Below are 72,089 nucleotides of genomic sequence, written 5' to 3' on the forward strand. Positions count from 1 at the left end.
CAAGCATGATAAGGCCATATAATTACATTAAAATATGTCCAACACAAGCCATTCCAATGGCTAATTATAACATAATACATTTAAAAGCCAACATTGACTATTTAGCCTATACATGTCATTATAACCAAAATTGAAATTCTATATATACCGAATGAGCTGATACATAACGTGATGTAGCTTTGCCAGCTTCCAGCCTTTACGAGCTTTCGAGTACTATAAGACAGGGGAAAATAAAATAGAGTAAGCTTTAAAACTTAGTAAGTTCGTATAACAGGAAATTAACTTACCATTATTTCATATATAAGGTAAGTATACAGGAAATATCCAATCAACTTGGCCATAGCCTAAACACATATCCATATCACATTAGCTAAGTAATCACATGTATAAACCATAATCATGGATGATCAAAGTTATCAAGTAAATTCCACATTCGTGTAACAACCAATTCATGTTTCAATAAATCAAGTAATATCATTTCCATGTATTTTAAGTATATACCAGTATAGTTCATTTTAAATTCACATTGTATCATGTCAGAACGTTGCCCATTGAACCATTTAAAAATTGATGTATACAAGGGTATTACACATGAAGTGTACAAAACTGCAATCCGTCAATTCTTACAATATCTATCAATTCATATTTGGGAATGCTCATATGAGCACATAAACGGGAAGCTCTTCCGAGCCATATAACGAGAAGTTAATGTGAGCTATGAAATGGGAAGCTCATGTGAGCCAATATCGAGAAGCTCCAAAGAGCCATTAACGGGAAGGGCATGAGAGCTGCGGTGTGTCCACAACACATGCGGAATCACAACCAATCGGGATGCTCATAAGAGCTATTAACAGGAACTCGTGAGAGCCATATATCAAGAAGCTCAAGAGAGCCAATATCGGGATGCTCATGAGAGCTAATAACGAGACGTTCTTGCAAGCTGTGGTGTGTTCACAACACATGCAGGACCACAACCAATTCGGGAACCCTATATCTATCGAATTTCATTTATTCAAAGGAGACTTAATACTTTTCTGTCGTCATCGGATATGTGATTAATTTCATATACATGGTAATAATACAATCTCATACATACAATTCAATTAACACATATAAATTCTCAATTTAGTTACATGAACTTACCTCGACAATTGTACGTTGACTTGCAAGAACGTCTTGTTATTAGCTCTCATGAGCTTCCCGATATTGGCTCTCTTGAGCTTCTTGATATATGGCTCTCACGAGTTCCTGTTAATAGCTCTTATGAGCATCCCGATTGGTTGTGATTCCGCATGTGTTGTGGACACACTGCAGCTCTCATGCCCTTCCCGTTAATGGCTCTTTGGAGCTTCTCGATATTGGCTCACATGAGCTTCCCATTTCATAGCTCACATTAACTTCTCGTTATATGGCTCGGAAGAGCTTCCCGTTTATGTGCTCATATGAGCATTCCCAAATATGACATAATCAATTTAATCCAATTCACATCTTTGGAGAAATTATCATTTTGCCCCTATATTTTGATTAATTATGTTTTCGTCCCTAGGCTCGAAAAATGAAATTCATGCAATTTAATCTTTATTCCAAGCCTACACGATTTTTACATATAACATTAGCAGCCCATGTATTTCATAAAATTTAGAATTTTCCATGAATTTGACATCTTTTCAATTTAGTCCCTAAATCATAATTTCATCAAAATTCCCTTTACAAAAGTTGTTTATCTATCAACAACCTTTCATTTTCTACCATAAAACTTCATAATTAAACTATAATCATCCATGAAAACTTTGATAACGTTGCAAATTAATCCCTGAGATAGCTAGATTAAGCTATTATGATCTCGAAAACATGAAAATTATTAAAAATGGAACAAGAATACTTACCCAATTAAGCCAAAAAAGCTTTCTCAAAACTCAATTTCCATGGCTAGGGTTTCCATGTTTTCTGTTGAGGAAAGATGATATAAAATGATGATATTTTGTTTTATTTTATTATTTATCATCTTTAATTATTTCATCTTTCCAATTTCATTATTTTCTTTATTAAATTTTCCAATGATGAATCATCATACTTATCTACTAACTCTTCTAAATGGTCTATTTACCATATAAGGACCTCCAATTTTGAATTCCATAACTATTTGATCCCTTTAGCTATTAGAATCCAACTTTTTCACTTTATGCAATTTGGTCCTTTTCATCAAATTAAACATGTAATCAGTAAAAATTTCTTTACGAAATTTTCATACGACATTTTTATCATAATGCAGACCATGAAATAATATGAAAATAATTTTCCTTCCAGACTCAGATTTGTGGTCCCGAAACTACTATTTCGATTTCACTGAAAACAGACTGTTACACTAAATCTGTTGTTTTGATGGGAAATAATACTTTGCGTAAAATCGTAGGTGTTGGAACAATTAAAGTTAAGATGTTTGATGGAGTTGTCAGAACACTTAGTGACGAACAACATGTTCCAGAATTGAAGAGAAATTTAATTTCGTTGAGTACTCTTGATTCAAAAGGGTACAAGTACACAGTTGAAAGTGGGGTTTTGAAGATTTCCAAAGGCTCCCTCGTTATGATGAAAGGGCAGAGAAAGACTGCCAAGTTATATGTTCTGCAGGGTTCTACTGTTACTAGTGACGTAACTATTGCTTCCTCTTCATTGTCAGATGATAATATTACTAAACTTTGGCATATGCGCATTGGGCATATGAGTGAGAACGGCATGGAAGAATTGAGCAAAAGGGGATTTCTTGATGGGCAAGGAATTTGCAAATTGAAGTTATGTGAGCACTACGTTTTTGGGAACAAAAGAGAGTTTGATTCACCAGAGGAATCCATAACACGAAGGGAACATTAGAGTATATTCATTCTGATCTGTGGGGGCCATCCAGAGTGCCTTCGAGAGGTAGAGCTAATTATATGCTAACTTTTATTGATGATTTTTCCAGAAAAGTTTGGGCATTCTTCCTGAAGCAGAAAAGCAATGTGTTTTCCACATTTAAGTCTTGGAAACTATGATTGAAAGACAAACGAGAAAACAAATAAAATACCTCTACACAGACAATGGCTTAGAGTTTTGTTCTAATGAGTTTAATAAACTGTGCAAGTCAGAAGGGATCGTAAGACACTTGACAGTTCATCATACTCCACAACAAAACGACTTTACAGAATGAATGAATAGAATGATCATGGAGAAGGTTCGATGTATGTTGCCAAATACCAACTTACCAAAGTTATTTTGGGCCGAAGCAGCCTTCACTGCATATTTTTTGATCAACCGATCTCCATCCATTGCCATTGAGAAAAAGACTCCACAAGAGGTATGGTCTAGTAATCCTGCTGACTATTCTGATTTAAAGATCTTTGGGTGTCCTGCGTATGCTCATGTTGATAATGGAAAATTGGAACCGAGATCCAGTAAATGTGTTTTTCTTGGTTATAAAGCTGATGTAAAAGGGTATAAGTTATGGTGTCCTGAAAATAGAAAAGTTGTGATTAGCAGAGATATTGTTTTTTATGAAACTGCTATGCTACCTGACTTATCTCTTGAAGACTCTTCCAATAAAGAAAATCAAAAGTAGGTGGAGCATCAGATTAATCCAGAATCTACAACAGAGTCGACTCCTCAAGCTAGTAAAAAAATTCAAAATAGAGCTGCTTCTTCACCACAATACTCTATCGCCAAAAACAAAGCTAGAAGAGAAATTAAACCTCTAAAGAAGTATGCCGAGACTGATCTAGTTGCTTATGCTTTAAATGTGGCTGAAGATGTAGATGCAAACCAAGAGTCATCTCATTATTCTGAGGCGGTTAGCTGTGAAGACTTAGAAAAGTGGATGTTTGCTATGCAAGAGGAGATGGAATCACTCCTCAAAAATAGAACACGAGATCTTGTGAAACTTCCTAAAGATAAAAAGGCTATTTGTTGTAAATGGGTGTTTAAAAAGAAAGAAGGGACTCTAGAAGTTAAAGAACCCAGATATAAAGGAAGGCTGGTTGCAAAGGGTTATAGTCAAATTCTAGGAGTGGACTTCACAGATGTGTTCTCCTCAGTTGTAAAGCATAGTTCAATTTGAGCTTTCCTTGGTATTGTGGCCATGCATGATTTGCAGCTTGAGCAGTTAGGTGTAAAAACTGCATTTTTCCATGGAGAACTTGAGGAGGATATTTACATGCAACAACCAGAGGGTTTTACAGTATCAGAAAAAGATGACTATTTTTGCTTGCTGAAAAAGTCCCTTTACGGTTTGAAATAGTATCGAGACAGTGGTACAAGAGATTTTATTCCTTTATGACTTCTCATTATTTCAAAAGGAGTAGTTTTGATAGTTGTGTTTACTTTAAGAAAAACAGTGATGGTTCTTTTGTGTATCTACTCCTTTATGTTGATGACATGTTGATAGCAACAAAAGATAAATGAGAGAAAAGAAAACTCAAAGCCCAACTAAGTGAAGAATTTGAGATGAAAGATTTGGGACCGGTAAAGAAGATACTTGGTATGGAGATTCTCAGAGATAGAAAAGCAAGTAAATTGTACCTAAGTCAGAAGGGGTACATTGAGAAAGTTCTTTGCAAGTTCAATATGCAGAGTACTAAGCCTGTTAGTACTCCTTTAGCAGCCCATTTCAGATTTTCATCGGCTTTGTCTCCACAATCAGATGATGAGATTGAGTACATGTCACATGTTCTATACTCTAATGTAGTGGGATCTCTCATGTATGCTATGGATTGTTCACGTCCAGATTTATCATATGCAGTCAGTACAGTTAGCAGATACATGGCAAATCCTAGTAAAGAACAATGGAAAACAGTTCAGTAGATTTTAATATACTTACGATGTATTACTGATGTTTGCTTACAGTTTGGAAGAACTAGAGATGAAGTCATTGGGTATGTTGATGTTGATTTTGCAAGAGACCTTGATAGAATAAGATCTCTCACAGGTTATGTCTTTACAATCGAAGGTTGTGCAATTAGTTGAAAAGCCACTTTGCAAACTACAATCGTTTTGTCTACCACTGAAGCTGAGTATATGGTGATTACTGAGGCTTGGAAAGAAACCATTTGGTTGAAGAGACTTTTTAGTAAAATTAATGAAGACCTTCAAATCAGTACAGTATTTTGTGACAGTCAGAGTGCCATTTTTCTAACAAAAGATGAAATGATTCATGAGAAAACAAAACACATTGATGTTCGGCATCATCTTGTTCGTAATATTATTGTTTGTGGTGATATTGTTGTGAACAAAATTAGTACTCATGAAAACCCTATAGATATGATGACTAAGTCACTTCCTATAGCCAAGTTTGAGCATTACTTAGACTTGGTTGGTGTTCATTGTTGAAGATAAACCTTTAAGGGGTTTTATGGAAGAGGTGGAGAACTTGTTCATTAAGAGTTCGTGATGAAGAACTTGTTCATTGAGAATTCGTGTCAAGGTGGAGATTGTTAGAATTGAGTGACTCGAATCTTTATTTAAATAAAATACAGTGGTAAATTAAATTAAAAGTTAAATCCATATAGAACTACACTTCTTTATTTTATTTTAGAATAAGGTTTTTTAAACCTTATTAAACTACATTTATTTAATATTGATTAGAATAAGGTGTTTCAATCTTACTACACTCCTATTAGAATATGATTTTACAAGCCTATAAATAGATATAGTCTACTCCTTTTGTAATCATTCGAATTCGACATAGTGAATTTTCTTCTCCTCTGCCCGTGGTTTTTTTCTTGAAAGGGTTTCCATGTAAAAATTTGTGTTCTTTATTTTTATTTCACTTTTCTTTGTGATATATTGTCATTACCGACATTCTATTTTTACAGAATGTTTTGTGTTCGTGGTTTTGTCTTGAAGTTTTTACATAGTTTAATTTCAACTGTGAATTAGCGTTTTAGTTTAATTGAGTTGTTAATAGAGTTATTGAATGGTCGTTTTAGGCTTCGGAAGTCTGTTGTATTGTTCTTACTTTGAATTGCTAACAAGTGCATATCAAAAATCTGGCTTTCTGTAAATTTTGGACACCGAAAACCATAGCTGTCGACGCAACACGGTTGTATGCCAGGCTGTGTGAACCACATGATTGTATGTCAAGTCGTGTGGCAAACCTTGTAACCCACTGTTCATGAATTAGAGACATACGAGCTAGGGACACGAACTTTAACTCATTGTTCACAACTTAGAGACACATGAGACAGAGACATAGGCTGTGTCAGGCCGTGTGAGGCCACACAGGTTAGCTGTGTAGGCCGTGTGAAACCACACAGGCGTGTGGACCAAAAACTGGATTTTCCTTTAGGCTACGTGCTTTGTTTGAAACGAATATCGATCCTCTATGGGGTTCATATGAACTACATTGAATTGTATAAATTACTATTTTGTGATCCTTGTCTGGGTACTAGATAACTGTATACGTATTGCATGTGAAAATCGTTAGTGATGTCGATATATATATTTCGTATGAGCTTGATTTGTATCTGAATGGTTATACAAACTTCTGCATTAACTGTCACTTTAATTCTGTATTTACATTGGGTTTAGAACTTTATATTGGAGGTAGTGGTATGCTCTGAATCAGCGGCTAAACCACAGAGATTGTAATTGAATTCGGTGTTTAACGTAATCTGTACAACAACTAGGTTGCAGATATTTTGAAATGTGTTATACCGGCACTATATGGTGTGTAAGGCTGGATGGGTATTGAATACCTAATGTAGTGTGTTGGGTTGGACGAAGATGGCATGTAGTGGATAGGGGTAGGAAACTGAATTTGATTCTAATTTGTTCCGTATCTGAAATTGGTGACTCTGCTAAACATTTGTTCTATCAAGCAGAACTATACATTCTCTGTTTCTGATTATGTATATAGTTGAGAAGTTACTTTTGAAAACATAATTCTACAAATTGTATTTTGAATCCGTTTGTTGAGTTAGTTACTCATTTTGACTATTGATTGAACTGTAGGTAGCCCAAGGTTTATCAGGTCAGTGGATTAGGAGCTCAGTTGTTCTACTTATATCTTTTACGTTATTAGTAGTTTTAAAACGCTTTTCGTAAATTTGATTTCCTGGGATGTTGAATCGTGAATTGAAATTTATGTTTGTTAAGTTCCTTTGATTCAGAATGGTTTTAAAAACAAAACAAAACTTTGGGAATTCGTGTTTTAAGAAATCATTGATATAATTCTTCAGACTTGACCTTATCGTCTAGGTCGGGTATGGGACGTTACAAATTTGAAATCCATAAAGTTTTATTTTTTAATATTGCAATCCCTAAAGATAAATGCCCATAAACCACATTCGTTTTATACTAATAAGAATTCTAAATGATAATCATAACTTATATTCGTAATTAAAGAAAAGCCTGTAATAGGCCCAATTTTTCGGGCCCATAAAAAACCAAAACCAAAATAAAACAAAAAAAACAAAAGTAGTAAAAGTCCACTGGTCCAAAAAGTCTATTTACAACTTATTTAATCCAAAAATAAAGGCCCAAATATTAAACCTAATAAACCTACACCCAAAATCCCAAAGTCCCCTAGTCCAATTCACAAACGGCCCAAAGGGCCCAACAGCTTGAAAATACCAGAAACCTAAAGGTTTCTAGAACACGCTAGTACTGCAATCGGGCTTTCACGAGGGGTTTTCCCACGCACGGCTTCCACCAGTGGCTTCCTCCGTACGACCGTTTCTCCACAATTGCAATAGAATACACGGGAAGAAGCAGCTAACAGAATACACAACAAATGACATAAGGAACATATAATTTTTATTTTTCATATATTCTATAAATCTGGCTATAAAAAGCCATTATCTGTACCTTGAAAATACTACGCATACTGAAATACGAAAACTCAATACAAAGGAATCAAGAAGGTGATTTTAAGTTTTTTTTCTCTCCTCCTTCGTCTATAATATTTTTGTTTCTTTTTGCATCTATTTTGCTTCGTAGAATAATCTTTTTTTTTTTTTTAAAAAAAGGAAATGAAAGAGGTTTAGCTAGATGCATCAACGAGATCCTTGTTTCCTCCGTCGAAATCAGAGTTTGAAATGGGGATTTCCGAGTGAAAGCAGTCATTGAGTTTAGACTTTGATCAAAATAAGGAGCGTCTTTACATCATCCACCAATTTTAATGGTGAACTGATGGTTGAATTGCCGGATTGGATGGAGGAGGGCTGCTGTGCCGAAACCCTAGTAATTGGGTATTAGGTTTGTGGCTTGAAGAAATGGCCAATTGCCATTCAATGGCTTTTAATTTTGAAACAAAATGAAACGGTGCAGTTTAAGGGTAGGGAGATCCGCACGTTGACCCATTCCCAGACTCGGATCTGTGCCTCTATGCTTCAAATGGGAAATTGGCACGGTTAATCCCTCCCTTTTGCGCCGCATTTCAGTTGACCCGTATTGGCATCTTATTTGTTTTTTAAAATTTCCCCAAAAGTTTGTGTGCTATTTCATTTTAGTCCGCGTCTAGATGCTGCGTTTTGGGGATCTGGAATATTGCTAACTTTGGTCCCTGTACATTTTTTTGCATTGCATGATGGTCCTCTTTTTGATTATTTTATTTGTAAATTATCCCTGCTATTTTAAGTTTATTTTAATTAAGTCTTCTGTTTATATAATTCGTTATTTTTTAAGGAGATTCACTTAATTTTTTTTTATAAAAAAAACTACTTTAATAATTTTTACTTTGTTTAAAAGAATCATTATTTTGAAGTTTTATATTATATTATTTTAACATTATGTAAAATATTTTGTTTACATATTTTTATATACTTTTGCACATATAGTATTTTAGTTGAGCTTTCTATTTGGAAACAATTATATTTTAAAATCTATCTATATATATCTGTTAATATATTTTAATTATTTCGCTTTGTTTTTATTTGTATAATTATTTTGAAGTTTGTTTTATCATGTTATTTTAACATTTTTGTATAATATCTCATTTAAATATTTTTGTGTATATTTGTACATATATTGTTTTCATTGAGTTTTTAATTTGTAATGCCTATTATTTTAAAGTTCTAAATATTTTTATATATATATTGAGCCATCTTAATAACTTTATTTTGTTTTGTAAGATCATTGTTTTGAAATTCTTTTTACATTAAACTATTTTAATATTTTTATGATATTTTGTTGAATGTTTTTGTATACATTGGTACATATGTTAGACCTATATACATCACTAAATTTATGTATTTTATATATATAGTTTTTTTTTGTATACATGATTGTATTTTTAAAATTTGTTACATATATAATTTATGGAAAAATTAATTTTATATACATTATTAATCTCATGCTATTTTTTATAAATAATTACTTCCAAATCTATTTATATATATATGTTTTGTAAATCTATTATGTGTACAATTTATCTTCTAAGATTATATTTTATTATGTATTTTTACTATCCTTTCATATCTTACGTATTATTTAAGTTATCTTTTATTGTCTATATATTGTCAATTTCAAATAAATATTTTCTTAACATTTTGCATATTACTTAATTCAAATGTCTTCCCTCTACAACATTTATTTTAATAATTATATATCCCTAGTTTTTATGCAAATTTATCAACTCATATATTATGTATATTATGTGTTCATTAATTCATCATTATTTTAAAATTGTCTTATACCACATTAACTTCTAATTGGCATTTTGTTTTGTACATGTTTTGTAAATTGTTTTATATTGTGCCATATCTATTGTTGTTGTATATTATTTATTCATTGTTTTATTTGTTATATCAATTGTTCTCCATCCATGCTTAAAAATTTGATTACATTTTTCTCAGATTCATTGTATTTAATTGTTTGCTTAGGTAGTTGGTTAGATAACGTTGTGTCATCTTCATTCATCAAGTATTGTACTTTATGTGGGCATATTATTAATCCTTTTTTATATATCCAAATATTGCTTTGTAATGTCCATTTTTTTAAATAATTAATTATTCCATCTTATTTTAAAACAAATAAATGTGTTTTGAGCTAATTTCTGATTTTCTTTATCATTCAAAGATTCTAAAATAAGACAATATTTAATATTTAGAAATTTCGAAAGTCGTGCCCTATCGTGCTGGGTATGATTTTTCGTCAGACTAAATATTTGGATATCCTTTTATAATTTTTGGCGTATGAGCTTTTGAAAGTCAAAAATCAATCGTATTTTTGAAGGTATAAAGGATCGTGTCCAATCGTGCTGGATATGATGCTGTATACCTTTAAAACGAGAGAATTTTAACGGCTAACTTGAACTACTTAAGTGTTTTAATAAGAATCATGTTTTAAAACTTTTTTTTTGAATCTAGACATAGGGATAGCACTTAATCAATCTGGTACCAATTTTTGGGCGTATTGAGCGTGTTAACCTTTCCTCATACGTAACCGGCTCTCGAACCGATTTTTTTATGTGGACCAAAATTGATTTAAATGATACAAAATGATTTAGTAGGTGACCCAATCACACCCAAATAAAAAGATTGGTGGCGACTCCACATTTTTTGTTTTAAAAGTCGATTCCTGTTTTTCTTCAAAAATAAAAAAATGGTTTCGACAGCTTGATGACTCCACTGGGGATTGAACAAGAGAATCAAGGTATAAAATTGATTATTTGCTGTCCTTTTGTCAAGGAATTGAAAATTTGTTTTAAAAATCATGTTTCTTTTGATTGCATTTGTTTGTATGATTGTTATGGTTTGGGTCTTATAGAATAATATTTCATTGTATTGCATGACCGCTGTGGTTATATCTGTTAAATGAGAGTAAAAAACTATGCTTTCGTGAGGTTTTCACCTCCGCATGGGCTAGTGGATTGTTTTCGGGATACATCCGTACCTATGATTTCGTGAGATTTTTATCTCTGCATGGTCATAGGAAAATGTATTCCCCTGAACCGAACTCGATCCATATCAGCCTATAATGGGTGAGGATTGAGGAATCTGCTAGTTCAGGTATCTTCTCTTTAGAACTGAGCCACATATAGTGAACCTTAAGAGCTATCCTTAGGTAGAGCCGTGTTAAGCCTTAGTAATTGCCTATATATATGTTTTGATTATCTTTGTTGTGCTTGTATTTTATCACTTATATTTGATACTAACTTGTGTTGTTTTGTTTTGATTGTGTTTTGCATAACATTGCATACTAAAGGAGGTGTTGGTTCTTATTCGATTACTAAGTTAGAAGATTTAACATGGAGAATGAATTTCTTAATAAAGTTGAGGATAATGCGGTCGTCCGCGCATGGTCAGAGAAGTTACAATCGGAGAAGGGGGATAGCCTGGCAGAAGGATATACATCAGAGTTGTAGAAATTCACTCGCATCAATGTAACGCAAAATGAGTTGCAAGAGTTGAAAGACATATGGGCTCGTTGGAATGAGGGAACCAAATAGCTGTTCTATTATAGCTATGGTGATATACCTTACTTGTTCGATGTTAAGGTGGACAAGCATCTGTTCCGAGGTATGGCTCAATTTTGGAATTCTGCTTATAATTGTTTCACTTTTGGGGAAGTGGATTTGGTGCCTACCTTGGAGGAATATACTACCCTGTTGAGGAGTCCAAAAGTTCAAGTCAGAAAAGCTTATGCTAAGGTTTTTAATGGTCAAACTTTTGCGAAGAAATTGATGAATATTTCGGGGATGAGCGAGCCTTGGGTCATTGCTCGAATTCAACAAAAGGAGGATAGTAAATGTATTCCTTGGGAGAATTTGAGAGATTTGGTTTTGACACATCCGGATGAAAGGAAGAGGGTCGATATCTTTGCCTTAAGCATCTATGGATTGGTGATTTTTCCCAAGGCTTTAAGGCATGTGAATGAGGCAGTCACTGACCTGTTCGATTGTCTTGAGATGGGAATCACACCTGTACCTGTAATATTGGCTGATGTTCAGATCCTTGAGCATGTGTCAGAGGACAGGCGAGGGTCAATTTATTGGATGTGAACAGCTGTTGATAGTGTGGTTTCATGGGCATTTTTGGAAAGTGAACAAGGTTTTTTATCGGGTTTTCTCTGAAAGTTATTCCCCATTAAAGGAGGAGATAGCTATGCAAAGGAGAGATGATATTCAGAGGAAAAATGGATGAAAATTCTTCAAAATCTAAAAGAGGAGGATATAGAGTGGAGAGCTTTTTGGATGGTTCCTGATGAGATCCTGTATCGATGTAGGAACTTTGATTGGGTACCATTATCAGGAATTTGGGGAGCTACGGGATATACTCCTTTGTTTGCATTAAAGTAGTATAAATCGAGGCAGTTCATACCTATAACTCATGGGCTTGCTCAGTGTGAATTCCCATATAAAGGTGACCATTATAAGAAGAAGGTTCGGGAAATATCTGAGGCTTGGAAGCAAACTTGTTGGATGAAGAGGTTGACTGTTGGTTTTATGACAACACCTAAGTACCATGAATGGTCTAGGAAAAGGGTCAATGATAATATTAATAGACCAAGCTTGGAACATACCCGACCAGTGGAGGAACAATTACAAGTTGCCCCGTCAGAGTTGGAAATTATAAAGTAAGACTTTGAGAAGAAAAGTTTTGAGCTTGAGAAAAAGATTGAGTAGTTAGAGGAAGAAAAGATACATCTGAGATTAGATGGGAGGTTTAGAAGTCAGAGGTAGAAAAGTTACGGAAAAGGAAGAATGAAGTCGAGGAGGATTTGGAAGGTTTAAAGACAGATTATAAAAAGTTACGCCTGTCAATGAGGACTGCTGGGTTAGGTAAAACTTCAGAGCAACGGCGTCAGGAAATTCGAGAAGAAAAGACTAAGGCTGATCAATGGGAGAAGAGATTCCAAGAGGCTCAAGCTCAGAATGAGGCATTGGAGAAAAGTTTGTCAGAGAGTAAAAATGAACAAGACGAATTAAGGGCTAGAGTAGCGAAACTTGAGAGATCTCTATGTCTGTACCGGAATCGTAATTCTGTGATGGAGTTGAGAGTAAGCTTAAGCAAGATCGAAGAGATGAATGGGAAAATAAAAGAATTAGAGACGGCATTGCAAATTTGTGAAATGAGGATCGAGTTCTTGGAGGCAAATGAGGAACAATGGAAGAGTCAGCTTCACCACTCTCAAGATCAAATTAGAAGTAGGAATTACATTATGGGAGAAGCTGTAACACAAATTCGAGAAGTAGCTGATTACTTGCAGTCTTCGGCAGTACAAGTAGACGTATTAAATGTGAAGTATGAGTTGGAGTCAGATAAGGGACAAGAACTAGTTTCATTTCTTAGGAAAATTAAGGCTCTGAGCGCTTGGGCGAAGTCTTATTTGTAACTCAGTTTTATGTAAAGAATTCTGTTTTCTAGTAAAGTTTTCTAAATGGAATTGAATCAGAATTGATGCATCCTTTGCATTCATGCATTTGCATTACATTACATCATATGCATTAAAGGCTATAATTACATCATATGCATTAAAGGCTATAACAAGATTCTAATTAATTAAAAATTATTTCAGTAATCTGGAAACCAACAAAAACACACCGAATACGCATCCCTACGGTACAAGGACAAAAGACTAAGTCAATGGACAAAAGACTTGAAAAGTTAGAGCAAATGCAAAGGGATATGCAAGAACAAATGCATTCACAGATGCAAGAGCAGCTAGTTAAGATTCAATAAGAGATGAAAGATCAAATGATGGAGTCCCAAAGATAGATGATGAGTCAGTTGTCCCAATTACTGATAGGAAGAATGGATAAGGGAAAAGGTCCTATGGATAATGTTGGGGAAAATAATGAAGACCCTCAATATCCTCCTGGCTTCACTCCTACACATGTACAGACACAACCTGAGATTAATTTGCAGAAACCATCTGTTACAATCAGGCCTCAGCAGTTTCAGGCTGGAGTGTCAATACCAATGAATTTTCAAGCTGGTTCAAGTTTTAATCCTAGTAACAACTCGAATAATCCAATGGTCCCTGATTTGGATGAGGTTGCGAAAGAGGAAAGAACAAGGGCAGAGTCACAAAAACAGCTAGAAGAACGGTGTAAATGGCTGAAGGAAAAGGTCAGGGCAATGGAAGGCATGGATAGATATCCTGGAATTGATGCAAAGGATCTGAGTTTGGTCCCAGATTTAGTACTTCCATATAATTTCAAGATGCCAGAATTTGAGAAGTACAATGGAACGAGCTGTCCAGAAGCTCATATTACCATGTTTTGCAGAAGAATGACTGAGTATGTTAATAACGATTAATTGTTGATTCATTGCTTCTAAGACAGTTTGGTGGGAGTAGCTGCTAAATGGTACAATCAGTTAAGTCGAAGCAGAATTAGTTTATGGAGAGATCTAACACAGGCGTTCATGAAGCAGTACAGTCATATAACAAATATAACTCCTGATAGAATTACTTTGCAGAATATAGAGAAGAAACCAAACGAAAGTTTTAAGCAGTATGCACAAAGATGGAGGAAATGACCATTCAAATTCAGCCGTCGCTCTTGGAGAAGGAAACTACAATGCTCTTTATTAATACCTTAAAAGCTCCGTTCATAACTCACATGTTAGGAAGTTCCACAAGGAGCTTTGCGGATGTGGTCATGACAGGAGAAATGATTGAGAATGCCATAAGAAATGGAAGGATAGATGCAGGAGAATGTGCTAAAAGGTCTGTGCCATGGAAAAAGGAGAATGAGGTGAACAATGCAAATATGGGGTATTCAAAGTCTATTACTGTAAGTCAACCAAAAGCGGTAACTGCTGGTCAGGGTTCATCAAGGCAGGAATCTGGAGCAAGGAAAAATAATGAGAAGCTTCAATTTACACCAATCCCCATGACGTATAATGAGTTATATCAAAGTTTGTTCGATGTACATGTAGTGGCACCTTTTTGTCTAAACCCGTTACAGCCTCCGTTCCCTAAATGGTATGGTACCAATGCTCAATTTGAGTATCATGCAGGGATCGTAGGGCATTCAATAGAAAATTGTACTACCTTTAAGAAGTTGGTTGAGAGATTTATTCAAATAGGCATTGTGAAGTTTGATAATAACCCTAGTGCAGAGAATCCGTTACCTAATCATACTGATGGTGGGGTAAACGTGATAGATGGAAGTATGGGAAAAAGAGTCAAGATGGATTTATGGAAGTAAAAACTCCTTTGAAATGGGTCTGGAAAGAGATGGTAAAAATGGGTTAGTTATGATGAATTCAGAAATAAGTGGTGATAAAATAAAGAATTATTGTGAGTTCCACTATGAAGAGGGACATAGAATTTAGGAATACGAAGAGTTCAGAGCTGTTATCCAAGGCCTGATGGACAACAAGGAAATATAGTTTTATGAAGTGGTTAAGGAGGAGGAATATATATGCGCCTCTGAATCTACGTTAAGCCCAAAAGTCAATTATCCTGTGGTTATTATTACATGTCCTAAGAATGAAGCAAGAATTCAGATGACGCCAAAGATTATAATTCAGAAGCCAACAGTTTTCTCTTACAAGGATAACAAAAGAGTCCTTTGGAACTATGATTACAATGTGACAGTATCGGGAAAGGAAAGTTCAGTCAGCCCGTTAAAAGAAGATCAAAATATAGGTTCTTACACGCACAGTGGAAGATGATATGATTTGACAAATACCCGAACAGAACTTGTAAAAGGAAGAGATGTGATGGTCGAACAAAAGAAGGGAAAAGCGGTGTAACCTGGAGTGCCCGTTAATGAACCGGTGAAAGAAAAAGAAGCTAAAGAATTCCTGAAATTTTTGAAGCATAGTGAGTACAGTGTGGTAGAACAGTTGCATAAACAACCAGCCCGCATATCTATATTAGCTTTGCTCTTGAGTTCAGAGGTACATCGGAGCGCGTTAATGAAGGTGCCAAACGAGACATATGTAACCAATGATATTTCCGTCAACAAGTTGGATCGGTTGGTGAATAATATAAGTGCTGATAGTTTCATTTTCTTCAATGATGATGAGATACCACCAGGAGGAATGGGATCTACCAAAGCTTTGCATATAACTACCAGATGTAAAGGATACACGTTACCAGGGGTCTTTGTAAATAATGGGTCAGCACTGAATGTATTGCCCTTGTCCATACTAAATAGGTTACCTGTGGATAGCTCACACATGAAAGGATGTCAGAACATAGTGCGAACATTTGATGGCACGGAGATGAGAGTTATGGGGAGAATAGAAATACCTTTGTTGATTGGCCCAACCACATATGAGGTAGATTTCTTAGTGATGGATATTAAGCCTTCTTACAATTGCTTGTTAGAAAGGCCTTGGATACATTCGGTAGGGGTAGTTCCTTCATCATTACATCAAAATTTAAAGCTAGTATCAAAAGGACGGTTGGTAACAATAAATGCTGAAGAGGACATTATTGCAGTTGTAAGCAGTGACGCACTATATTTAGAGACAGATAATGAAGCTATTGAATGTTTTTTTCGATCTTTGGAGTTTGTGAATGCAATATTCATCACTGAGGGAAGTAGAATTCTGGAGTAAAAAATGTCAAAAACTACGATGATGGGTTTACAGTTGATGGTAGGACATGGAGCTTTACCAGGAAAGGGATTGAGGAGATGTCTCTAGGGAAGAATTGAGGTTCCAATGCTAAAAGACAAGTATGATCGCTTTGGTTTGGGGTTCAAGCCAGATACAAGACAAAGGAAAAGGAAATTGGAAAGAAGGCAAGAAAGAAGAAGAGCACGTGTGAGTGGTGGAGAAATTAAGTGGGAGCCCATGATAATTCCTCACATCTCCAGGTCTTTTGTATCGGGAGGCATTATTTATTCTGAACAAGGGATGCCAGAGAAAGAAAGCATGGAAAAAGCATTGGGAAATATGTATATCAATGCCATTTTTGAAGAGACAATTGAAGAGGGGATTTCGTCAGATATTTGTCCATATGAGCCTGGGAGTGTTCTAGATAATTGGACTACAGAAGACCTTCCTATAGTTTTTAGAGCTTATTCAGAGTAATGTTCGAAACAAACTTGTTGTTTTTAGCCTAGAGGCAACAAGAATTTCTTTGTGAAATAGGCTAATGTTCAAACATCATTATTTTAATGAAGTACATTATTGGCTATCATTTTGAGCAAACATTCTTTTATTCTTTTCATAAGAAATTGTGTTATTTTTTTCATTTTAAATAATTATCCCGATTCTTTCTTCAATCATTCTTTCATTTCATTCATAAACATACCATACAAAACAATAATTATCAAATTCATTCATTCATTGTATATTTTTGTACCTATAATAGGTCCCTGGATATCAATATCATGAGTGACGCTGTTACTGACTTAGAATCACTATTTGAACAAGACATGTGTTTAGAGGGAGCTCAGGACTTTGAAGATGACAGAGACTATGATTTATCTCCAGATTTGTTAAGGATGGTAGAACAAGAGGAAAAACAAATTTCACCTCATAAAGAAGTAGTGGACATGGTGACTTTAGAAGAGGGGAAGGTTGTAAAAATTAGAACATGCATAACTGAAGAAACAAAGCGAAACCTGGCTGGGTTGCTTCAGGAATTCAAAGATGTTTTTGCATAGTCATACCAGGATATGCCCGGTTTAAGCACTGATATTGTAGTACATTGCCTTCCCATAAAAGAAGATTGCAAGCTAGTACAGTAGAAACTTCGAAGAATGAGACCAGATATTGTCTTAAAGATAAAGGAGGAAGTCAAAAAGCAATTTGATGCTGAATTTCTTCAGGTGATCAAATACTTAGAATGGATAGCCAACGTTGTGCATGTTCCTAAGAAGGACGAAAAGGTGAGAATGTGTGTGGATTATAGAGATCTAAATAAGGCTAGCCCAAAGGATAATTTCCCATTGCCTCACATTGATACGCTAGTGGACAATATGGCTGGCTACTCGTTATTTTCCTTCATGGATGGTTTCTCGAGGTATAATCAGATTAAGATGTATCCTGAGGACATGGGAAAGACTACTTTCATAACCTTATGGGGCACGTTCTGTTACAAGGTGATGCCGTTCGGATTAAAGAATGCTGGAGCAACATATCAAAGGGCCATGGTAACCTTATTTCATAATATGATGCACAAGAAGATTGAAGTTTATGTTGACGATATGATAGCCAAATCTCGAACTGAAAAGGAACACATCCAAGTGTTGAAAAAGTTGTTATTGAGAAAATTTCAGTTAAATCTTAATCCAACCAAGTGTACTTTTGGGGATAGATCCGAAAAGCTATTGGGCTTTGTAGTTAGTGAGAGAGGAATTGAGATTGATTCAAACAAAGTTCGGGCTATACAAGAGTTGTCTCTACTGTGCACTCAAAAAGAGGTTTGAGGCTTCCTGGGAAGACTAAATTACATTACTCAGTTTATTTCTCAATTAGCAGAGAAATACGACCCCATATTTCGTTTTCTTAAAAAGCATAACCCAGGAGAATAGGATGATGAATGCCAGAGAGCTTTTGATAAAGTTAAAAGATATTTGTCGAGTCCTCCAGTGTTATCACCTCCAAGTTCAGACAGGCCGTTGATACTGTATTTAACCGTGTTTGGCAATTCTATGGGATGTGTGCTTGGTCAACACGATGAATCAGGAAGAAAAAAAAGGGCGATATATTACCTCGGTAAGAAATTCACTGAGTGTGAATTAAGATATTTACCAATTGAAAAATTGTGTTGTGCTCTAATTTGGACAGCACGAAGGTTGAGGCAATATATGTTGTACCATACAACTTGGTTAATCTCAAAGTTAGATCCTCTAAAGTATATGATGGAGTCAAATGCCTTGAATGGAAGGATGGCTAGGTGACAAATTTTGCTTTCTGAATTTGACAAAATCTACGTGAGCCAAAAAGCCATGAAAGGGAGCGCAATAGCAGATTTTCTGGCCAGTTGAGCTTTAGAAGATTATGAGCCATTAAATTTTGATTTCCCCAATGAGGAGATAGTGTATGTGGCAGCTGTCGAAAGGACACTACAAAAGGTCACCCTTGGAAATTGAATTTTGACGGAGCCTCAAACGCAGTGGGTAATGAGGTTGGAGCAGTTCTGGTATCTCCAGGTGGAGATCATTATTCATTCACATGTAAATTGGATTTTGATTGTATGAATAATATGACAGAATATGAAGCATGTATCACGGGGCTCCGAGCAGCCATAGAGCACAAGATCAAGTCACTAGAAGTATATGGAGATTCTGCGCTGGTAATTTACCAACTTCGAGGCGAATGGGAGACAAGGGATTCCAAATTAATCAATTATAGAATGTTGGTGTTGGGGTTAGTTGAAGAGTTTGATGATATTACTTTCAATTATCTCCCGCATGATGAAAACCAAATGGCAGATGCTTTGGCTACTTTGGCTTTCGTGATCAAAGTAAGCAGACAAGAAGATATGAAACCCATTCAGATGAGTATTTGTGAGGCCCCGTCTTATTGTTATAATATAGAGAAAGAAGAGAGAGATCATCATCCTTGGTATCAGGATATATTGCGATACGTAAGAAATCGTGAATATCTAGATCAAGCAACGGAGAATGACAAAAGGATGTTGAGAAGGCTAGCTTGTAATTATGTCTTAGATGGGGAGATCTTGTACAAAAGAAGAAATGATCAAGTACTTTTGAGATGTGTAGATGCTGTGGAGACCAAGAAAATCTTGGAGGAAGTTCACGAAGGCGTTTGTGGAATACACGCTAACGGGTTCACAATGGCTAGACAAATTATGAGGTTTGGATATTATTGGACAACTATGAAGGGAGACTGTATCAATTATGCTAAGAGATGTCACAAATGTCAAATTTATGGAGACAAGATTCATGTACTTCCCTCGCCTTTGCATGTTATAACTTCCCTATGGCCATTTTCCATGTGGGGCATGGATGTCATAGGTCCAATCTCACGGCATCGTTTCATCTTTGTGGTCATTGATTAGTCATTGATTATTTTACCAAGTTAGTGAAAGCTGCTTCATATGCCAATGTAACTAAATCGGTAGTCAGTAGATTTTCAAAGAAGGAAATTATATGTCGATATGGGATGCCTGAGAAGATCATATCTGATAATGCATTAAACTTGAACAACAGCGCAATAGCAGAGGTTTGCAGTCAGTTTAAGATCAGACACCATAATTCATCACCATATCGCCCAAAAATGAATGGGACAGTGGAAGCAGCCAATAAAAATATCAAGAAGATTGTGGGAAAAATGACCGAAACTTGCAGAGATTGGCATGAGAAGTTGTCATTTGCTCTTTATGCTTATCGAACGTCTGTCAAAACTTCTACTGGGGCAACGCCCTTCTCGTTAGTTTATAGAATGGAAGTTGTTCTACCTATTGAGGTGGAGATACCTTCTCTGCAAGTTTTGTCAGAATTAAAATTAGATGAAGCAGAATGGATATAGTCTCGATATGATCAGTTGAATTTGATTGAGGAAAAGGGGCTAAAGACTATCCAGCATGGCCAGATAAATCAAAAAAGAATTATGTGGGCTTACGACAAGAAGGTTCGCCCAAGAGAATTTCATGAGGGAGATTTGGTTCTGAAAAAGATTCTTCCTATACAAAAGGATTTCAGAGGAAAATGGATGCCAAATTGGGAGGGGCCTTATGTGGTAAAGAAAGCTTTCTCCTGAGGAGCATTAATCCTGGTTGAAATGGATGGAAAAAAACTTGTCTAATCCAGTAAACTCGGATTCAGTCAAAAAGTATTACACTTAATGAGGGGAAGAAGCCAAAGTGAAAACCTGCAAAGGGCGCTTTGAGATTTTCTTAAAAAAAAAGCCAAAGTGAAAACTCGTAAAGGGTGCTTTGAGACCCAATAAAAATAGAAAAGATAAAGGGCCAAAGTGAAAACCCACAAAGGGCACTTTGAGACTCAATATAAAAAAAAAGAAAAAGAAAAAGAAAAAAGAAAGAGAAAGGAAAGGCCAAGGTGAAAGCCCGCAAAGGGCGCTTTGAGACCAAAGGGGATTTGAGTTGAAAACCCGAAAAGGGCGGCTCAAATGTTGATCTAAAATGGGGAAGGCGATGATCTTGCTATACTTGAATTAACAGGGAAAGGGTATGTTACATCTTGGGGCATTCACAAAGTACTTCTGATCTCCTAAACACATGTCAAGTTTGAATTGGTCTTCAAGAAGTTCGTACAGAGAAGCTCAGGTTGCGATATCAGGGGTACCTAGGCTTCATTTTATTTCCAATAAATTGGCTATCTTTGAATTAGCCTTTTTTTTCAAGATATACAGTCTTAAATCAATGGCCATTGTTGTTCTTTTAATGATTTATTCACTTTGAGCTCAACTGCAATTCCATTCTTATCTATTATTACGATTTGATTGCAAGCATGTTGCATTGACATAATGATGAATGAACTAGTAATGTTCTCACAATAAAAGTTTTGCATATTACTCTAGGAGTTTCTAGATAATGCAAGAATCTGAAGTGGAACTATTGTTTGGAATGCACCAAAGTTCAAGGACATACTTGAATAAATTGCCTTTTTAGATTTTTAAGCAAAAGATCAATATATGGCGTTGGTGATACAATTTTGAAAAATGATCAATACAAAAAGGAATTATTCTCGAGAAAGGGGAAATTATATTTTGTATCCTTGCAAATATCAAACGTGCACAACTGGCTATGACACCTGAGGAGTGAAGTAGCAGATCGAACAGATGAAAGTTCAAATATGGGTTTCAATTTTTTTGTCTCAGAACGAATAGTAGAAGGGACGTTGGAATTACAGTGGGGCAAGCTTGCTGAGCAGAATATGATTGTTGTTTTGTTGAGATGATAGTTGAGAGAATACGTCAACGACAACATACTGATGAACAATGAGTGATGATGCCTTAAATTTTAAAATGGAATCATTCTCATTTCTGCATATATCATACCACATTTAGTTAGGAGCATTGGATTCATTTCTATCATATCATCCTAATTATTTGGCATAAACATGCGCATATAAAATGGAGTCTACAGGACATGTTCCCCATAGGACAGTGTAGCAACATTGGTGAAGTCAGATCTTATCTCTCTGAAGTTGCAGCAGAGTAAATCAAAGATGGTGAATCTTATCTCCATGTATCGACAATGGAACAGATTTAAGCCGCCAGCCCTATCTCTCTGAGGTAGCAAGAGAGCAGGTTGAAGAATGAGTCTTATCTTTCTGAGGTAGCAAGAAAGCAGACCGAAGATTAAAGATCTTATCTCTCTGAAATTGTAGCGGAGCAGGTCGAAGATTAGATTTGAGCCACCAGCCTTATCTCTTTGAGTTAGCAAGAGATCAGGTTAAAGAACGAGTCTTATCTTCCTGAGGTAGTAAGGAAGCAGACTGAAGATTGAAGATTTTATCTCCCTAAGCAGTAGTGGAGCAGATCGAAAGATTAAGAATTTTATCTCCATGTATCGGCAATGGAACAGATTGTAGTCACTAGCCTTACCTCCCTGAAGGTGCAGTTGAGCAAGTTTAATATACGAGTCTTATCTTCCTGAGGTAGTAAGGAAGTAGACTAAAGATTGAAGATCTTATCTCCCTAAGCAGTAGTGGAGTAAATCAAAGTTGGTGAATCTTATCTCCATGTATCGGTAATGGAGCAGATTCTTGCCACTAGCCTTATCTCTCTGAGGTAGCAAGAGAGTAGGTTGAAGATATTGGTATTATCTTCTTGAGGTAGCAAGGAAGCATACTGAAGATTGAGGATCCTATTTCCCTTAAGCAGCTATGGAGCACGTCAAAGACAACAAATTTTATCTCCATGTATCGGCAATGGAGCAGATTTAAGTCACCAGCCTTGTTTCCCTGAAGTTGCAATGGAAAAGGTTGAGATTACCAAAAAGTTCCAGCGATGAATTGGAACAAGGCAAGGTGAAGAAAAGAAGGGACAAAAGGTCAAAGATGCAGTAAGACCTGGGCAAAATTGGTCCTTTTAAGGTCTTTGCTTCATCCTTGTTATACGACAATGAGCAAAGAGGGGCAGCTGTAGTAGGCCCAATTCGCCCTGCCCGCAATAAAACCAGAGAAATAAATTAAAAATAAAAAAATTAAAATAAGCCAGTGTCTATTTACAAAACCCAAAACTAATAAAACAAAAAAATAAAGAAAAAATCTAATACAATAAAAGTTCATTAGACTAAAATAGCCCACCCAATTGAATAAACCTTAGACCCAATTCTAAAAGCCCAAACCTGAGGCCCAACAGGAGACAAAGAGAAGCTTAGCAGCCGAGAACACCAGAAGCTTCTGGAATATGCTAGAACAGCTCTAGAAGGTCGTGCTCCCACGAGCAGTTTCCCCGCATGGCCTCCTTCAAGCGCGCCTCTCCCCGCTCCTCCGTACGGCCGTTCTTGCAAAAGAACACACGAGAAGAAATAGAATAAAAAAATACACAAATGACAGCAGGAAAATATTTTTATTTTTCGCTATTTACTCTGTAAATTTGGGCTATAAAAAGGCCTCGCTTGTACTATGTAATCTTACGCACGCATACTACACACACTGAAATACATACGAAATATCAGAAAAGAGCAGTCATAAAGTTATCCAAAGGTGATCCAAAAATCTCTTTATTTCTTTTTGTTTCTTTCAATTTGCTCGCAATATTACCATGAAAAAATGAAAATACTTGAATCGGCACCGATGAACGCCCATATATCTCGAAAATATAGAGATTCGGGGCGAGGGTCGAATGTTTTTTTTTCTTTTGAATTTCTGCTTTGTTTTTAGAGAGAATAATACATTATTTGAGTTTTTTTTTCAAAGAAGAAAGGAAGAAGGATTAACTTACCAGATTTCCATGGGTGACCTTTGTTGGCAAGATCGAATCTCTGCTCACACACCGTCGACCATCAAATTAAATGGTGGGTTCGGCGGCTGCTAAATGAAGCCCTAGCAGATTGATTTTAGGTTATAGATGTTTGTTAAAAGGTGGGCTGCAATTGGAAAAGAAAATAGGAGAAAAGGAGCAAAAATGATGGTTTAAGGGCTGAGTTAAAAACGGCGCCGTTCCAAAAGGGTAAGATCCGCGCGCTGACCCGCTTAGAAGGCCGGATCCGCGTACCTTTACTTAAATTGGGGAATTTGTGTGCATGGCCCTTCTCATTCGCGCTGATTTTGAATTAGGCCATATTCATACTTTATTTGTTTTTAAATTACACCTGGAATTAGGATATCGCATCAATTCAACCCGCGCTTAAACGCTGCGTTTTGGGACTAGAATTATTTCCAGCTTTAGTCCCTTGGCATTTGTGCGCATTGTGTGTTAGTCCTCAGTTCAATTTCAAAAATTTATACATTATCCCCATTCATTTTAAATTTATTTTAATTAGGTTTTCTATTTGTATAACTCATTATTTTTTAGGAAATTCATTTAATTTTTTTATGTATTGAAAATACTTTAATAATTTTACTCTGTTTAAAAGTTTGTATTATATTATTTTAACATTATGTATAAAATTTTATTTAAACATTTATATATGTATATACCTATGCATACCTAGTGTTTTAATTAAGCTTTCTATTTGAAACACTTATTATTTTAAAATTCATTTAATATTTTTATATGTGTTAATCTATTTTATTAATTTTTTTTTTGTTTTTTATTTGTATAATTATTTTAAGATTGGTTTTATCATATTATTTTAACATTTTATATAATGTCTCATTTAAATATTTTTGCGAATATTTGTACATATATTATTTTAATGGAGTTTTCTATTTAAAATACCTATTGTTTTAAAATTCATTTAATATTTTTATGTATATGTAAAGTTATTTTAGGGACTTCATTTTTGTGTTTATAAGATTATTATTTTGAAATTCTTCTCTATATCATATTATTTTAATATATTATATAGTATCTCATTTAAATACTTTTATATATATTTGTACATATATAGCAAAATTAATTTAATCTTGTATGCATTATTTATTCCATGTTATTTTTACAAATAATTATTTCTAAATTTATTTAGATATATATATGATTTGAAAATCTATTATGCGTATAGTTTAATGCCCAAGGTTATATCTTATTATGTATTCTTGCTATCCTTTTATATTTATATATTATTAAATTTTCCTTTATTGTATCTATTTTAACAAATGTTTTTAACTTTGTATATTATTTGATTTAAAAATCTTCATGCTATAAAACATATTTTAATGATTACATATATATCTTTAGTTTGTTTTTTACAAATAGTTTTAAATTCATCAACTCATCAATTCATATATTATATATTATGTGTTTATCATCATTTTAAATTTATCTTATACCATAGTGGTTTTTTTAATTTTCATTTTGTTTTGTATATTTTGAATGGATTGTATTAGGCTATATATCATTGTTGTACTATTTCTTTCATTTTTATTATTATATTAATTGTCCTTCATCCATCACTACAGGAAAATAGGGTTTTAGCGGTGTTTTTAGCCGAGTTTGGACAAAAAACGCCTCAAATATTATACATTAGCAGCGTTTACGATAAAACGCCGCAAAAAACTGAGCAATAGCGGCGTTTTTGGTTCAAACGCCACTAAAAATTGAGCAATAGCGGTGTTTTTGGCCCGAACGCCGCTAAAAATTGAACAATAGCGGCGCCTTTGGAAAAACGCCGCTATAGATCGAGGTTTTGCGGCGCTTTTGGAAAAACGCCGCTATTGCTTAGTTTTTAGCGGCGCTTTTGGAAAAACGCCACTATAGATCGAGGTTTTAGCGGTGCTTTTTGGAAAAATGCTGCAAAAAACATTTCATCTGTCTATTTATAATTTAACTGGTTTATTTATATTAAAATACAATTTATTTTTAATTGAATATTTAAATTCTTCAGAAAAATAATGACAAGTAAAAAAATTTTGAAAGTAAAAATATAGAAAAATATTTGTTAAAAATATTTTAATTGAATACTATTTTAAAGTTTATGTATTATGGGTTTAGGGGTTATGGTTAAGGGTTGGGGTTTAGGGGTTAAGGATTTATATTTTAGGATTTAAGGTTTATGGTTTAGGGATTAGGGATTAGGAGTTTAGAGTTTAGATTAATTAATTAATTAATTATGATTATGGTCACATAAAATTACAATAATTATTAAAAATTATGGTTATACAATATATTAAATATTTTCTTATATAATCGTAAAAGAGATAATATTGAATTTAAAATATTGAATTAATTATCATTGTAGGAGTTAATTAGTATTTGAAGGTTTATGATGAATTATGGGTTTAGGGTTTAGGGTTTAGGGTTTAATGTGTAAGGGTTAGGGGTTAAGGGTTTAGAGTTTAGTGTTTATAGGATAGGGGTTAAAGGTTTAGGATTTAGATTAATTAGTATTTTTTAATTTATATATTAAACGTTTTCTTATATAATTGTAAAAGTGATAATATTAATTTGAATATATTAAAATTATGATTATAGTTTAAATTATTTAAGAGATAATAGATAAAATTTATATATATTAAATGGTTTAAGATTTAATCTAAAAATATTTTGATATATTAAAAATAATTCAATTCAAATTAATTCCTCTACACTTAATATTTTCAATTTTATCTTTTGTACTTTTCAAAATTTAAAATTTTAGTCATGATCACTCAAATGATAGCAATTATATATGTTTGGTTAAATTCTGCTATTAGTCTTGGTATTGTGTTTAAAATTGTAGGTTGAGTTCATGTTATCCAATTAGATCATTCTTGGTCCCTATACTTTTCGAATTTTGAAATTTTAATTTTGTCACAAATGACAACCGTTGAATCCGTAACTGGCTTTTTGTGAGTGATATGTTTGTTACATTAGATTTTAGAAATAGCAAAACTTAATGAATTTAATAGCTACCATTTAATTAATACTACAATTTCAAAATTCGAAAATTACAATGACTAAAAATAACAAAATTAAAGTAAAATGACTAAATCCACAATTTACATATAATTCAATGACTAATAGAAAAATAATAATAATTAAAAATATTTAACTTGTTTATATTTAAAAAATTAATAAAAATCAAATGAAAATAAAATGTATATATTTATAAAAAAAATTAAAACAATATTATTAGCTAGGTTTGAGTAAATTTACTTTAAGTATTTATAAATATAATTGTTTAAGTTAAACGGCGTCGTTTTCGTTTCTGAAATGTTTTATTTTCTCATGCCCGACACTTAGCCATTCGCCCCCAACCCAAAACAGATTTCCCCAATTCTCTAATTTCTCCTAATCCCTAAATTTCCCCTAAAAGAATCAGCAGACACGGTGAAAACTCATTGTCGAGGTAACATACATCTGACGCTTTTCTCATTTGCTTCATCGGAGTGTAAAATTCAGGTAAGTTGTTCTTTTATTTGAGAACAATTTGATTTCTTCTTTGTTTAACCTATGGGTTTTGGAGTAATTTCAAATCTATCTTCCTAGATTTGAGTTTCGCAACAATCTTAGTTTTGTTGTCTAAGTTAAGCAAAAATCTATGCTGACTCCAACTCATTTCCAACCTATCTTTACCAACAACATCCCATTTATTCCATACTTCACAACGTTTGGGTTAATTATATCCACTAAGCTGAAGCTTTCTGTTATAATAATAATCATATGCTTCTATCGGAGGGGAGGGAATCATGTCTTTCGATCTCATATGCTGAAGCTGTCCTGCAGCTGCTTCGAATCCTCCCAAGATCTGTACGGCCGAGGACCAAAAGAAGAAAGATGATGAGGATCTGATGAGTGGCTGTTCGGGATTTAACTTCTTAGCACAAAAATTGAAAGACATATATATGATAATTGTTTAAAGTATGAAATTTGGTGGTTTCGTTTCTGTTGTTAATTATTTGTTTTTGTCTTCTGAGTTGTTTTTTATGAAGATTTCTTGTACTATTTTTTTACCATATAATAATTTAAACGTATAAACCAAAAATATTACAGAGTAATTTTCTGCATTCTTTTATTCTAGGTGGTCTTTTGTTGGGTTTTTTTTTTCGAAAGTTTTGTTTTTGATTATTTGTTAATGCCTGGGCATACTACCCTCCACCATCCCATTTCTTTCTCCCACATTTTGCAGCAGTTGCAGTCTTCCCTCATTAACTAAAAATTTCTAAAGGGTAGCAGCTCCAAGTAATTCAATTTCAAAAGCATTTTCAAGTACCTAAGCTGAAGCTTTCTGTTATAATAATAATCATATGCTTCTATCGGAGGGGAGGGAATCATGTCTTTCGATCTCATATGCTGAAGCTGTCCTGCAGCTGCTTCGAATCCTCCCAAGATCTGTACGGCCGAGGACCAAAAGAAGAAAGATGATGAGGATCTGATGAGTGGCTGTTCGGGATTTAACTTCTTAGCACAAAAATTGAAAGACATATATATGATAATTGTTTAAAGTATGAAATTTGGTGGTTTCGTTTCTGTTGTTAATTATTTGTTTTTGTCTTCTGAGTTGTTTTTTATGAAGATTTCTTGTACTATTTTTTTACCATATAATAATTTAAACGTATAAACCAAAAATATTACAGAGTAATTTTCTGCATTCTTTTATTCTAGGTGGTCTTTTGTTGGGTTTTTTTTTTCGAAAGTTTTGTTTTTGATTATTTGTTAATGCCTGGGCATACTACCCTCCACCATCCCATTTCTTTCTCCCACATTTTGCAGCAGTTGCAGTCTTCCCTCATTAACTAAAAATTTCTAAAGGGTAGCAGCTCCAAGTAATTCAATTTCAAAAGCATTTTCAAGTACCTAAGCTGAAGCTTTCTGTTATAATAATAATCATATGCTTCTATCGGAGGGGAGGGAATCATGTCTTTCGATCTCATATGCTGAAGCTGTCCTGCAGCTGCTTCGAATCCTCCCAAGATCTGTACGGCCGAGGACCAAAAGAAGAAAGATGATGAGGATCTGATGAGTGGCTGTTCGGGATTTAACTTCTTAGCACAAAAATTGAAAGACATATATATGATAATTGTTTAAAGTATGAAATTTGGTGGTTTCGTTTCTGTTGTTAATTATTTGTTTTTGTCTTCTGAGTTGTTTTTTATGAAGATTTCTTGTACTATTTTTTTACCATATAATAATTTAAACGTATAAACCAAAAATATTACAGAGTAATTTTCTGCATTCTTTTATTCTAGGTGGTCTTTTGTTGGGTTTTTTTTTTCGAAAGTTTTGTTTTTGATTATTTGTTAATGCCTGGGCATACTACCCTCCACCATCCCATTTCTTTCTCCCACATTTTGCAGCAGTTGCAGTCTTCCCTCATTAACTAAAAATTTCTAAAGGGTAGCAGCTCCAAGTAATTCAATTTCAAAAGCATTTTCAAGTACCTAATTTGATCATATTGTATGGATGCCTTTGAAAATCAAGTGTTTTGTCTCTATGGTAATAGCATAGGTGCAATGAGGGTTAAAAATGCATGTATCGCCTTTCGGAGTTTCAGCGACGCTAAAAACCGCGAAGGGTGAGTCTTGCTTTACCTGTATGCAATGCCTTTTTATGCACCTAGTTGCTTGATGATGAATGGAACAGGTGTTTGAGATGTCTGCAACAGCTCTCTCATGAATACTCCCTACTAAAGAACAAGCTTCAAACCTTATTCGAGGTAAGTGTTGCTTCCCGTTACTTGTATGTATGCCTATTAATAGTTTCCCGGGAAAATGAGCTTGCGGAACCGTTCTCTGATGTTTTGGTGTTTCAGCTGGAGCAACAAATAGTTGCAGCTGGTGGATCGATTCCAAGAGTGCATTAAATCACATTTCGTATCGTCTTCTTGATAGAATAAAAGCGAGAAACGTTGTTTAGAGTTGTGAATAAAACATTTCCAGCATTTTCCTGCATAAGTTGTTCAATGTTTGAGAATTTCATCAAACTTTTTCGTGTTAAATTCGATTTGAAATCGAGTCAGTTTGCATTGATGATAAAATTGATTAAACCTCTGGTTAAAACATCAGAGTTGTTCACACACTAACATTTGACTTATCTATCGATAGACTGATGCATCAAAAACTAAACAACATCAGAGTTGTTTTCACACTAGCATTTGACTTATCTATCTATAGATTGATACATCAAAGACTATTACTTTTGCTTTAAGCGAAGGTTTCCTAAGATTTTTGTCTCTGGAAAAAAAAAAGAAAAGCTGAGAGGGACATCATCAAACATGTTTTTTGAAAATCAAAGACAAAAATAAATGTTGTGTGGGTCTGAATTTGTTATTGGAACATTTATTACATTCAGTTGGAAGGTCAAGGTCAAGAGATACTGGTTTTTATTCTCATACTTAACCAAATCAAACTGTATTATAATTTTTTGTCATGTCATCAGTGCAATCTTTTAAGCTTTAAACAATTGGGATTAATTTAATATTTAAACATAGAAGAAGGTCATAATCATAATTTGACCAAAAACAATTTTTGTTTAATATAATAATTTGACCCAAAATGGGATAGCAAAGTAGTGAAAAGTGAATAGCCGGGCCTGGGTTGAGAAAAACGACACTGGGAGTTAATGAGGGAAGACTGCAACTGCTGCAAACAGTGGCTAAGGCATAGTAACAAATAATCATTTGATTATCATTTTCGTAAAAAAAATATAAAACATCAAAAATTTCTTTTTAACTAAAAATTGCTGGACCTCTCTTCGTTTCTTATTTTTGAGATGTTTGCATGCTTGTGTCTTGAGGAGTATGTTACTTATTTTGTACTTTTGCTAGTAGAACTAAAGCAATATATTCTCATTTGTTTGTAGTTTTCTCTTTCCAATCTTGCTTACCATCTTGAGTGTGTTTGCAGATTGTCAAACTTTCTTAGTGACTATGCACATTAATGTTCACAGCATTTATTAGAGTGTGAGTTCCTCCCATGCCTTTGCTTTTCTTCTTTTAACCTACTTCATAATTGCAAATTCTCCAGTTTTGCTCCAATATTGCACTCATCTAACTATATGTGTGTATATATATGCATGTAGCTATGTATTTATGCTTATGATATCTGTTAATATAGCTATTAGTGGGATTTTTAGAAAAAAATCTATTTTTGAAAGATAATACTATTTACACATCATGTTCAAATTATGTAAAACAAGTATGATTTAGATATTATATAAATCTTAAAATATATATTTATATCCAATACTCCTACTTAAATTATGTTAACTTAGATAATAATTGCAGCTAGTGGGCAAAAAGTTTGACATTCTATTTGAAAAATGATATTTTAAAACTATATACAATTGTTATCATAAAAAAGTTGTAGGGTATCATATTTGAATTGAAACCATTTTTATAGGTTGAGATAAAAAATAAAAAAAAATAAAAACTGATGGTATAATATTCTAACTTGAAGCATGAAGGATATACTAGAAAGGCACCATTTGTGCTCAAAGAACCTTGAGAAGCTGGAACAACCTTGTCTTGGGATGCAGGTTAGTGGCTTTTTATTTCTTCTTCTATATATGTCGACATATTTCTTTATCTTTAGTTCTTACATTAATATGTAATCAGTCGGCTGGAAAATTACTTGTAGATGAATGAAAATTTGGATTATTTTATAGAGCAGTAGATGTGAAAGTCTCACTGGTGAGCCTCTTGTTTCACATTATTTTTGTTATTTTTATTCGTTGTATTTGATACATATGCATATCCAGCAGTAGATGTGAAAGTCTCACTAGTGAGCCTCTTGTTTCACATTACTTTTGTTATTTTTATTCGTTGTATTTGATACATATGCATACACATTTAGGTATGAAGGTATCAGTGTATGGTTTTTTTCGAATATATGAAAATATTTAAAAAGGATTAAATATATCCATTAAAACTAAATATTTTATAAGATAATACGGGCCTTTGAATATGATTATTGTATCTTCACCATTAAATTCTATCTACTTAAAAATGATATTGACTTTTTCATCCGTGGATTTTGCCTTGAAACAGGCAAATGAGAGGTGAGGAACTCCATGGATTAAATATTGAAGAACTACAGTAGCTAGAAAAATCTCTAGAAATTGGGTTGAGCCGTGTGATGGAGAAAAAGGTTTTATGGACATGTGCATGTTCTTGATGTGTTTGTTTGTAGGCTTACATGATCTATTTGCATGCTTATATTCATATCTCTTCTACTGTGTCATCATACTCATGTTTCAAATGGCATTTAGTCAACATAATCAATTACCAGTATCTTAGTTGTCGTAAAATAATCAGTTTAATGTTGTCGTAAATTAAAAACAAAAACTATTTAGGTTTTGATAACTTCAATGAATCAATATCTCTTGGTTTGGTTAAGTTTCATTATATTCATTTGATTTTAATTATAATTATTTGTAATTTTACCTTTTTTATTAAATATTTTATAATAAAAATATTATATAACTTTTTTTTTAATTTTTTTAATAAACTGCTTACTACCCTCAATTTCTAAAGTAAAATGTCTGAAGTATATTTTATAATTTTTTAATGAAGCAATTTCAGGCTCTAATTAACCTACTAGTGCATCACTAATGAAGGTATCTCAACTTTGATTAATTACTTGTTTTATATGTTATCAAGATACTGATGCAATGATCTTGGTTTTACCAACTTTATATTGGTGAATGCAAATCTATCATGGTTACACAATTCTTTGCTATTATTTGCGCTACAAAGTACTATTTAGTTAGTAATCCGGTACTAGTGTTTTAAGCCTTTCTTTGTCTTTGTCACATAAAATGCTAGTGTGAGGATGTCGGCACTTTGAACAGATTTTTTGGTGAGCTTTTCATTATCTTTGTCACATAAAATGCTCAATCCTTGGTGGTTTAATCTTGCTGTTTCGGGTTGGAAGAACTGTATGAAAGAAATCAGTTAAATTGCTGCTGTTAGTGAGGTCCGGAAGTGAGTAAATTGATGTTTGAAATATCTGTGTGGTGGATTTAATGCTGCTATATATTGTTGCTCATTACCGAATTAATGCTGAAACTAAGCTAATTAAATGGTGGATAATTTGCTGTCGATTATGATGGAAATGACTATTAAATGTTTAAAATTCCTCTTATTTAATTGATGGTTGCTACTGTTTAAATGCTGTAAATTGAAGTGTTTAAATGTTCTTTGTGTAGCATTTTAAGAACTCCAAAGCTCACAGATGATTTGTTATACTCTATATGAGTTCATTGATTCTATGTTTTTGCAATTTTAGGTATGATCATGGGTGCAGCAGCTTCAACTGACAAGGACTTGCGCAGGTCTGGAGCAGGTCAATCAAGAAGCTCTGCTGGAATTAAACTGACAAGTAATTGTAGTATGCTTGTAGTTGAAATTTCTTATAGTGAACATCATGTTGTTTAATCGGCAGAAGTTTCAAAGATTTTACTTTTTAGAAGAAAATGTATTGTAGTCATTAGATTGGGTTTTCAAAGATTGATTATGTTAACATTTTGATCAAATGAAAAGTTCTCTTGTTAATGTTTTTGAACTCAAAAACAATTTAAAATGTGTCCATTGTTAGGTTATTTAAATTTTGTATGATCATTTAAGGTAATAATGTAAATGAGATGATTAAAAAGGAAGTTGAAATATATATGGTCTTTAGCGGCGTTTTTGGGGAAAGCGCTGCTAAAGATCATGTCTTTAGCGGCGTTTTTGGGGAAGCACCGCTAAAGGTAAGGATCTTTAGCGGCGTTTTTTAGAAAAGTGCCGCTAAAGGTCACGATACGCCGCAAAATTTTGCGACGTTTACTATAGCGACGTTTTTTACGGCGCTTGTGAAAACACGCTAATAGTTCTAGCGGCGCTTAAAAGCGCGGCTAAAAGCCAAAAAAAATGCCGCTAAAAGTCTGTTCTCTTGTAGTGCATGCTTAGAAAGTTGGTTATATTCTTTAGGTTAGTTATATTTAATTATTTGTTTTGTTAGTTGATTAAATAAGGTTATGTTGCCTTCATTTACCAATGATTGTACTTTATTCATGTATGTCATCCCATATTTTCATTTTTTCCCTTTGGTTTACAAATGATGGCATTATTATTTTCAATTTTTAAAAAATTTGTTGGTCCATTTTATTTCAAGTAAAATCGATACATTTTGAAATAGTTTACAATCATTTATTTAAATTGTTTTTACAAAAATAAGGCAATGTTCAGTATTTAGAAATTCGAGAAATCGTGCCCTATCGTGCTGGGTTTCAATTTTTCGTTGAACTAAATATTTGGACATCCTTTGGTAATTTTTGACCTAAGAGCTTTTGGAAGTCAAAACTCAATCGTGTTCTCAAAAGTATAAAGGATCATGTTCTATCGTGCAAGATGTGATGCTTTATGCCTTTGAAACGAGAAAATTTTGATGAGCAGCTTACACCACTAAAATGTTTTTAATAAGCATCATATTTCAAGATTTCTTTTCTAAAATTTTAAACATAAGGACAACATGTGATCAATCTGGTACCAATTTTTAGGCGTACTGAGGGTGCTAACCCTTCCTCATACGTAATCGGCTCCCGAACCCATTTTTTTAAAAAAAAATTTACATAGATCAAAAATGTTTTAAATGAAACAAAATGTTTTATTAGGTGATCTAATCACACTTAAACAAAAAGATTGGTGGCGACCCCACATGTTGTTTAAAAGTCGATTTCTGTTTTTTTTCAAATAAAAATAGTTTCGACAAAGCCAAGAAGGATAAAGGGAAAAAAATTAACATACATAATTATATATTAAAAAAAACACTGAAATCAACAAATACTAATACTGCGTCAAATTAAGCATATTGATTTAATTCATCCTACCCCTCCTTCGACTTTGTATCTTTCTTCCAAAATACTTGACAAACAACTTATGTTTCATCGGGTTAAAAAGGTAACCGAGAATTAGTCCATTCACTAGCCCACTTCCATATCCCAACATGATTGCTTTCCACCCAAATTGAAGCCATGAATCTTCACCATCATCTTTCTTTGACAATGACGACGGTTGTGGTGATAAGCCTTCGGGATAGCATTTCTTTGACAATGGATTTCCACATAATCCTAGGTTGCCCTCAAATGAGCTGTTTCCGAACGTACCAAATTGTTTGCCTTGCGGTATGGGTCCGATCAGCTGATTATGAGAAACATTGAAAAATTCAAGGAAAGTGAGTTGCACCAGCTCTTGAGGGATCTCCCCGGAGAGTTTGTTCTGAGAAAGATCCAAAGTTTGGAGGTTTGAGAGGTTTCCCAATGATGGTGGAATTGGACCTGACAGAAAATTGTTGGAAAGGTTGAGGAATTGAAGTGCTTGTAGAATTTGAATGTCTTTTGGAATGCAGCCATCAAATTTATTGCTTGACAGATCAATGGCTACCAAGAAATCTTGAATCTTCTCATATTTTAATTCCACGCCTGCCTTTGTCATTGTCATTGAGTAGGAAAAGTCAATAGGCCAATATGTTTCTCTTCCTCCAAAACTAACGTCTACCTCGAAGTACCTTAACTTGCCAAGATCAACAACTTTCATGGCCTTCCATATTTGGAAGTGACGAGATGGCAAACAACCTGTCAACTTATTGAAGGAAAGATCAAGAATTTGCAACTTTGGAAACTCATTGGATTTTGGTTCTCCAATTGCACCATGAAATCCATTATGCCGTAGGATGAGAATTTTCAACTCTTGAAGCCTTCCTAACCAAGAGGGAAACATGTCCTCTATTTGATTATTTCCCAAATTGTTGGGTTTTTGACACACTTTAACCAGGTAAAGTAAGAATTTCAAACAGAGCACCAGCAGCAACGTATTATACCCGGATAAAATATGAAGGAAAGATGCTTTGTGTTAAAACCTTTCTAGCATCTATACCAATTGTTGGGGATTTTTGAAGGAGAGGAACAGAGCAGAGGAAGAAATACAGGACAGAACAAGGCAGTATTTTTTACTTGCTCACAAATGTGCAGCAAGGGAGCTATGGCTTCAGCTCATTTAGCTCATTCATTCAATTAGAAAAACAATACATTTATAGATAAAACACATTACCAAATACTACCTACTACCACTAAGTAGCCTAGGGACTTGCTAAGCATTACTTGTACACATCAATAAGCTGAATTATCAGCTCAATCATCACCTAAACCCATCAAAACATCAATAACTAAGTTCATTTTCAACCAAACTAAACTAAATTGCAACTACAACAGTCAACATGTTGCTGCAGCATGCAGCATGCATACAAGCCGTATGCACTCAACAAAAACATAACAGCAGCATGGATGGCCAATTTCCAACACTCCTCCTTGGACTCCATGCTGCAAATGTCATTCATTCATCAAGTTTTTGAACTTGGCAGTCCTTAGATGCTTTCTTTCAAGCTGACCCTGCACAAGCACTTCATTTTCAACCTTGGCAATGGAGTCTTCTCCTCCTTCACAGCCTTGGTTGACAACACATCTTGCCTTGTTCCCTATTACAGTACTGCTTCTTCTTGCATAAATAGCTTGCAAGTATAGTTTGCTTGCCTTCATTCTGCCATTTTTGGCTTGCACCAACTCGGGCTTGCATTTTGCTGCTCGCAACTATACACCTTTGACAGGCTCGTTTTTTTGCTTACTGTCTTCAACAGGTGTCTTCAACTTTGCTGCTTGCAACCATACACCTTTGACAGGCTCGCACTTTGGCTTACTGTCTTCAGTTGGTGTCTTCAATAGGCTCACAACTATCACTTCTTGCTAAGCTTGCAGCTTTGACATCTTGCTAAGCTTGCAGCTTGCACATTGGAAAGCTCACATTCTTTCCTTGAAACTCCTCCTTCAGTCTATCCCAGGCTTGTTTTGGTGTCTTCATTTTAACCACCCATATGTGATAGCCTTCTCCATTGGAGACTGGTGGTGCAGCTGGTGGGAAGCTTGATGAAGCCATCGTTTTTTTTAAAAAGTTTGCTAGAACAGGTCCCTTAAGAATGCAACTCTAGATACCAATTGTTGGGTTTTTGACACACTTTAACCAGGTAAAGTAAGAATTTCAAACAGAGCACCAGCAGCAACGTATTATACCCGGATAAAATATGAAGGAAAGATGCTTTGTGTTAAAACCTTTCTAGCATCTATACCAATTGTTGGGGATTTTTGAAGGAGAGGAACGGAGCAGAGGAAGAAATACAGGACAGAACAAGGCAGTATTTTTTACTTGCTCACAAATGTGCAGCAAGGGAGCTATGGCTTCAGCTCATTTAGCTCATTCATTCAATTAGAAAAACAATACATTTATAGATAAAACACATTACCAAATACTACCTACTACCACTAAGTAGCCTAGGGACTTGCTAAGCATTACTTGTACACATCAATAAGCTGAATTATCAGCTCAATCATCACCTAAACCCATCAAAACATCAATAACTAAGTTCATTTTCAACAAAACTAAACTAAATTGCAACTACAACAGTCAACATGTTGCTGCAGCATGCAGCATGCAGCATGCATACAAGCCGTATGCACTCAACAAAAACATAACAGCAGCATGGATGGCCAATTTCCAACACAAATTAAGAAGCTCTAGTAAGTTGCAGTTAACCAGTGATCTCTGAATACGTCCATTCAATTGATTTTGACTAAGATCAATCATCCTCAATGTGTTTCCTTTTTCACATGCTCGAGGAATAGGGCCACTAAAGTTATTGTTTTGGAGCTTTAGTACTGAAAGTGATGTGCTTAAGTTGCCCAAACATGGTGGAAGCATGCCGCTGAAGCTGTTATTTGATAGGTCAAGTACAGTTACATATCCCTGATGAGATTTCTCCCTTGAGTAGGTTGTTTGAGACAAAATATTGGTAAATGGAAGCGGGTGGAATTGGTAGCGGCCCTTGTAGCATGTTAGAACGAAGGTCCAACAATCTCAGATTGATCCATTGAGGGACAACAATTGGTTGGTCGAAACCTCTAAGAAAGTTTTCACTTAAATCTAAAACATGAAGAGTTTGAGCAGATAAGCCCCATATCCATTTGGGGATAAACCCATGGATTTTGTTATCTCGAAGATCAAGAAGCTCCACCTCGTCTTGACTCAGAAGAAAATCTGGGAACTTGGATAAGTTGCAAGAAGCCAGTGTTAACAAGGTAAACTTTGGAAAAGTAACATTTATAACAGTAGTGGTAAGCAATGAAAAATGATTACTAGACAGTTGAAGCACCTTCATCTTTTTAAGATTTAGAAAGGTTTCTAATTTGTATGTGCCGCTGAGGTGGTTACCATATAAATCAAGTTCTACAAGATTTTTCAGAGTAAAGATCGATTGTGGAACCGAACCCCAAAACTCGTTACCGCCTAGATCCAAAATGCTCAGCCCAGTAAGATTACCGAACCAAGATGGGATTCGTTCAAAAAATTGATTCAGGGAAAGATCCAAATATGTAAGCTTGGTAAGGTTTTTTAGAGAATATAGGACGTCACCGTATGAATTTGTAGAATCTAAATTCAATGCGGTTAGTTTGGTTAGCTTAGCAAGCCAAGACAAAGTGTCAGGGCTAAATTCATTTCCAGCTAGCGAGAGGTAAGTGAGCTGGGTAAGGTTGGCAAGGGAAGTGGGAAATTTACCATGCAATTCACAAGCCACAAGAGAGAGATATGTTAAAGCAGATAAATTTGCCAAACTCTGAGGGATTGTCGAAGATACATTTACCTTGTGAAGATCAAGATGCTTGAGGTTCACTAACCTCTCGGATAAAATTTTCAAGCTTGGGTTTCGGAGCTCTAATGGATTCCTAGAGAGATCAAGTATCACCAGGTTTGAAAGCTGTAGAACTTCATATGGAATTTGACCTGTAAAGCCAGACCAGGAGAGGTGCAACCGTGATAGCCTTGTAAGGTTACCAATTGCAGAAGGGATTTCAGAGCGATTGAAGTTATTGTCCGAAAGGTTGAGCCTTCTAAGGTGATGGAGCTGGAAAAGGCTGTTGTTGGAGTTGATAGAGCCATAAAGGAAACTGCTGCTGAGATCAAGTCCAATAACGTGGCCAGTGTTATTATCACACTCAACTCCATCCCAAGAGCAGCAATCCCCACCGACCTGTCCTTCAAGTTTCCAAGAACTAACTTTCGGATAAGCTAAAGTATCATCAGAAGCTGACTGATTGAGAATGAAGCTATCCTTCAACCGCAACAAAGCAGAGCGTTCAGAATCCAGACAAAATCGCAGCATAGAAGAAACACATTGAGTAAGAAAATGAGAGAGAATTAAAAAGAGTAGGCATTTTAGTAGAAAGTGTTGTAATAACTGCCCCATATTAGCTCAACAGATTTGTTGTTGTTGTTGTAAAGTGTTGCAAATAACAGCCACTTTTATAGACAAATCAAGTTGTATATATGCGTATGTATATGCGTATGTATGTATCATTGACAATGAGAGCTCGGTTACTTGTGGAAATGTCCAACTAGCAAACTCTCAAAGGCCATCGTGGTCCCATTTTCCATGGTCGTATAAGGAGAAAAAATGAGGAGTAATAAAGGATTCAAATAAGCTATTGTCAATTGAAAATGATAATAATGACATTGAAATTAAGGTCCTATGTTGCTTTGGTTGGCCTCTCAATGGCAGGCTAGATTCTTCTTATACCCCAAGTAATTCACGCGCGCCAGTTTTTTATATTATATTTATATTTATTTGTTTAAGAATTATTACAAAATCTGTTAAATTTAAAATATATATATTCAACAAGTTTAAATAATATAATATAAACTTTTATTATGATCAATTTGTACTAATTTTAATTTAATTTAGAAATATTTTGTCAGAAGAATATTTTTGAATTTAATATAAAAAAAACATTTTAATTTAAAAGAAAGTGTTCTGAAAGTGCTTTCTTTTAAATATGTATTAAAACATTATTATAACTTAATTTAAAACCAAACTATAGATTAAATTTTACTGCACTGTTCAAATTCTGAAGGCATGCTTATTACTTTAAATTATTATGTTTAAAATGGGATTATGCATTAAAAGCACAAAAGCAGCAAAAGAAGATGTATTTGACGCATGTAATTAAGTATGCCAACTTACTTTAGTATATTCATGATCGTGCCATGCACGTGTGGATCAATGTAATTATATTAAATTAGTTATTCCAATTTAAAAAAAAATTAAATCGTTGCACTTAAAACAGTAATATAATCAAAGTAATACAATATAATAATATGTTATAAGATAAATATGGACAACATCATAATCACTATTCAATCTAAAGTCCATAATTCAAGGGATTGTTTTAGAGAGTTTCGATCCAAATCAGTTGCCAATATTCTCATTTTCAAGTAGAAAGTATTCACCATGTAATCAACATAGCTCAAATATAAGATTTAATAAATTGTCTAACATCTAAATATAAAACTTGTCTCCATATAGATTTGATAGTTAAGGAACTGGGCACTCCTTTTGACACTAAATTATCAATTTTATATTTTTTTAACAATATAAAATAATAATTTCAATGTATAAGAAAAAGATAATTGATTCTAAAACTAAATTATTTGAATTTACAAATTTAATGTATTATTTAATTTTGGAATTGATTATACTTTGTTTAATATATTATTTTTAATATTTTAAATTTTTTTTTTGGTAAAACTAAATGATTAGGAATGTCCCTTGTATAATTAAAATGCAAGAGATTAATATAAAATTGTTATCATTTAAAAAAAAGTGTAATAATTTTAATATATTTCATTATATTGTATGCCAATCACAAAGTTATTTTAGAATGGGATATGTTAGAATATCATATGTAAAAAAGAATGTTTGTAAAATTGTAAGCAGAATTTAAAATGAAACATTGAGAATAAAAAATGAATATATAATAATACTAAAATGTAAATTATATTTTTGAAATTGTTCAGAATATGTGTTTCTGTATATTATTTATCACTTGGGAATGTACATTTCTCACGTAATTATATTTTGGAAATAATTTATTTTATATCACGTGTCTGATTTTTTTAATATTATTTTCGCTATTTATTCAATTAGTTATATTATGAGATTAATTGTGGTGTGAATATAAATATTTAATATGTGATATTTGAAATTAAAAAAATAAATACAAGAAAAGTTTTTATTCAAATATACCATAAATATAATAATTTTTCCATAAGTGTTAACAATGCAATAACCCCTCAATCACTTTTCTGAATCGGGTATAGGAATTCATTGAGCGAAGGATGGCGAGGACGATCGTAGTTAAATTACTTGGCAGAAGAATTGGTTTTAATGTAGTGTTGAATAGGATTTCGTTACTATGGAATCTTAGGCACCCGATTCAAATGATAGATCTTGAAAATGATTTTTTCATGGTTCGGTTTCAGGATGAGGACTATAGTCAGGCTTTAGTTGGGAGACCGTGGGTAATCTATGGCCACTACTTAACTGTCCGACCATGGTCATCAGAATTCTCGACAAATTAGATTGAAGTAGAGCATCAAGTGGTGTGGATTAGACTTCCGAGCTTACCTGAAGGGAATTATTCAGATTGTCTCCTTTGAGCGAATGGGCATACGATCGGTCCAATGATAAAACTGGATATGCATGTTGTTAGTGCTCGCTGGGGAAATATTGCATGACTAGTAGTGTGCGTGGATTTGAGAAAGTCGTTGGTGTCAATGGTAAAAATCAATGGACGATTGCAACATGTAGAGTATGAGTCTCTACAAAATGTTTGTTTCAAATGCGGTCGGTATGGTCATGGTGTGAACGGCTGTCTAGGATCTTAAATGCCGTCACCAAAAAATGGATAAGGTCAGCATGAAACTATTTCGAAGGTATCAGGTTTAGATTGAAGGGTAGAGGATGAAGCTATCAGGCCGTGGATACTGGTGGAGAGGCGATAGAGAGGGAAGGGGCATTTCATGGGGATGAAAAAAATCGGTGGTTCAAGCGTGAATGGTGGAGGACCGCGATTCACGGCATGAATGGAGAATGAAGCAAGAGAGTCGGTTAAAATTGGGGGATTTGATGGAGGGGTCACTACTACAAAACAGGTTTTTAGCGGCGTTTTTAGAACGTCGCTAAAAGATTAAGTCGAACGACATCGTTTACTTGGAGCTTCAGTGGCATTAGCGGCGTTCCTAAAAACGTCACTATAAGTCGACCATTAGCGGCGCCTTTTTAAAAGCGCCGCTAAAAGATTAAGCATGACGCCTCCTGAGCTTCAGTGGCATTAGCGGCACTTTGTGGAAAACGCCACAATAGCTTGAGTTTTAGCGGTGCTTTTTTAAAAAGCTGCTATAGATCTAAACTATTTTAAGGTTTATGAATTATGAGTTTAAGGGTTGGGGTTTAAGGTTGATGGTTTATGTTTTATGTTTTATGATTTAGTGTTTGGAGATTATAGTTAAGGGTTTAGGGTTTAGATTAATTAGTATTTTTTAATTTATATATTAAATAATCTCTTATATAATTATAAAAGAGATAATATTAATTTTAATATTTTAAAATTATAACAAATTATTTATTGAAAAATAAATAAAAAAGTAACAGATTGATATGGATGGGTAATTATCTATTTTGGATAGGACCAAATTATAACAAATTAAATGAGGTCTTATTTTTATTTTGAATTCGATTTTATTTTGATCATATCTAAAACCGACTTTATAAACAATATAAATTAACTACACCATTCACTTAGCTATGGGAAAGTTAATTTCATTTTAGTTACTTAATTTTAAAAAGTTACACTTTGATAACTAAACTATTTAATTAGAAGTTTTCATTTAATTAAGTTACGAAGCTGTTAAAATCAATGTTATGGCTTTCTCTAAACCCTAACCCCTAACCCCTTAAATCAACAACACTTTAAACCCCAGACCCTAAATCTCTAACTATAAACCCCTAAAACTATAAACACTAATCAATAACTCTTTAAACACCAAACCCTAAATCTCAAATCATAAACCCTTAAAATTCCAACCCTTAAACATCAACTCTTAAACCCCAAGCCCTAAAACTAACCTCTAAACCCATACATTATAGATCATAAATCCCAAACCCTAAACTATAAACCATAAATCATAAACTCTTAAACCATAAACACTAAAATCTAAAAAATAAATTTCATATGGATATTAAGTATATATAGAATGATTCAATGTAAGAGCAAAAAACAAAACACAAACAAAAAAAAGGAAAAAAAAAAGTGAAATGGCAAAATGATTGCAAAACGTTGCCGTTTTAAGCTTTATTTTATATGTTAATTTAAAAATTATAAAAATCTTCAAAAAAATTAAAATTTAAAAATAAAAAACTAAAAATTAAAAAAAAAACTTAAAAGTTTAATATTTAATATTTTAGTTCATGTTTCAGTTAAAAAGTTCAATATTCAAAATTTTTAAAAAAATTCCGAAAAATGATAAACTTAGCACAAAAATTTTGAAAGAAAAAAATAGAAAAAAATATGTTAAAAATAAAAAAAATTAAAATTAAACAATAACGGCATTTTTAATAAAAACATCATAAAAAATTTAGCTATAGTGGCATTTTTGATAAAAACGCCGCAAAAAAACGAATAATTTTTTGTTACCCGCTCATTACTTACTACCTCTTCTTCTCATCTCTGTCGCGCGCCCTAAATCCCCCCCCCCAAAATGGTTTGTACTTATTTCTTTTTCCCTTTTACTCTGAAATTTTGCCCCCAAATTTGCCCCCAAATTTGCCCCTCTTCTCTCCCTCGTCTCTGCAAATCGGTTTATTTTTCTCATCTCAGTTCTCGACCACCGCCGTCTCCGTTGATTTTTTCCGGATTTGACCTGTATTCCGTGTCGAATCGTGTTGACACAGGTACTGCACCCCAAATTGCCGAGCCAGGGTAACAAAGCTTACCATCCCCTCTTCTCTCTCTCGTATCTACAAATCAGGTTTCTTCATTCTCTTCTCATCTCAGTTCTCGCCCACCTCCTCTGGTTTTTGTCGGATCTGACCCGTATACCGTGTCGGATCCTGTCGACACAAGTACTGCATCCCAAATTGCTCCGAGCCCGGATATACGGGATTGGGCACAGAGCAAGAATCTGCATTGCGATGGCGACCGAGGCAACTGGTTTTTCGGCCTTATTCATCTATAAATGGTGCTGATAGAAAGCTGCGTGTTGTTGTTAGGAAGCCTATAAGTTCGCCTTTCTAATTGATTGCCTATTCATTTTTAGTTCGAAAGTTTTGTCAGTACTTGTTTCTATGCTGAAATGTATTGCAAATTGAGGAGCTTTTTATTTGGATCGATCTGAATTTGTATGGTTTAAGAGATGTTTAACTGGTTTTACTCTTACATGTGGTTTTATTAGTGATTCTCTTTATCTTACTCAAGGAAAGCATATATAACCCAAGTAAGCATATGAGCTAATGTTGCAGAGGTTTCTAAGCTGATTCGTAGGTGGATCTGGTCTTTTTTGGGTTACAGGTGGTATTCTTCTAGGCCATTAAGTTGTAAACTATGGTTTGATGTTCAATCGTTTTAATAAAATCTACTTTGCTGAGCCAAAAAAAAAAGGTTAGAAGAGAGAGTCCCTTACTGTCTAAATGTTCACTAGTGGCAAATAGATCATAGAAAGTTCTAAACAAGATAGGGAATGATATGCTTAATTCAGTTAGTCTCTACATTACAAGAGCTCGAGAGGAGTCTCGAATATGGGGTATGTGTCTACGTCTAACACGGGTCAAATTTTCCTTTGCTTTTTTCTCATATTTTGAGGGTCATTACACCATACCAATGTCTGAATATGTGTTGAATGTAGGTGTTGGGCGCAGGTATTCTAGGGAAAATGAAAAGTCTAGTTGACATAAGTTAGTCTTATATTCATTATTTCAGTAAGCTTAAGCGGATTCGGTGATCAAATTGGTTTCAGGTGGAAGAACGTGATGTGTCTATACAAATATTATTTAATTGAGATTATGATATTGATTTTAGATCCCGAGTTCTATCTATCCTGATACTATCAATCAATGCAACTAATGCCAGACTATGATTTCTATAATTTCTCTTTAAATATTTTATCATATTGAAAAATTATGTAATTGGAAATTTTATTTCTTTTTGTAAATCATTTTTCTTTAAATTTTATTTCTTTGTGTAAATTATTTTTCTTTAAATTTTATTTATTTTTGTAATTTCTCTTTAAATTTTATTTATTTGTGTAAATCATTTTTCTTTGTTTAGTGACGCAATGAATCTTTGAACATAATTTCTATTTAGTTACATATAAATGATTTTTTAAAAATTGTGTTTATAACTTTTTTAAAGTATTATATATATGTCAAATTCTGCTGTTTGTCATTGAACTATGTGTATGTTACTGATTTAGTATTTATACTCTAATTTGGCAATTTTTAATTGTTTTTTGTTCTTTAAAAAAAATTAGTTCTGACATTAAATTCCTTAAACTAAATTATATAATTTCAAAAATCTTATCTGATAAATAAATTATTTATAATGTTATGTCAATTTACTAGCACTGCCATATCATTTCAATTGATTTGATTTTCAAAAATTTGAAAACAAGGTTACTCAATTTTAACTTCAAGTCACATATTCCATTTGTTAGGAAAAGCTATATCTTTTTTCAGAATTTTATAAAAAAAGATTTTATTTGAATTTTCTACTGTGGTACATTAAAGTTCATATGTAGCTCAATTCCATGTGTTGCTTTATTTATAGGTGCTTCGAGAGTTCAATCATGTTAATCCACAAACAGATGAGGAAGGAAAAGTATTTTTAGACACAAGAGTAAGTTTCTTCATGCCTCGTGGTAACTGAAAGAATTTATCCTGTCCTTTGATCTATCAGCTGGTACATGATATTAGATAGCTGTTTCTGGATACTATTAATTTCTACTTTCCTGATTTATTGAATAAAGAATTCTTTACATCTGAATGTAGCTGCGTATCTAAATAATAGATTGTTTGAGGATGGGCCATGGATTTGGTGATATTTTTTATTTAAACTATCTAGGTTTTAGATGCAACGCCTGTACATGCAAAGGCACATGATTAATATCATCAATTGCAATATTTTTTAAGAAATATTGAACCATCTTTTGGTCTTTGGTATGTATTTATATGATTGGAATTTTGTTTAGGAAAGGATTGAATATTGTTTTCTTCATTTTCTGATATTTGTTTGCAGAAGAAATTAATTATGCATTTGAGGCATGGAGTATTCACACTTGCTTTTCTTGTAAAATAGCAAGTTTCTACCATCTCTGATGGCAATACAAATATTTGAGTTGATTGGGTGGCATTAACATAGGACTCTTCCTGCTGGTTACTTGGAAATTGGGGAGCCTACTGCTGAAGGGGCAATAAGGGAAACATGGGAAGAGGCAGGTGCTGAAGTGGAAGTCATTTCCCCTTTTGCACAACTAGATATTCCCCTTATTGGACAAGTTAGAATAAGCATCCTTAATTTACTTCTGTATCTCATGTACATTTATGGAAGATGTTTATGTATCTAACATCGTTTTGTCTTTTTTGGAGCAGACTTATGTAATCTTCTTGGCAAAGCTGAAGAAGCCCCAATTTTCACCAGGACCAGAATCATCCGAGTGCTATCTCTTTGAATTGGACGACATTCTCTTTGATTCTTTGACATTTTCTTCCATTTTTGTTACTTTGAATTTGGTATGAGCTTTTTCTTTTTCTTTCTTTCCATAAATGTAAATGTGCTTAAAATTTATCTAAAAATTCTCATCGACATAAATTTTCATAAATTGTATTATCTCTCTGTTGCTGCAGTACATCGAAGATGTTAAATATAGGAAAGTAAAGTTTCACTATGGCACCATTAACAAAAGGTTAAGTGTTCTCTTGTTGCTTTTACTAGGTTAAGAAGCGAATGAGGAAGCCTATCTATGTCTACTACCAACTGGACAATTTCTACCAGAATCATCAAAGGTATATCTTTTCTACCTTCACTATAAGTTTTACACCCCATTATGTGCTTTATTGCATGCTGGCTGATCTTTAAAATGATGTTAAGGATATCCTTTTTTTCATTAGCAGACATCATGCAATATTTTAACTAATATTATTAACATTTACCATATGCTTTTTACATGAATCCATATGATTTTTGGATTTTATGGAAGTTTGTATCTCTTAAACTGGAATAACAACCATCAGTATGAGTTTCTATTAATGTCCTCTAGATATGAAATCAAATTGTGTTGAATTATATTGTAAAACCACCGAAAAATATTTGTGTCCTCTTAATATCAAACTCTAGAGTCTAGAATCTAGGCACCTCGGTGTGGATAATAGATTGTAACTAGATTTATCTACCAAAGTGACGATGAATTTGATCAGTTGGTTTTGCATCCTTTAGATATTGAAGGTGCGACAAAGGATTCAATCTCTTCAAGCTGGAAATGCCAAGGCTTAGCACTTCTTCAAGTGGAACGTTATTTAATGTTGCATTTCATGGTCATTCATCTTAGTCAGAACTTGAATTTTGTGTTATGGAAATAGGGTTTTGTAGCTACCTTGTGTACCAGCTTCTTTAACCATGATGGTTAATTATTATGAGTTTTGTAGCTTCTTTTATAATTGGCCGAGTTAATATAGATCAGATGAGCTGTAAAGTAGATTGCCCATTTATTTAAACATAATATTTAAATTCTAAATTTAAATTCATTAATTTAGTTTTAAAGTTAAAATTTTAATAGAAAATTTAATTTAATTAATATTTTTTTATTTATCCTTAAAAGTATATAGTTTAAAGTTTAAATTTCAAAAATAAAACATAATATAATATTTATCATAGAAAATAAATATTATTTAATTAAAATATTTTTTTAAAGTTTATATTCTTTAGCGGCGTTTGTGAAAAAGCGCCGCTAAAGGTTTGTTATATAGCATTTTTTAGAAAAAGCAACTCGAAAGGTCATGGTTTTTAACGGTGTTTTTGAAAAAAGTGCCGCTAAAGGTCATAGTTTTTAGCGGCGTTTGTAAAAAAAGCGCCACTAAAGGTCATGATCTTTAACGGCATTTGCGGGGAAAACGACACTAAAGGTCATGGTCTTTAGCGGCGTTTGCAAAAAAAGCGCAGCTAAAAGTCATGGTCTTTAGCGGCGTTTTTTGTGACGCTTGTGAAAACGCCACAAATAGATCTAACGGCACTTAAAAGAGCCGTTAAAGGCTAAAAAAATGCCGCTAAAAGTCTGTTCTCCTGTAGTGGGTGAAAGAAGGAGTTAACGTGAATAACAAAAATATTGAAGAAAATACTGGTGGGTTTAATGTCAAAGGGCTTAAAAGTCCTTCTAGAGTGGGCAACGGGCCGAAGGGAAAAGTTTAGTAATTGCTAGTAGGCCAAACAAGGGGAATAGATTATTAAGGCCAACAAATGGCAACGAAAATATGTAGCCCATTTTTGGGCAAAAATTCTTTGATGATGGTACAATTATGGGGCCAAAATTGGATGGGGGAATTTTGAATAAATTGGGTGTTCAATCAATTAATGTGTTAGTTAAATTGGACATAGGGAAACATAAAGTAGTTCACATAGTCAAAAACCCAAGCTCAGATTCAGTTAAAGGAAAAGAGAATGGAAATTTTAATTTTGGGGAATCAAGAAAAATAATTTCGTGTTCTTTACTAAAAGAAAACAATACAAGGGGAAGGTTGCAGGACAAGCCACCGGATGACGATTCTGAAGGGTTTGCATATAATACAATGGTTTTTGCGAAGGTAATGGCGGACCTTGTTAGTATCTTGGAACAATGAGTCAAAAGAATACCGATGGAAGACGATGAGTCATCAAGAGAGGAGGTTAGGAAAGATAAGAGTATATGTAATGATAAGGTTAGTTGTTGAGATGACTACTTATTTTTGGGGTTGGTTTTTTTTACTATTTATTTGTTTTATGGATACAAAAAAAAAATTCTTGGAACTATCAAGGAGCCAGGCATCCCCGTTTCCATAATATTGTAAAAGAATATAGAAAAAAGTTTTCCCCTAATTTAGTTAGTTTCTTTGAAACCCGAGTTAGTGGAGTAAGAGCTGGTGGTATTATTTCTAGAATTGGGTAGCCTAATTCGTACCGGGTTAAAGCTAATGGGTTTGCTGGAGGTATTTGGATTTGTTGGAATGAGAATTTTCTAGTAAATGTATTGGTTGTTCATTCACAAGCTATCTATTTAAGGGTTCGCAATAAGCAAGGTTCAGATAGTTTCCTTTGTTTGGTTATTTATGCTTGTCCATAGTCGGCTAAGTGGCAAAAATTTGGCAACTTTTGGATAATCTAGTAGTGTCAGTGGTCGAGCCCTAGATTTTAGCTGGGGATTTTAATTTGATCATCGATCGTTCTGAAAGAGAGGGTTGTGCTTCTGTTTCAAGGGTTGGGTGTAGACAATTCTACAAGTTTTGTTTACTAATGGCTTAAGGGACTTGGGAGCCAATGGTTCTCAATTTACTTAGTGCTAGGGAGCTGGTCTCAGATGTTGGATAGAGCTATTTGCAATGAGGAATGAGATTCTTTTGCGCCTGAATGTTCCGTTAGAAATTTACATAGGCTAAAATTCGACCACAGACCAATTCTTATCTCGCTTTGGCCAATAGAGGTCATAAGCCATTCTGTTGTCTTGCCAGTTGGATGGTACATACTAATTTTAAACACCTTGTCATAGAAAGTTGGATTAACGAGGGGGCCATTTATGCGAATTTAGAGTTTATTAAGGAAGTATCTCAGGAGTGGAATAAAAGGGTTTTTGGCAACATTTTTATTCACAAACGAAAATTAATTTTTGAATTAAACCGAATTCAAAGAGTTTTGGAATAAAAGTCTTTTTCTCCCCTAATACACCTAGGGCTCTGGTTGATGCTATTTGTGCTGATGTGGGGTTCACCTCTGTGGATGATTTGGGCAACTATCTTGGAATGCCTTTATTCCATACTAGAGTTACAATAGGTACTTTTTCTTTCGTGGTAGATAATGTAAGAAAAAAGTTGTCTAGTTGGAAAGTGAGGACTTTGTGTAATATCCTGATTTTGGGCCTAGTCGGAATAGTGGTTTCGTGACCACAAAATCTGATATAGAAATAATTATTTTATGATTATTTTGAGGTCTATGATATAATTGCATGATTGTGTGAAAATTTCGTGAAGAAATTTTATGCATAAAGTGCTTAAATTGAAATTAGGGACTAAATCGAATAATTTGCAAAACTTGCATTCTAGAAGTTTCTAGTATGAAATTGTTTTGAAATATTAATTAGGCGGTCTTAAATAGCAATTTTACCAATTCCTAAGTCTATGGACAAAAATTGGACATGGATTGAATTTTTGGAAAGTTTAGTAGTAAGGGCATTTTGGTCATTTAGGGGTAAAATGAATTAAAATACAAAATTAAAAGCCAATTTTGCTCATCTTCAACCCCATGGCCGAATATAGCAAGGAGAAACCATGGCTAGGGTTTTTCAAGCTTCCAAGCTCGATTAGCAAGGAAAACTAAAATTCGGGCTAAAATGGGGAAAATACCAAGTTGTGGACGAAATGGTAAAAGTAGCCATTTTCGCATACGAGTTTTGTTAAAAACATTCAGAAATCGGGAACGGTCGGAGGCTCGCTCACACTATCCGTATACCATCTTGGCATAATGGCTTGTATATTTTGAGTATGGCATGTATAGCATTATAATCATTTTGTATATATGGTCTTATGATATGGTTATTGAGTGGTATGGAAATGCTTGATAATGATTAGCAATTGGAATGGCTAATCATGATCATATTTGGTGTTATGTATGTCAAATTGCTAGCTAATCCATGGAAACCATGAAATAGGTAAAATTTACCATAAAATAGATTCAGACAGCAATAGTGACGTGAATTTGAAAAATCACTAAAAATAGTAGAAATGGAATTAAATAATGAATAAGTTATGGAATCGAAGATTGATGAGTCTATTTTCATATTGAAGAAGCAAAACAGGTATATGAGCTATATTTTATGAGATGTTTAAGTTTTTGTGAAACAGGGCTAGAGCAATTTCTGGATCCCCTGTTATGACTTTGGAAATTCACCATAAATTTTAAAAATATAATTAGAAGTCATTATTTATATGTACAGATTTCTTATTGAGTCTAGTTTTATTAGAGACAAACGGCATAGTCATTGAAGCTCTGTACAGGGAGATATCTGATTCGTAATACACAGAGGTCAGAGTAGTTGAACCCTGAAACAGGGGAGACTTTAACTAATAAACTGTACTAATTGGCCCAACCAAAAATTCTAGAAAAACATTAGTAGATAGATATATGAGTCTAGTTTCAGTAAAAATTTACGGAATTTGATTTCGAGTTTCTTAATTCGAGATATGATTTTTAAAGTGACTGTGATGCAGTTAGCCAGCTTGTCTGGAAATTTTAAAATGAATTGTATGAGCTGTTTAATTAATGAATTAAGTCCGTTAACACCTCGTGTTCGACTCCGGCAACGGTCTCGGGTACGGGGCGTTACATTTAGTGGTATCAGAGCAGGTTTAGTCGGTTCTCGGACTAACCTAGCATGTGTAAAAGTTTAGCTATACATGCCACTGATCTGTGATAGTGTGATGTCTTCCGACGCGTATGAGTACTGTCTTATTTAGACAGGGTACTCTCCAACCGAGCTGTGCTGACCATGTTCAATGTTATGTGAAGGTATTTGAGTAAAATTATGATTATGATAAGTCTCGGTTCAGAAAAGTATGAATAAAGGTTTATGATACATATGTGATAAATATTCATATTTGCTTAATGCTCATATGATGTAGTGTATGTGGCTTACTTGATAAGATGAATGGAATAAATAGAAAGTAGTAGAGGTATGAATAAAGGTCATAATATTATGATACAAATGAAAATGTCCTTGTCTTGATTTGGACGTCGAATGTTGATGAATGCTAATGATATATAATTTTTATGAGATAAAGGATTATAATGAAATGAACTTATCTATATTAAATTGTTGGACTGAATTATATGATTGTAACGATATGTACATGATGATGCACGAAATGAAAGTTGTAATTGTGGTGCAAATATCTATGTTTGTTTGGCCTTATATGATGTCATGAGCATGGCTTAATTTAATTAAATGAATGGATAAGTAAAGCTATCTAGAAAACATAGAATGTATGCATAAGTATATTGTCTAAATGGGACAATAGGAAAATTGGTGTAAGCCAACATGAATGAATGACATGATTTTGATGATGTTACTATGATGATGGAAGTTGTGTCATATGTGTATGTATAAGAAAGTCGAGTCAGAGGTCCTACAACCCCTCCCCCTTACCGAAGTGGTACTTATAATGGAATTTCATGAGATTTGTATTGAATAAGTTTCTGGTTGAGAACCCAAAGAGTTCAGTGATAGAATAATTATGAGTATGATCAGAGATTGAAAATGAGCTGATAAGTAAAGTCAGAGCCAGTAAAGTATCGGATTGATATAAAGATTATTGGAATTATGCACTGTCCCAGTTAGAGAAGGAATTCTCTTTGGTAAATCGAATTACTCAGGTGCAAGGTCGAGAAAAGTGTAAATCGAAATTTATTCAGAACTGACCTTCTTTAGTGAATGGTTTAATATGAAATTTGTGATGGCAGAACTAGTTGGGGAAATGATAATTGAAATGTGAACTATCTGAGTGTGACAGTTATGACTGGACAGATTTAGCAGTCTCTTTTGAGATGTTCTATGTGTTTACCCGTTCTCAGAAATATTTCTATGGCTATTGATCTTCTGAAGAAATTCTTGTTATATGGGAATGTCTTCTAATTCTGGTGTTGGATGAAAGCATTGGTAGTCTGACTGGTTTATAATTTATATTGCTCTATTTCATCGGGTATTCTATTTCATTTCGTCTGATAAGAATTGATGAGAGAATACGTATGATATTATGATTCTGTTTCTTCTACTTGATGCTTCATCTGATATATATGTATGGGAAGATATATTGATCTTGTTATATTTGATTTTAGTGGGATTAAATGATGTTTTCTTCTGGACTTTCTTTCTTTGAAGAATTATCGGGGTATTCCGTATTTTCTCTATGAGTTTGGTTTTCGATTCTCCGACATAGTATCGTATCTTGGGTTTCTTTATCCTGGATCTCTTTATTCTGGATTTCTTTATTCCGGGTTTCTCTATCTTGGATTTCTTTTTTCGATTTTCTTGTTATCTTTGTTCCATAATTTGTCAATTACGACTCATGTTTGAAGTGGGTTCTTCAGCTCGTGATAATCATGTAAAATATGACTATACTTCTAATTTGATCTTAGTAATGTGGTGATTTTAGTATTGGGATTTTTTCTAATTTCTGTGTAAGGATTTGACATCAGTAAAGGCATAGGTGATAAAAGCGCGAGTTTCAGTCGGTATGGTAAATTATTTATTTGAAAGATTTCATGTGACAATTATGTCAGGATTATTTTTCCCAAGTCTGATAATAGAATTTCATTTTGTACGAATAAAAGAGTAAATAGTTTGAACGAGAATTGTATATTTATTAGAAAGAGTTGAATATTAGTTTAAGTCACTATGAATGATAAGGTTTCCATCTTGTGAAAGCTGAAAAGTTTATTACATGTTGACAGAGTTCGGATAGATGAGAATATTGGTAACCGAAGCGTCTGAACTAGACTAGTCTACATTGAGCAAAGACTTCCTGACTTTCAGTAATGTACTGTTGTATGAATAGTGATGTGTTTCAAGACAGTGTGGTAATGTGATAGTTTAGAGCATTCGATGTTACATAAAATTGGAGTTGTTAAAGGGGTTAAAACCGAGCATTGGAATCTATCAAAATTATCCTTGTCAGTGTTGACATTGGGATGGAAATGAGAAAGATTATTCTTGAGGCCATATCAGAATTAATTCCATAGCAGAAAGAGGAAAATGTGATGTCTCCTATTGTTAAATGTTTAGCGAGATCTATAAATCATATCTGTATTGAATGAATTCCTACTCATCAGATTCATGGAATTTTAGGTCTCTTTGATTGTTGGATTTCTTAGAATTCCGGTCTCCATTAATCAAGTTAAGATCCGAGTTTTGTGTCATGATATCATGGGAAACTGAGAAGGGTTGAAAATTTAAGAACAGTTGAGAGTTGAGACTGTAAGCTTTCAGATCATATGAGAAATTAAAGAGATGTATTGCAGGTACAGTCTAAGTGAAAGTTCTTTGGCACCGAATATGAGATTAAAAGTGAAGACCACTTTTCTGGTAAGATTTTCGGGGACGAAAATCCCTAAAGGGGGGAGAGTTGTAATATCCTGATTTTGGGCCTAGTCGGAATAGTGGTTTCGTGACCACAAAATCTGAGATAGAAATAATTATTTTATGATTATTTTGAGGTCTATGATATGATTGCATGATTGTGTGAAAATTTCGTGAAGAAATTTTATGCATAAAGTGCTTAAATTGAAATTAGGGACTAAATCGAATAATTTGCAAAACTTGCATTCTAGAAGTTTCTAGTATGAAATTGTTTTGAAATATTAATTAGGAGGTCTTAAATAGCAATTTTACCAATTCCTAAGTCTATGGACAAAAATTGGACATGGATTGAATTTTTGGAAAGTTTAGTAGTAAGGGCATTTTGGTCATTTAGGGGTAAAATGAATTAAAATACAAAATTAAAAGCCAATTTTGCTCATCTTCAACCCCATGGCCGAATATAGCAAGGAGAAACCATGGCTAGGGTTTTTCAAGCTTCCAAGCTCGATTAGCAAGAAAAACTAAAATTCGGGCTAAAATGGGGAAAATACCAAGTTGTGGACGAAATGGTAAAAGTAGCCATTTTCGCATACGAGTTTTGACAAGCCAGCTCGGAAATCTGGAACGGTCGGAGGCTCGCTCACACTATCCGTATACCATCTTGGCATAATGGCTTGTATATTTTGAGTATGGCATGTATAGCATTATAATCATTTTGTATATATGGTCTTATGATATGGTTATTGAGTGGTATGGAAATGCTTGATAATGATTAGCAATTGGAATGACTAATCATGATCATATTTGGTGTTATGTATGTCAAATTGCTAGCTAATCCATGGAAACCATGAAATAGGTAAAATTTACCATAAAATAGATTCAGATAGCAATAGTGACGTGAATTTGAAAAATCACTAAAAATAGTAGAAATGGAATTAAATAATGAATAAGTTATGGAATCGAACATTGATGAGTCTATTTTCATATGGAAGAAGCAAAACAGGTATATGAGCTATATTTTATGAGATGTTTAAGTTTTTGTGAAACAGGGCTAGAGCGATTTTTGGATCCCCTGTTATGACTTTGGAAATTCACCATAAATTTTAAAAAGATAATTAGAAGTCATTATTTATATGTACAGATTTCTTATTGAGTCTAGTTTTATTAGAGACAAACGGCATAGTCATTGAAGCTCTGTACAGGGAGATATCTGATTCGTAATACACAGAGGTCAGAGTAGTTGAACCCTGAAACAGGGGAGACTTTAACTAATAAACTGTACTAATTGGCCCAACCAAAAATTCTAGAAAAACATTAGTAGATAGATATATGAGTCTAGTTTCAGGAAAAATTTACGGAATTTGATTTCGAGTTTCTTAATTCGAGATATGATTTTTAAAGTGACTGTGATGCAGTTAGCCAGCTTGTCTAGAAATTTTAAAATGAATTGTATGAGCTGTTTAATTAATGAATTAAGTCCGTTAACACCTCGTGTTCGACTCCGGCAACGGTCTCGGGTACGGGGCGTTACACTTTGTCCCTAGCAGGTTGTTTAACGTTGGTAAGTGCAGTCCTTTTGGCTATTCCAAACTATTTCATGATTATGGTTTGTATCCCCTGTATCTATTTGTAAGGAAATCGAGCATATTGCCCGAAATTTCCTTTGGGGTTCTAATTTAAATTATAAAAAACCCGCTTTAGTATTCTAGGATGATTGTTGTCGTCCTCTCGATGTTGGAGGGTTAGGATTAAGGAGGTTAGCTTGTCAGAATAAAATTTTCCTATTAAAGTTTGGGTTTTAGCTTCTTTTGAGAAATAGATGCTCTTTGGGTCAAAGTGTTGAGGAATAAATACAATGTACAAGGTCTGTTACCAAGGTCCATTGTTAGAAGTAACTGTTCGTTTCTTTTGAGATTGTTGATAAAGGTCTGGCTTGAAGTAATGTCCTATTGGTCCATTGAAGATAATCAGCTCATGAATTTTTGGAATGATGTGTGGATTCGACAATTAGGGTCCCTTTGTATGTTTTATAAAGGTATTGGTCAACCGAATGATACACTTCGGATTTGTGAGTTGGTTACAAAAAGTGGAAGTTGGGACTGGTCTCGTCTAAGTTATCTCTTACCAGATCATATTGTCGCACAAATCACAACTATCTTGCGTTATTCTTCTAATGCAGATCAAGATCAATTAGCGTGGAAATGGTTGAGGAAAGATGATTTTTCCACAGCTGCAGCTTATAGGAATATGCATGCTATTGATGACATAGGCTCCATTGCGATTTGGAAGATTATTTGGAAAACGATGACATCTCAAAAGGTTCGAGTTTTCCTTTGGCTTTTGTGGCAAAATAAATTATTGATGAATAGTGAGCGAGTGAGGAGACACACGACAAGCGATGGGGGTTGCCCTAGATGTAGTAGTGTGTTGGAAACGGAATCCCATGTGATTCGTGATTGCCCATTTGCTAAATCAGTGTGGCTATCAATAATTTCAAGGAGAGTTCAGGGCTTTTTTTTCTCTCTTCCATTTAATGAGTGGTTTCTTTGGAATATGCAAAATATAGTGATTTTTGGTACATAGAATATGGATTGGCAGACTCTGTTTTCTATAATAAGTTGGTTGCTTTGGAAAGATCGAAACTCATTTGTTTTTTTTCTAACAGCTATAACTGTGTTCAAGCTATTATGGTTACAGGTTATTCTTGAGCAAGGAGTTATGCAGAAATTGGTTCAAGTTTGTTTCAACCAAGTCCTATGCACACGCTGTTGCATTGGTCTCGACCGGAGAGGGGTTGTAACACCCCAAAACCCGACCTAGGAGTTTTGCCCAAATCTCTGAGGTTACATTGATCACTGAAGTGATCAAAAAGCAATTTACAAAAAGAATTGTTAAAAACTCATTTCAAACACAGTTTGCTAAATTCGAACTAAGCCATTTAACAATTTAAGATTCAAAACAGTAATTAAGTTACGTTAAAAACATTCAGAAATAAAATCCACAGTTCCCATAAACACTTACAGTCCAAAACAGTTTAATAAATTAAGAATTGAAGAAAAAATTTATTAACTTAATTCAAAACTTATCACTCTGAGACATCTAGTATGCCGAGTCCAACTTCAGAACACGAAAGTACTTGAAAGGGAGAAAACTAAGAGGATGAGCTACGCGAGCTCAATGTGAGTCCGAAACGTAAACAAATGGAAAAAGACGAGGTTTCAAAAAAATTTATCCCAGACAAGAACCACAGTTAATGTAAAAAAACCTTAAAATGGTAATCAGAGGTACAGCACATCAAATAAGTATAAACATTCTCAAATAATTTTAACAAAATCATAATCAAACACATATGCTCAAATGCAAACCGAATGCAACAAGTTAAAACCCACCTAACCACCCAAACACCACTTCGACCACCCTGCACACCACATATGAGCTATATCAAGCCCATCCACCCTGCACACCACATAGGACCATGTTAGGTCCATCCACCCTACATACCATAAATGGTGGAACTAAGCCACTATTATAATAATATGCAACTGAACTGACATATATTTTCTGCAGATGTACTACTGTACATAAATATTGCAGTTAAATTGCCCAAACAGACTCCCTTCTCTTCACAACCAAAATCCCAGAATTTTCATGTAATTGCAAAATGCACACTATTTGCACAAAAATCCCTAAATTGCAACCACACGGCCGTGTGGCACAAAAAATCACCCAAAATCCCTAATTCCCAAAGTCACACGACCATATGAATCGCCCGTGTGCGGCACATGCCCGTGTGGTAATGAAACCATACTAAAACAAGCAGAAAAATGTGCTTTCCTCCACGAAATGAGTTTCTAACATCAGTAGTTCTAAAAACCCACATTGAAATCGATTGAAAATCATGTAATCCATCATCAAAACGACCCTTACCCGCTCTAATTTCAAAAACATACGGTTTAATTTCAATAACATGCAAGAAATAGCCGAATTCCATAAGATCCAACATCGAAACTAAACAGTTCAGAAACACATCCGTAATTGCCAAATACTACAAAACCCTACAACAGTTTGATACCATGATTAAACAATTTAGAACACACACACACACACACACACACTTGTTTTTGTGATCTAAAGCACCTAGAAAAAGCCTCCGATGTATAGCAATACCCTCAATCCGAAAATTTATTGTTGACGAAAGAGTAACCAAATGACGAACAAAACTTAAATCAAACGGCTTAGAAGCGTAACCAAATGCTAACTGGTTGTGTGGTTTCTTGATGGCTTTTGGCAAGGATTATGTATTCAAAGTAGCAGTAATGACGGTCTTAGAAGGTCTTTTTATCGCTTGGAAGAAGGATTTTAGACAGTTAGGGGTTGAAGGTGATAATGCACTATTGGTGGAATTACTTTTAGCTGATGGAGGAGAAAATAGCAGTTTGGTAGAGTTACAATTGTTGCATCAAATTCTGAGATGGAGTTGGAGAGTAAGGATTCGTCATATTCCAAGAATTCATAATAAAATTGTCAATCATATGACTAAATGTTATACTTATGGAGTTTTAAGTTTACAAGTATCTGATGATCTCTAAATATGGTAAAAAGTTTACTGGTAACTAATTTAATTCAATTGATGCCTGATTAAGATATTGTTTGAACTGATTGATCCTAATGTATTGAAATGTGAAACACGCAAATAGCAAAGGCCGTGGTCGTCTGCCCATATTCTATTGTCGTATAAGTGGAAAAAAGAAAACAGAATCTTACTGACTATAAGTCTTCAATAATAGCGATTAATTAATTGACCAAGACTTTAAAATTCAAATGTCTACTGTCAATTTATGTTGATAGATACTAATCTTCCTTTGTGAATGAGTGGAAATTACTTCCAACTTCGGATACTGGAACAACTTGCTCAAAGTTTCAATACAACCTCTTAATTTTCTGTTTAAGATTATATAATTGTAGAAAATTAAAAGTCATTGTCGTCGTCCCATTTTCTATTGTCGTATAAGTAGAAAAAAGCAATCAGAATCTAATTCACCAAGTCTTAACTCGCATAGCACAATTTAGTAGACTAGCTAGTCAATTTGTGGGTCATAAGGGGTAGCCTTTGCCATCTTCTTCGCTTTCTTCCTTCACCTTCAATCTTACTTCCAACTTCGTAATCCATGATTCTGGAATAACCCACTCAAATAGTTATCTTCTTTATCTATATTACAAGGAATACCATGAAATTTTCTTATTTTGAAATTTTCTTATTTGACGCGAATAGTTATCCTCTCGATTAATGAAAATCGTTAATTAACAAATTTGACCATTAATCGTGTTGATGTGGTTGACAGAAGTCACCAAAAGTTGCCATGTGACAATATATTCATGTGCAAAAATAAATTTTTTTATTTAATGAATTACAATAGAAGGGTAAAGTCCTAACAGTAATACAACTAGTGCAACTCAAACTCATACCGTACTTGGGACGATGAATACCTTGACTATCAGGCCAACGTATGGGATTCCAAAATTAATAAATTTTAATAATTATAAAAATATATTTAAAAAAATATATAAAATTTTCAAATCCATAAAACTTCAAATCTGTAAAAACAAAAACAGCATATATCTATGGGAATATATATTTCAAATATGAAAATAACAATATAAATTCTAAAATTCGTGAAATATAATTTTTTTACATGTATTCTTTTAGTGTTCTTAATTTTTTGGTATTGTATTTTATATATTACTTTAATTATTTTTCTCATGTTTTCTCATTTCATAAAACCATATGGTTTAAAACGTTACTAAATTATAATTCACCAAAACAAATTAAATTATTTCATTAAACAAAATTTTTATTTACAATAATAATGAATTTATGATTAAGTTTTACTAAAAAAAACTTATGATTAAGTTTTACTAAAAAAAACTTATGATTAAGTTAATTTTTCAATAAAATAGTTAAATAAAAGAATTTTCTATATTTGCATCTATTCATGGGCCAGCCAAGTTCTCGTCCAAAAAGTGGGAGGGCTTGGGCAAAAATATAGGCTCAAAAAATGGGTTTAGGCAAAAAAAATAAGACCCATTTAAAAAAGGATCGGACCTCGGGTAAGGAATTTTTGGCCTGGCTCAAATTCACAAAATAACAAAAAAACTGCTATTTTCTTGTTGTTTTCTTCCTATTTTGCTATCATTTTACTATTATATTGTTACTATTTTGTTGTTATTGTTTGAATATTATATAACACTTGTTTTATTATTAATTTTGTTATTATTTTAGAGGCATTTTCTTGTAAAGTTGTATCTATCTTTGTGTTATTTAAGTATACACATTTTTTAAAATTTATTTTCAATTTGTCGGGAAATATTTATTTGAATGTTTTTAATATTTTTGGTATATTATATATATTTAAAAATTATATATAAAAAATTAATATGGTCGAGTCATGCCGGGCTTGGGCAAATTTTTAGACCTATTTTTGGGTCGAGCCTAGGCTTAGCAAACGGGCCTAAGATTTTGGTTGGACCGAGCCCGAACCCGTCAGCCAGACCCATCCTTTTCATTTTATTTTAATAATTAAACATTGGGTAATGTATTTAATTTCTCAATCAAATCTAAAAAATTCTTTTATTTTGAGTTTTTATAGATTTGAAATATATATATTTAGAATTTTAAAATTTTTAGTTTTGTACACATCCAAAATGAATCTAGACAAATTGCTGTCTAGATTCATTCTATATGCATATTTTAATTAATTTTCTTAAGAAAATATTTTTTTTTGTAACCTCCCCAACCTGGCCTAGACGGTAGACTCGAATTCAGGAGATTACATTAACCACCGAAGTGGCTCGATCTTTATCAAAACCAGTTTTCATTTAAAACTCTAGTTTATTCCGGTGATTTACAATTTATATTCTTGTTAAACTTATTAGAGTTAACAACAGAATTAAAATGTAAGTCTTTTAAATAAAACAATTCGGTTTAATCAATATTAACAAATCATAACCTAAATTTATAACCTATATTGAATGAGATGCATCTAACAATTAAATTAAAACTAAATCTCAAACCATGGTTCATAGTAAAAGAAAATAGACAATAACTATTCCTCCTAAGGAATTAAAAATAATAACACTAACGGAAATAAAGATGAAACAAAAGCCAAGACCCTCCGAGTGTCGTGTCTGCATCCTAGCCGGAAGGATTATCTGTAAAGATGGAAATCAGGGGGAGTGAGCTATGAAAGCTCAATGTGAGTCATTTTACAATAAACCAAATCATACAGCTATCTTTTAAAACATTAAATAACACCATACATCACTATCAAGCTTAGCAATCGATTATAAATACCGGTCAATTTCAAATACAATAATACGGTGATGTTACTCTAGTCAAGCAATAATAATATTCTCAAATATAGGCAATCAACTAAATTAGTTTTAAAATTATTCACACTGTTCACGAAAGATATATGCATATAAATAATTTCAATCATTTCATCAAGCAAATTTAGTCATGTACGCATAAATTATCAAATATGCCATACAAAAATCAGTTGGGGGTAGGGAGTTCCCTCGAAATTCCTCCACCATCACTCTAATTTATGGACTTAATACCATATTTGAATTCAGGTAATTACAGATAAAAGCTTTCCATAACTATAGAAATACGGTCATCTCACAGACAAGAGCTGTTAGAAGGGCCATGGGAGCACAGTAAAAACATTGCAGTTAGGATCTGCTGTAACTATGGGTGCACATCGAGACCATCTTAGGTAGGATGTGTTGTAACTGTGAGTACACAATGAACAATTAAATGCAAATAAACTGCCAGTACTTCCTCCAATCATATCAGCCCAACCCATGCAAATGCATTACAATTAATTCAAAAGCATTCAAACATTGTAATATTCAATATTCTATCTCTTTACAAATCAATAACATTCATGGATCAATTAAGCATTCAATAAATCAACCATTGAGGGTATATGAATCATTCAATCGGGTATTTATACAAATTATGCGTAAAGTCATTCACGGTTTAATCAATCAATCAAGAGTAATTCAATTAATAAATTCAATCATCCATATATCTCATTGTTCTATTCTTAATCCAGGACCTAATTGCATAATCTAGTTCTCTAATTGCCATTAAAAACCTAATTAGGGACTGATTTGAATAGAAAAATAAAAGTTAGGCTAAAACTATAATTTTTGAGTTTCAGGGGTCGTACGGCTGTGTGACCGGACTGTGTGTGAAACCCCAGGCCATGTGTGATTCAGATAGGTGAGGTGTAGGGGCCACATGACTGTGTGACTGGACTGAGTGCGAAGCCCTAAACTGTGTGCGAAGCGAAGATATGAGGGATTACAGAGGGACATGGTCGTGTGTGAGGCTATGTTATCCACATGGGTTGGCTACACGCCTATGTGGTAGGCCGTGTGCGATTGGGAAGTTTCAAATTTTGACTCAATTTTTCATAAAAGATCACACACCTAAATTCTAAAGTCTCGTACGATGGTCCTCATATCCAAGTATGATCTAGATTACCTACATGTGTCTTTCTATTGACAAAATGCAAGAATTAATGACTGATTTCAATATTTAGAGGGGTTCCAACAATATCATAAAAGATCCGTAATGGATAAAAGATCTAACGAAAATAATGGTTTTCCAGATTTGATGAGATCTAGCTATTGGGAAACGAAAAGAACTTACTGATCTTGATAGGAATTTAGAAATTGATGCCGCGAAATTCAATGATTAATGATAAACAATTCGATTTGGACTTGATTGCAAAGTTAAGATTCAAGAACTAAATTTCAAGTAAAAACTTAAAGAGATTTTTGTAAAAAAGGGTTTGTAGAGAAAATAGGGAAGAAATAGGTTAGATCAAATAGGAAATCTTGATTGTGCTAGGAAGTGATTTATTAGTTGGACCGTGGAAAAAATAAGGGTTGTTTGGCAATTAACCCTTTTTAGCCGAAATCAAGGAAAAAAAGTGTAACCAACGTGACTTGAACTTAAAATCAAGGGAATGGAAAAGAAAAAAACTTGGCCATTAAGTTAATATCCATTCTATAATTATATTTTACCACAAATAATACATAAGCTAATTTAGCATTGGTTCCTTAAGTGTAGAAAAGTAAAAGGGAAAAGTGAAAAATGTGGGATTTCAACTTGGATCCTCTAGAGATTTTACTAAACTCTTAATCACTAATGCTTCGTTAGTCATGTCAGCACAGTTAACAGTTAACTAACAGTTTCCATTAACGGAATAAGCCAATTGATTTTTTTGGATCACTTAGGGTTTAATTGGATGCACTTTTTTAATAAGGGTTCAATTAATTTTTTTATTGAGGGTTTTTCTGACCCTTTGGCCTTTGTAATATTATAGATGATTCATTTAATTTTGATTCTTATATTACGTTCAAATTTAAGATTTAATTTCTATGCTTTAATTCTTTATATAATTTGATTCATCAACTTTTACAGTATCTTAGTCTGTCTAAACACTTGATTTTTTTTTATAAAAATCCTAACGTGAATTTTTTTTAATACTATTCTAATAAAAAATTTATTTTATCATGATGAGTTATAATGGGTGTTTTTAAGAACAATTCACAACAATATTTTAACTTACGTAATTAAAAATTTTAATTACTAGAACTAACTAATATAATTATAATGATAGAGAGATCAATTTTTACCAAATAAAAGTATCGAAACTAATCTCAACTTTTTTTTTGGTGAAAAATAAATCAAAGATATAGCATAACAACTAATGAGAGTCTTTAAAAGTTTTGTCTTGTTAAAGAACCGTAATCACAAAATTAGAAGCTCTTCAAAGATTTATAGAGAATCTTACCAAATATAAAAAACTCAAATTAAGCATTATAAAACCACCACAACTCTAATATGATGAAAGACAATATATACTTAATCTATAATAAATATTATAGTTAAAATTAAAAATTTGATTCCATCAATTTTTTTTCTTTTTTGCACAAATTCATATATAATAGATTTGACTATTAGATTTATTATATTATATCGATTCATGCTACAAATCAATTTGAACTCAAGAATATTCATTATTTAAATTAACTTGTACAAATAATTCGTTACTAAATTCAACTGCTTCACAAGAATAAAAATTTTGGATATTCAGACCAAATAGCCATTTAATTCTTTTCAAAAATAATAAATTTTAATATTTTTAAGAATGAAGTATTTTATTTTTATTTTTATTTTGGTGAGAAAATAAAAACTTAAAAAGTTACAAAAACAACGATTGAGTGATTGTATCACTCATAAGCTTGTCTCTATCAATAAAACCGCGAGACCACTCCAGAGGACAGCAAACACTTGCATATTGGCTTTTTCAATCAACGCTTGCTTAGCTAGACAATCCGCAACTTGATTTTGTTCCCTTAGGATAAATCTTAGAGTCCACTGAGTTTCTTGAGATAAAATGGTATGAATATGCCTGATTAGAGCAGAGTTAGAAGATGTAGATGAACTTCCAAGAATGGCTTTAACAACTTCCAGACAATCAGAAAGAATGATAACTTGATCATGTCCTCGTCTTTGAACAAGTTTGAGTCCATCTAAAATGTCCCAAAGGTCCGCATCAAAAACTGAGCATTTACCGAGAAATCTATGAAATCCAGCAATTCGATTACCATCTTTATCCCGAACAATGCCCCCAACTGTAGCAAGTCCAGTATCAAGTTGCACAGCTCTGTAAGTGTTAAGATAAACTCACTCTTCAGTGGTGCGTGTTTCAGAAAATTGTCTGAGGCAGGCGGAAGGGACTCTCTGAGGTATGAAGTGAAGTTGAACCGCCCAGCTAATGGATCCTTGAACAATTTCATTAGTGCTCCACAGTTTGCCTTGAAAGATGTAGAAGTTGCAATTTTTCCAAATACGCCAAATAAGAAGACCAAATAAACAGGCCCAACTAGCTCCTCCCGCATGGATCAACCTATTTACCTATAAATTAAGAATAATCCAGTCTTGAGTGGGAATTGAAAAAAAATTAGAAATATACTTACCTGAATTAACCTGAGCCCAAATATCCTTAGCAGCAGGACAATCACGTAAAATATGTAAGGAATCTTCCGAGTGATGACCACAAATCAGACAAGAGGGATTATCAGAAAATCCTCTCCTGACTCTTTCGATATTGCTAAGAATTCTTCCCTATAAAACCGTCCAAATGAAAACGCGAACTCTATGAGGTCCAAGGCTCTTCCACACAATCTTTCATTTCTCATCTCTCGGGTTCCAGTCCCCCTCATTAAGTGCTTTATAAGCAGATTTAACAGAGAAGTCCCCAAATGAAGTATGCCTCCAAGAGATTCTGTCAGGACCTTCAGAATGCTGAGGAGGTAGGATACCCTTAATGGCCTGAATCACATCTTCAGATAACCAAGTCTAAAAGAGATCAAGGTTCCACGAACCATCTTCTGAAGTCATCTCATGTAAAAGGCAATTAGGATTTAGATTGAGATTTGGAGTAATATATCGAATGAGAGGTCCAATATGAGGAATCCAATTGTCCTTCCAGCACTGAATTTTATGGCCATCTCCAATGGACCAGTACAGATTTTCACGAAATAATGCCCAAATTTTGGATAATGATTTCCAAAGAAAAGAGCATTTATTCCTATTAATGCACTATGGTATTTTCTCCTTTACTTGATACTTCGCTCTAACCACTCGAACCCAAAAGGCATCTTTATTCAACACCAATTTGAAACACAGCTTCATTAAGAAGGAAATATTCTGATCACGGAGCTTCCTCAGCCCTAACCCTCCACACCCTCTAGGTTGACAAATGGAATCCCAGCCAACCAGGGACATCTTTTTTTGTCTTTCAGAAGATCCCCAGATAAATTGCTTAACCAAACTTTCAATCTCGTACCGAGTTTTCCTAGGTATCATTATGGACTGCATGAAGTAGCTAGAGATAGATAAGAGGACTGATTGTGCCAAAGTGACTCGCCCGGCTAAAGAGAGCTTTTTAGCTTCTCAACTTTGAAGCTTACCACGAACTGGAAAGTGCTGCTAGTAACCTTTTGGTGGAAAAGAGGAACTACAATATAGTGACCCAGATTATGAACACGTTGAAAACCAAACAATGAGCTAATCGAATTCACCATAGTATCATCCACTCCTTTAGAAAAGAATATATTGGTCTTTCTAGAATTTATTTTATGACCAGACAACTCACAAAAATTATCCAGGATGTTCTTTAAGACCCCACCATAGCTTTACTAAAGATAACCAAATCATCTACAAAAAATAAATGAGAGATAGCAGGCCCATTTCTATTTAGTCAAATAGGGCTCCATTTACCTTCCAAGATAGCAAACTGTATCAGGTGACCAAGCCACTCCATACAAAGCACAAAAAGGTAGGAGGAAAGGGGACACCCTTGACAAACTCCTCTAACAGGCTTGAACTTAGCCAGCGGTATTCCATTCCATATAACCTGCATGGTAGAATTCGAGATAGATGACATAATAACATTAATAAGAAAGTCAAGGATACCTGCCACTCGAAGAGAAGCTTCAATGAACTCCCAACTAACTCTGTCGTAAGCCTTTTCCAAGTCAATTTTGATTGCCATCCATTTCTGTTTCTTCTGACTTCGCATGGTGTGGATCACTTCTTGAGCTAAGATAATGTTTTCATTAATGTTTCTCCCAGCAATAAAACCAACCTGCTCATGAGCAATAATTTTAGGGAAAATATGTTTAAATCTATTCGCAATTACCTTCATCGTAAACTTGTAAAGAACATAACAAAGGCTGATAGGCCAGAATTGACTGAAGGTTTCCGAATTCTGAATCTTCAGGATAAGAAAGATCAAAGTGTTATTCAAATCAGAATCAATAGGATTTCCTTCAAAGACCTTACAAACCCAGTCACAAATCGCTTTCCCTAGAATGTCCCAATGCTTCTAAAAGAAAAGGGCATGGAAGCCATCATTGCCTGGAGCTTTAAGAGGCGCCATATCAAACATTGCCTCCTTGATTTCTGTATCTGAAACAGATCTCCCCAAGAAACTAATGTCAACTGGATCAAGTTGTGGGAAGCCACTAGAAGGAAAATTTCCCAAAATAGCAGGAATTTCCCTATATAGTTTCTGACAAAACTTTTTTGCCTCACCCTCAATATCCTCCGGATCATAAATCTAATTCTCTTCAGCATTGCAGATAGGTAATGCGATTGTTTTTCCTCCTTTGCAAAGTACAAGTATGGAAGAATTTTGTATTCTAGTCCCCTAGTTTTAACCAGTCACACTTTGCTTTTTGTTTCCAAAGAAGCTCTTCATGGTGAAGAACATCCTCAAGCTCTTGACGGAGAGACAAATCGACATGGTTTAAATGAATGGAGCCAGAAATATCCCTTTCTTTTTGTATGTTAGCAATTCTTTTGAAGAGATCTCTCTTACGAGTAGTAATGTGCCCATAGACATGTTTATTCCAATCCTTGAGCTCATGAGTGAGTTTTCTAAGGGTCTCAGCCATATTTCTAGAAAAGTCTCATTTTTCTTTAAGGAAGCCCTCAAAATTAGGATGTTCAATCCAACCAGCTAAAAATCTAAAAGGCCTCCCCCTAGGGAGCGAATGACTTGGATTTAGAACCAAAAAAAGAGAACGATGATCTGATTTAATCTTTGGGAGGTGAGTAACCATACAATCAGGAAAATTTCGTAGCCAGGCTTCATTTCCCAGAGCATGATCTAACCTTTCAAAAAGAGACCCCCTGTGCCAATTAAAGAGAGGTCCTCTAAACCCTAAGTCATGGAGTTCAGCAGAAGTAATAAAGTCACCAAAATACGAGCACCTCCTTCCCCTTGAAAGGCCTCCGGATTTCTCAGAAGAGGATAGGATTGCATTAAAATCCCCAATAGCAATCCAAGAGCGCTGGCCACGAGATATAAAATTCTTCAGCTCATTCTAAAGAAGTTGGCGCCTCTATCTATTAGGGCTACCATAGACAAAAGCGATAAAGATTGGATGCGATGCAGACAAGTACCAAAATCGAGACAAAATGAATTGCGGATGGCTACAAATTACTTCGAGACGAACAGAATCCCGCCATCTTAACCAAATACCCCCTGAGAAACCAATTACCTCTACACGGTGGGAAAATTGAAATCCTAACTTAGATATAATGTTGTCAGCCCTGTAGCCACTAACTCTCGGTTCAAGCAAGCTAACAATATCTAGTTTATACTCTGTGTTATATTCCCGAAAAATTCTAGGGAATTTAACGTTTGCACAACCCTGATAATTCCACAAAAAGATAGTGATATTCATTAAAAAATTAATAGAAAATGTATCATACCTGGTTTTAGGATCAATGCTGCAATCTGATTTTGAGTTTGCACCATCAACCTCGACATTCGAATTCACGCCTAGAACTTGAGAAGATAAAAGTTCTGCCATTGCCACCATAGACTCAGCTAGAGGAACACACGTGTTTCCAGGAGATTTAAAACAATTCCCTCTACCTCGTAGGGCAAAATAAGTCTTTTTAGAATTTCGACTGTCATTTTCTCTGCCACCATTTCTTCTCTTTTTGGGACCATTAGACTTTGAATTTGGACCCAATTCCAGAAATTCCACAAACTTTGTTTTCGAATTATCCTGCTGCATAAAATTAATATTTTTATCAAAACTAACAGTAGAGTGCTTACCTGGATCGAGAGTGTTTTCTGATATAGGTACTATGAAACCCTCGGATTCATAAAAAACAAGGTTGTAATGTGATTTAATTGTTTCCAAAACTCTAGCTTCATTGTTCTCCTGCATTTTAGCGTCCAACTTGTTTTGGTTAATAGCGTCTCCCACAGAAACATTTTTAAATAAATGCATCTGTTTTGAACCTGCCAGGAGTGTATAAGTTAGGATTAGAGAAATTATCAAAAGTTTCCCTATTTTTACCTACGTCATCCTCTAACCCCATAAGCCTTTTTTCTAATTTTTTTGTCTAAAGAAACTTTGGATTTTTGGCCCATAAAGTTATTCACATTATTTCCCAATAATTCCTTCAAATCGGGTTCGTTAGAAAGGCCCAAATTCTTGATTTTCCTTTAGCCTGTAACCATAAAAGAATTGTTGACTCCTTTAATGTCCTTAGAATCTAATCTCTTTAACTTTGCGGCCGAAACACCATTTAAAGAAACCCCTAAAAATCCTTCAGCCGATTGTCCAGCTTTAATGTTTGAATTCTGTCCCGATTCCATGAACAAATCCTGCCCAAATTTCGTGATTGAATCTTTTCCCTCTGATAGCACTGCGAATCTGGATCCAGATGGATGTTTAGATTGCCTTGCCAAAATCCCCGCCGTGGAATCTTTCTTTCCTCACTGTGAAGCCTTCTTCTCTACGAACATCCATGGCCCAAATTCTGGGCCCTTCTCTCTGTTATCAGAATTTTATTTTTCCCTACCTGTGCTGTCCACCGGAGTAGAGACCGCCACGGTCATTAGTTCGGCTTGAGGTTTGTCTGTCTTATTCGCTAGTCTCGTGAGGTTTTGGCTTGACACAACCGAATTACACATCTCTTTTACGTGACCATACTTGCCACAAGTAAAGCACACAGTCGGGAGGGCTTCATATTCAACATGTTGAGCAATTTCGTCAACAAGGACCTACGAAATCAACGGTCTATCAAGACTAAGGTACACGGCTAACCTAGCAAATCAACCCCTGGTTTGGTTGTCAGTCTGCACATCCAATTTTACCACCTTTCCAATGAGGCCCCCGATGGCTTCGATGATCTTCCATTTATAAAGATATCCCGGGAGATTAGGCAATCGTATCCACGCTAGCACAACACTCGGGTAAGGTTGCAAGAGGCTGAAATGTTTAGTCCATGGTTGTACGGTCAGATACTGGCCATAAACTGTTCATGGACCCTGAGATAAAACTCTATTATAATCGTTAGGATCCTGAAATTTCACCAAAAAATATCCATTAGCAATATCCACAATCTTAATAGAATTTACAAGATTCCAAAGGAAAAGGATGTGATTATGAAGTGCGTTGTAACCGATATTTCGTCCTAGAAGTTTAACAATGATAGTCAATTCCATTTCTTTGAATAGGATTTCCTTTACACGATCTGAAAAATTGATAGCAGGAATCCCGTCAATGATGGACATATTGACGTCCCCTTCAAATAGTTCAAATTCATTCTCATTATCTGCGGAAGACCCATCACGAATAGATTTGGAAGCAACATCGTAGCCCCCCAGCAATTTTTCTTTCCATGTCATACTTGTTTGTGATTCGTGATCCACAGCCATAGAAGTGTCTTCATCACCACCGTTCCCTTTAAACCTTACTTTTTTGGTATTTCGATCATCGTCGGGGTGAGCGACTCCCTCCTCACCGTTATCGAAATTTTGCAAAGTTGAGAGCATATCAAGTGTATTTAGAGTTGCATGAAGTATTTTATTTTTAATTGGAATGTCATGAGGTATCTTTATTTGACACTTGTCCAATACATTTTTTTATTTTTTAAATATATAACAATGGATTAAAATTTTGATCCTTATATTATACTTAAATTTGAGATTTAATCTCTATGAATTTAATTTTTTACATAATTTGATAACTCAAGTTTTATAATATCGTTAGTTAGTCTAAATATTTTATTTTTATTAAAATGAAACTTTTTTTTCTTAAGAATAACACCCTAAATTCAGCCTAGATGTAATGGCCGAGTTTGACAAGATTACATTAGCTTGATAAAGAACTTTTGATAAAGTCAAACTTAAAGTGCGTTTTGAAAGGGTAAAATTTTGACAAAAACTTTCACATACATCTAGGAAAAGAAACATTAGTACAAAAACACCTATCAAACCCAGATTTCGAATTCAAAATTGGGTATTTTGAAAATATTAATTTTTGGCAAATCCTCTAGCTTAAAGTCAGACATTCGTTAAAAACTATTTACTTATTTATTTACAAAAAGACCGCAGTAGAAAATTTTTTAGAATTTTAATTTTGGAAACCAGAATCCAATTTGTTAATTTGCGTGATTTAGTTTACATTCAAAAATATCAAAAATTGATGATCAAAATAAAAACCAAAACACAGCCCAAAAACATATTATAGTCCCAAAAGTCCAGAAAAATTACTAGTGTGAATTACCATATTCAATTAGTGGAGAAAACAATTCGAACTCCTGCATGCCATACGATCCTAAATCGGAAGTTCACCTAAAATTTATTAAATAAACAAATGAGTTGGAAGCCCAATGTGTGGCCCAGCCCACAACAAAATTTCCTTATGTGTTTTGCAAAAACATTAATCAAATCGAATCGAAGCTTATCATATCGCAAAATTTCATAAAACGTATCAAAGCTTATCATATTGCAAAATTTCAAAAACATATATCAGAACGAAATTTTTATTATGTCATATTTCAAAAACACATATATCATATCAGAATGTCATGTCAGACTAGAACAAATGCAAATACAGATCTTACCCCATCCATTACACACCAACACCGACCAACCAAACACACCATATAGGACTACAAGAGTTTTTACATCCAATCACATCAATATGTGGTGGTGTGTCACTCATATAATTGCAATTGAGCTGCTATACACAAATTTGCGGTCTAGCAACCATAATTGCAGTATAAACTGCCATAGAACACTTCCTCCATCATATCATATCCCACCCTCCAGAACACATAGATATCATAGTCATATATCATACATGCATATATCACATAACATATGGCATGCATACACATACACATGCTTTCATATAGATAATAACTTAGCATATGATTTAATGATAACATATCTTATTTAACAAACCTCCTATGATTATCCATAAATTATTACATACTAAAACTTATGCTTTTTTGGCCCCATGCAATGCCTACAGACCCAAATTTTGAGTCCTTCAAATGGTCCTAA

The 72,089-nt window shown here is 33.9% G+C and overlaps 3 protein-coding genes and 3 long non-coding RNA genes across 22 annotated transcripts; 3 read left to right on the top strand and 3 right to left on the bottom strand.

Moving 5' to 3' along the window:
• Positions 1-7,427: 7,427 nt before the first annotated feature.
• LOC107956856 (uncharacterized) lies at positions 7,428-8,001 on the bottom strand. Its single transcript, XR_001700287.2, has 2 exons — positions 7,837-8,001; positions 7,428-7,743 (listed from the first exon to the last, which is right to left on the bottom strand). It is a non-coding gene; the product is annotated as an uncharacterized lncRNA (long non-coding RNA).
• LOC107956857 (uncharacterized) lies at positions 7,742-8,192 on the top strand. Its single transcript, XR_001700288.2, has 2 exons — positions 7,742-7,892; positions 7,998-8,192. It is a non-coding gene; the product is annotated as an uncharacterized lncRNA (long non-coding RNA).
• An 18,928-nt stretch (positions 8,193-27,120) lies between these two features.
• LOC121231820 (uncharacterized) lies at positions 27,121-33,393 on the top strand. 14 transcript variants are annotated; one of them, XR_005929881.1, is made up of 7 exons: positions 27,123-27,302; positions 27,627-28,929; positions 29,344-29,415; positions 29,484-29,556; positions 30,746-30,801; positions 31,298-31,376; positions 31,478-33,393. It is a non-coding gene; the product is annotated as an uncharacterized lncRNA (long non-coding RNA). The 14 variants fall into 14 exon arrangements; XR_005929887.1 differs by having other exon boundaries at positions 27,121-27,302; positions 29,344-29,556; positions 31,298-32,456; positions 33,128-33,393; XR_005929886.1 differs by having other exon boundaries at positions 27,122-27,302; positions 29,344-29,556; positions 31,298-31,987; positions 33,128-33,393.
• A 1,198-nt stretch (positions 33,394-34,591) lies between these two features.
• Positions 34,592-39,201, bottom strand: LOC107956326 (putative receptor like protein 25). 3 transcript variants are annotated; one of them, XM_041116610.1, is made up of 2 exons: positions 38,567-39,201; positions 34,592-37,962 (listed from the first exon to the last, which is right to left on the bottom strand). In XM_041116610.1, the coding sequence occupies exon 2, from the start codon at positions 35,596-35,598 to the stop codon at positions 34,696-34,698; it is 903 nt and encodes a 300-aa protein (XP_040972544.1). In that variant the 5' UTR covers positions 35,599-37,962; positions 38,567-39,201; the 3' UTR covers positions 34,592-34,695. The 3 variants fall into 3 exon arrangements, with proteins under 3 accessions (XP_040972544.1, XP_040972545.1, XP_040972546.1); XM_041116611.1 differs by having other exon boundaries at positions 34,612-37,969; positions 38,567-39,200; XM_041116612.1 differs by having other exon boundaries at positions 34,613-37,962.
• A 2,614-nt stretch (positions 39,202-41,815) lies between these two features.
• Positions 41,816-47,464, top strand: LOC121203763 (uncharacterized). Its single transcript, XM_041074217.1, has 9 exons — positions 41,816-41,913; positions 43,638-43,739; positions 43,815-43,970; positions 44,662-44,674; positions 45,582-45,650; positions 46,168-46,308; positions 46,403-46,543; positions 46,746-46,816; positions 47,247-47,464. The coding sequence occupies exons 1-9, from the start codon at positions 41,816-41,818 to the stop codon at positions 47,251-47,253; spliced, it is 798 nt and encodes a 265-aa protein (XP_040930151.1). The 3' UTR covers positions 47,254-47,464.
• Positions 47,465-64,268: 16,804 nt separating this feature from the next.
• Positions 64,269-70,622, bottom strand: LOC107955337 (uncharacterized). Of its 2 annotated transcripts, none has more exons than XM_041116613.1 (2): positions 66,909-70,622; positions 64,269-66,808 (listed from the first exon to the last, which is right to left on the bottom strand). In XM_041116613.1, the coding sequence occupies exon 1, from the start codon at positions 69,016-69,018 to the stop codon at positions 68,116-68,118; it is 903 nt and encodes a 300-aa protein (XP_040972547.1). In that variant the 5' UTR covers positions 69,019-70,622; the 3' UTR covers positions 64,269-66,808; positions 66,909-68,115. The 2 variants fall into 2 exon arrangements, with proteins under 2 accessions (XP_040972547.1, XP_040972548.1); XM_041116614.1 differs by having other exon boundaries at positions 64,269-65,111; positions 65,182-70,622.
• Positions 70,623-72,089: the final 1,467 nt, after the last annotated feature.

The sequence above is a fragment of the Gossypium hirsutum genome, chromosome A07 (assembly GCF_007990345.1).
Source record: "Gossypium hirsutum isolate 1008001.06 chromosome A07, Gossypium_hirsutum_v2.1, whole genome shotgun sequence".
NCBI lineage: Eukaryota > Viridiplantae > Streptophyta > Magnoliopsida > Malvales > Malvaceae > Gossypium > Gossypium hirsutum.

Bases quoted from the DNA above. Each gene is read 5' to 3' on its own strand.
- LOC107955337 (XM_041116613.1), bottom strand. From the start codon at position 69,018: ATGCATTTATTTAAAAATGTTTCTGTGGGAGACGCTATTAACCAAAAC.
- LOC121203763 (XM_041074217.1), top strand. From the start codon at position 41,816: ATGGTGGAGGACCGCGATTCACGGCATGAATGGAGAATGAAGCAAGAG. The intron at 41,914-43,637 runs GTTTTTAGCGGC...TTCTCATCTCAG, and splicing joins GGGTCACTACTACAAAACAG to TTCTCGACCACCGCCGTCTC. The intron at 45,651-46,167 runs GTAAGTTTCTTC...GGGTGGCATTAA, and splicing joins AAGTATTTTTAGACACAAGA to CATAGGACTCTTCCTGCTGG.
- LOC107956326 (XM_041116611.1), bottom strand. From the start codon at position 39,169: ATGGGGCAGTTATTACAACACTTTCTACTAAAATGCCTACTCTTTTTA. The intron at 37,970-38,566 runs GTAAATGTATCT...AACTTATCCAAG, and splicing joins AGCATCTTGATCTTCACAAG to TTCCCAGATTTTCTTCTGAG.